Below are 72,089 nucleotides of genomic sequence, written 5' to 3'. Positions count from 1 at the left end.
GAGGTTTTCAGGAAAAATCTAAAGACATATTTTAAATGTTACTAGACATCATTCAAAGAGATACGTTTATTGGTTTTTAAAGGACTTTGACGCAGAATAAGTGGCTGCCTGTTGACCGAACGTTACCCTGTTATTATGGTAATATTATAACCGATCAGTATCTCTATGTGACAGTTGCCGTATGGCCAGAGATGGAGAGATGTTCTGGAGTTGACAGACTGGGAGAGGTAAAGAGAGAGACAGATGCCAAGGTACACAAATCAAACTCAATCAGCCACCACCGCAAGCCTTGGAATCGGCTCGGCACAGCAGCCATCTGACTTGTAAACAATCTTAGTGAAACAACTCCTGCGCTGACCCCCACCAGCATTTTAAACCTGGCCCATCTACTTTTCACTCTGCTCAATTCACTAAAGGAAAAGAGGCCGCAGAAGCTAGCTGGCTGATGTGACACATCTCCAGGCGAGATATATATAGTGTGCAGTCATAAAGCTCATGAGACACAAAAAATAAGACATATATGAAGCAGCTTGACCATGTCTTTAGTGTGGAATACGATATGAGACTAGACTTTTACATTTGGATGTTTATGCGCTAGATTGTTTATGATATTTGTGTGGAATTAACACAGTATCAGTAATTATGGTAAATAATATCATGGTTATTGTCAACACAGTTTTAGAGACAATTATATATAAATAATATATATTATATACTGTATATATTTTATTTTTATTTTTAGAGGAATGTGAGTAACTCACCCCCATATCACAAGAGCACTGCGGGCACGGATATAAATAAATAGATTCTGCATTATAGCAGATGTTTCTATGAGCCGCTATACCAGTGGCGGCCGGCCAATAGAGGGCGCTGGGGCGCCGCCCCCCTTAAGCCACAAAAAAAAAAAATTAAAACAATTAAAACAAAAATAGTAATAATAATGAGAAAAACATCAGTATGTCAATATTTGTGTGTTTTAAATATGGAATGCACCCAGTAATACATGTAAAATATGATACAAAATCATATTTGCAACCTTTCCTCTGCCTGTCTGACCGCTTCATCAGCTCTGGGGCGATAGAGAAAGCGCCCCAAGGAGGCGGGTCTATGTAGCAGTTAAGCCAATTGCTAATTTAAGATATGAATGTATGACATAAAATTTAGCCAATCAGCGTTCTTAAATAGAATCCAAGAAGGGCGATCATTTTATCGCCCCAAGCCCTGATAAAATAAGGACTGGGCTCTAGGGGCGCCATTTTTACTAAACGACAATGGCGAGCGCGGACGTTACTCCTCCAAGACCCAACCCTAACTCGGTGAAATCTCTCCTCCAAGATCCGTTTGAGAGGAGAACTTTGTCGGAGAAAGTTCGGGTGAAAGAGCTGGGCCCAGATCAACCTGACCTCTCAATCAAACAGCAGGCTAGCGAAAAAGGGAAGCAGTATATGCGCGGCTTCTCCCGTAGCTGGTACACCAGGAAGGCTTGGCTAGCTGGGTGCACCCATGCTAATGCTTTATTTTGCTTTCCGTGCTTGCTTTTTAAAACGACGGGGACAGATCCAGCATGGACAGTTACCGGAGTGAGGGATATGAAGCACCTGTCAGAGAAGGTAAAGAAACACGAGAACACCAGGGCACATATGGATAACTCTGTAAAGCTAGCCATATTAGGAAGGGTGAACATTGCTACGCAGCTGGATGACGGCCACAGAATTGCGGTGAGAAAACATAATGAGGAGGTGGATAAAAACAGGCATGCTCTCCATGGAGAAGAAACTTGTCAGGGACATTCCTGACTTTAATAAAAGGGTCATTGAGAGGTTTGCCACTCAGAAGGACAGACGGGCAAAATTCCTGTACAAATAAGATGACACACACACACACACACACACACTTTTCTTTGTATTTAGTTGACCTTAGCATAAAAATCATTCAGTTATATATGGTACTCTAAAAAATGTTAATAGTGTGTTTGCTAATATTACTCTATATATGTTTTGTATCAATTAATTGTTGCAGTTCTGGAGCACATTAACAATTAGTTACATTTAGTTTGATCATAAAATACTTTATGCTATTCTTCCAGTCAAAGGTTTGAGTTCAGCCACTTGATATCCATTTCTATATTATACATCCTTTATACAGTGTAAGAATTCCTATAAACTTTATAATAATTTAATGTTATTGTCCACTTTCCACTCTGTTCTGACAGCATGCATATTGTGTTGCCTATTTACTACCAATGGCACCAACAGCCTTTCCAAAAGATGTTACTTATATGTAGAAATAGTCAATTGTTTACAAGTTCAGTTTAAATGCAAATAAAAGGCTTGTGTTTGTGCATCATGATGTTTATGTTTTTGTGTACGAATGCCTCAACTTTTTAATATTGGCATTAAATAATTACTGACTATTTCACTGAGCACTGCTGTCCTGCAGTTTGTGTTAAACTTTATTGCGATGGTTACGGAAACAAAAAAGTATGGCACAGCCCCACCGAGAATATTTTTCACCAGCCGCCACTGCGCTATACGCAGGTCGTTTGACATATTGGAGTGAGCCGGTCTTCCCATCTTTACAAGTTTTCCCTTGGAATTGGATTACTTTTTAACTATTGCTGAGAGATTTTTTTTCTGGAGGTTAAAAGTGGAAGTAATTTGTTATTTTAACTGTCAATCTTAAAATGATTTTATTTATGACTGTTTAGTTCTGTTATTTGGACTAGGGACAGCCCTGCGGCAAACCGGTCCGTTAACACTCAACAGCAAACTGACTGTGTGTTTGCAACTATACTATAGTTATACACGTGTATGATTATGAAATTAATTATTTACTAATGTGTACTCAAATGTGATATTTGCTAAACTTACACGACAACAACTAAAGGGTATCCCATTTTTCGGGAATTGAAATCTCTGCGGTTTACACACACATGGCTGCACAGTTTTGTGGCGTTCTAGCAAACTATGAGTGACGTCAGTGGACCGTTCCAAGATGGCGGACTTGTGTTTGGAGTGCATAAATTAGACATCTTGTTATAAATATATATATTTATATGTATGGTTGTGGGTGTGTAAACAATGTTTTATTATGTGGTTACTATGGTGTCTGCAAGATGGTTTCTTACTGGTCAAGTCAAGACAACCCACCACAAACACATATTATCACTTTTCTGGGTATATGACAAATAAACCACTTATGTCCTATGGTGTACATATCAAAAATTGTGCTTTTGTTTACAATGAAGATAAATCTTTTAGGCTATTTTATATTATAAATACAAAAATTAAAAATATACAAATATTATATTATTAACAGTTTGTTTTCTACATTTTTGCTGTCACAACACTGTACGGTTTATTTGTCAACAACCCATATGCAGCACATACAGCACCTAACCCCACTCCTACCCTAAACCTACCCACTTCCTGGCGATTAAAAACAAGCAAATAGAAGTCAGCCACAGGCATTCATTTATAACTCAGTATAAAAACTTTACTAACAGGTTGCATTCCGATATTTTTAATTGCTAAGCTCCCGTGGCATCATGGGATAGATAAGTGTCCATCCGATTCACACTCTCGGTGGAAGTAGCAGATAACAAAACGTGAGGTAAACTGATTCAATATCTAATAAACCACACAAGCTACAGTAAAAATATCTCTAGACTCAGCAAGCACCACTACTAACACCCAATAAAAATGAGATTTTAAACACATAAATTAATGCTAACAGTACATTTATTTTTAAGGAACAATATTACTTGGGCAGTACCACAAAATGTAAAAACAGTAGCAGTAAAATTTTATTTGGGCCAGGATGTATAAAAATGCTTTTAACTCATCTGCTCAACAGAGAAAGATAAAACTTTATGACTATGTGTGGGGCAGTGTCATATATCACCTGTCTGATAACATATTGCTACAAACACACACACACAAGGACTCAAGTCTGAAAATAAAAAAGGCACTATAGAAAACAAATGTTACATAAGCGGAAGAAATCATTTTAACTAAGAAGCACAGTCTTTAGTAAGGGTTTTAAATGCAGTGAAGTCAATCTTTTCATTTACAAGAGACTATATAAATGCAGGTAGAGAAATTGCTTGGAACAACTGTAAGGTGACGCAAAGAGTCGTTTTTTTTCCGTCAAGGCACGTACTTTAAGCGGCTTATTTTTTTGCCTGAACTTTCATCATAAGTAAGGGACATTCAGAAAGTATTAAAAGCATCCATCATCTTTGGACAAATATTGAACAAAAGATTAAATATAAAAGGGAGATGTACATCTATAAAGCGTCTTATGGTGTGTGACTTGAATTGGTCCCTGAAAAAGCCACCAAATTGTAACACTGTAAAAATGTTGTTGATGAAGGACGAAGAACGGGCCATGTGATGTGTTATGGCCAGCTCTCATCCCAGTGTGTGATGCTATAGGACGTCACTTATCGAAACTAAACGGAGATAGAGCAAAGGGCTACAATAAATAGATTGTCTCCTAGCAACACCTTGATGGATGACTTTCCTTTCACCAGTAGAGACAGGATTGGAAACTTGTGGGGGTGGGGGAGGGAGAGGGAGTTGAGAATTTGCCTGTTGTATGGACACATAACCAATGCAAGTCAATGGGTACCGCCAAACTATTTAAAATATATTACAGAAGAAAGTCATAAAGCTTTGAAATCACAATGGGGTCAACCCAAAGTCTTTTTGCTGAGGCCAGAATTGCTTTGCACATTTTTTTGGGGGGGTTCTCAAGAAACTTTGTCACTGGAAGAATTTCTAAGATATGCATCTGCTATAAGTGTTAAAATTCTCAATCAGTGTGAATATCAAAGAGCATTTGCCAGTGTTTCAAAAAAACATGTTTAACATTTTATCACTTCCATGGTAATTGTCAAGTGTGAAATGGCATTTTTGGCATCTCTGTTGTCTGTCTGGGCTTTTCCCAGCCAGTGCTTCTTTCTCTCTGGCAGTAATCTTTGCCTCTGTGCACTCCACATTAATCTTCTCTATAAACACCCACTTGGCAATGTTTCACTTCAGCGATTTCTGTTTCTCTCTAGCACAGAATAATCCCACACATCATCCACAATCACTACTCCACAACGCTGAATCTCTGGCACAACGCAATCCATCTGCACTCTAATCGCTCTGCATGTTGCCTGAAAATGTCCTCTTCTCATTGTATTGATCCACATGAAACTACAGATGTTAAAAATGTAACAGAGTGTAAACATCTATACACTGGTGAAACCAAATTAAATCGCAAAACTAATAATCCTGTTGTTAATATTTTCAGGATGCTCCTGTGTAGCTCTAGCCAAAGAAAACAGGTTTACCAAATAATAAAGATGTCAAAGGTTGGTTGAAAATTGTAAATGGAAAATGTACATTCTAAAGGTAAGAGTATCACAGTAGGGTTGGACCTTTGCAAGAAAGAAGATCTCCAGGCACAGAGCTAAGCGGTCTCGATCATAAATTGAAGCGGATTATGGAGCTACAGTACCGTAATTTGTTCTGGGAGCTGTTGAATACTCGACAGTGCTGAAGCCTTGAGAGCTCAAAGGTCGAGCCAAACAAGCAAACCATTCTCCGAGCCCCCACCCCTCAAGATCAATACCTCAAGCTCGGTGAAGGGTAAAATAAATCATTAAAAGCATACAACTAACCTCAAACAGTAAACGTGGATCTAAAGCTCAATTCTGAAACCACACTGGACCCGAAATGAAAAACCCAAGTCTACATACAGTAGTTTGTGTCCAAGTAGTTTCTTTGTGGGTGTATGCTGGGGAATATAGTCTTTTTGTTCTTATATGACTACTGCCCTTGTGGGCAGCTGCCTTCCATGCGGCCTTAAATATGATTGAACGCTCTACTTAGTGAACTTTGCTCACTATAAAAACATTCCATGTGCAAAGCAAACAGGAGACTCCAGTCGCAAATGACTTTAATAAAGGTATTTCGTGGAATGGTCAGGGCTGCGTTTCCCGAAACCTTCTTAACGCTACGTCGTACTTAAGTTATACCTGAAGCTGTACCTTACCGTTAATACATGTTCCCCGAATCCTTCTTAGTTTAGTTTACCTTCTGTAAGTCATATTTTAGTAAAGTTGGTCTGGAGCGCTCTTATCTATACCTTATCGCATGGTTCATACCCGTATGCAATAAGCTTTTTTCCATCGCAGTTTAATTTCACATATAAAATTGTATATAATAATTTAATATAAAATTCTATTTAGCATTAAATTTACATTTTTACTTTAACTTTTTAATTTTACAAATAAAATACTCATGTTTAATACACTCGGTGTATGCTATTGAAGTGTTTTTATGAACAAAATTGTCCTACACTGATGGTTGTTAGCGTGTTTAGCCTATTATCCCAAGGCAGCTGGCAAACCATTTGACAGGAACGGCGTAGTCTATTTAAAGGGAATGAATGTTATGGGGAGTTTGGTCAAACTATGGCAGTGAGACAGCGTATAGTTGTCTTAAATTAAAGATGGTGCCAGTTAATTTGTGTATTTGCACAATTTCATTAGAGAACATGTTAGTCCCCTGGCTACCATGTCAGAAGAGACGATCCTACACAAATGTAGCCTGCCAAGTGAGAAAATTCTGCAGCTCTTGCAGCTTGTTGGCCCAGCTTTGTCGAGACAAATTCGACGGAGCTACCCCCTCAGCCCTGAAAACCAGCTGCTGCGAGGGGTTTTTATGCTGTGGCGAGTTTTCAGGAGGTGTTTGGGGATGAATACGGGCTGAGAAAGACCTCAGTGTGATGGTGCGTTCACTCAGTGACAAACATCCTGCTCCGTCATGCCACCGATTACATACGTGTACCTTTTGCCAGGCACAAGGCTTCCATGCCATTAAGTGTGTCCCGCGAGTGATTGGCATTCTGGATGGGACACTTATCCCTATGATGTGATTTATACCAATAATGTGAATCAACACAGATCGTGGAGAACATTAACACACAATGGTTTTCAACAATGAGAATATAAATGACCATTTAAAAAAAGCGAAACCAAATAGCCAGTTAATGTAGCTGGTTAACGCAGAAAATATATGGCTGTGAGGGTTCGGGATCACACACCTTAAAAATTATAAATACATACATACACACACATACTTCTTTCTTTTATTATACTATTTTAGTGAGCCCTGATAAATGCAATTTCCACTATATCTAAAGTGTTTCTTAATAATAAACATTGTTTTCTCAATACTTTACCAACTCTATAACGCAAGCACTGCAAAAAATGACATTTTCTTGATGAGCTAACTGGCCTTGTTGCTAACTTAAGTCTTGTTTTTAGTAAAAAAAGAAGAAATTTTAGTGAATTTGTGCTTAAAACAAGTAATAAAATCTGCAAATGGGCTAAGAAAAATTATCTTGAATTGAGTGACTAAGAAAAAGGTAAACCTTAATTCAAGATTATTTTTCTTACCCCATTGGCAATTTTTTATGCTGGTTTTAAGCACAAATTCACTGAAATTTCATATTTCTTTACTAAAATCAAGACTTATTTTCTTAGGCCAGTAAGCTCATCAAGAAAATGCACTTAAGAAGGTTTACCTTAAATAACCTTAAAAGCTATAGTTCAGGGAACACGCCCAGAAAAGGTATAACTTGAGTTAAGTCGTACCTTTAGAGTCTTCGTAGCGCGCTAAGAGACAACTTTATCGGGAAACGCAGCCCAGATGGTATAAAAGGGTTTAGTATTATATTAATAAGAAAATATGTCAATGTCACATTTAGGTTATCAAAATGTATTATTGGATTCAATATTTTTGGAGCGCAACTGCATTTCGGGTGACCTGAGTTCGAGTCCCAACTTGTGATCCTTTCCCGTTCCTGCCCTCTCCCCTCGACATCTCTTCCTGTCTGTATATACTGTCCATGTCCTATCAAAAATGGTTTTCTCCCCCAAATAATTTTTGTTTCAACTTTTTTTTATTTAGCAGGGTTAACATGGTTTGTTTTTAGTTTTATTCATATTTTAAAATCAGCCTTTGTTTTTATGTAAATTTTACTTACATTTTTAAAAAGTTTGTTAATTTTTTTATTTCTAATTTGTAAATTTCTACTTTGGTTTTTTAGTATTTGTTTATTATCATATTTGCAGCACAAAAACTAAAACATTTAATGTTGCCTAAGTTGAAGTAAGGTAAAGTTTTTCCAACCATTTTTAGACTCAAAATTTCATTTGATTCATTGAGCAGAAACAAGTCTAAATTGACCTTGAGCCAATGTCGGCATAAAAAAAGGTTAAGACATTGACAAAGACAAGTCTTTATAGCAGGCGTACCCTTTGAAATGCTACTGTATAGGTGTTGGTTTTGAACCTTGAAATGTTCTTTAGTTCTTTAGTCACCAATAGAAATGTATTAAAGCTTTACCATCTGCAGCCATTTATTCATCTTTTTCTTTAGCTACTGAATCTCATCACGACATGTTTATGTGGCAGTGGTTCAACATTAGGAACACATCTGAAGCCTGTAATTAAAGCAGTTGGATGCGTTTAACGTACTATATGTTCAAAGAATATGTACTGTTTAAGCAAGCATTGTGAATTAATATTACTTAAGCTCTTACTAAGAGCAGGAGACAAGAGCAAACCTTACAGAAAGTATGAAACTTTAGCCTAAACTGTACCTCACATGCTTTAAACATGAATAATACCACAAACTGTGCACCTTTGTATGGAGTAGGAACAGAAGAAATACGCAATGTTGGGCCTAGAGAGTCTAAATCTAAGTCTGTTTAAGGCCAAGCAACCTTGAGTAATGTTGAGTCCATGTCTTGCAAAAACATTAGTGATAAACTAATGACAGCATCAACAACTGAAGGACAAAGAAGCACCTCAACCCAACCTGTTCTTTACTCTTCCACAGAGGGCAAAACATATCACCTTCTGGACGATGACTTGCAAAATGTGGATTCCGTTTTAACGTCTGTCCAAGACACTGCATCTGGTCTGAGACAGTACCAGAAACTCGTTCTCTGGGTTCGTAATCTTTGTGCAATAATCTTACTCTAGTAATCACTAGACACACACACACACACACAAGCGCAAACACATACAAGCTAAATTATAGACAAGGAGCAGCTGGCAAGACAGATAAAGTATTAAAATCGGACAGCAGAGGGTGACAAGAGGACAGACCACATCATCTTCCCTGATCGAATTTCACTCTTAAAATACCTCTGAGTGCTGCAGAGACACACTATTCCCTCAGTGCTTGTTTCTTCTTTTAAATGCTCCCACTTCTCTGACCTATCCATCCACATAAAGGGCTACTCAAGAAGGAACTGCCAGAGCAAAGTGTGCTGCGGAAGCGTGCGCTAAAACACAAAGAGATGCCAAGGCCCTGCTAAGCAGCAGTTGACCCCTTGATGGGTTCAACAGTAAGCCAGCTATCAAGATGAAGATATAATACACAGATATATAAACATTAGATAGAGAGAAAAAGAGATTAGAGGAAGATAAACACATTCAAAAGCCTGAATTTACATAAGCTATAACACGATTTATTGGATTTCAATGCAATATTACCTCAGATTATTCCATACCACGTGTAGGCAGATGTTTGCATCTCACAACTTGCATCTCATCTTTCCTCAACTATATCTCCTTCACATAGTTGTAGCTATCATTCCTGTTCTTTGTTTAAAAAAATGAACATTCTATAACCGGGAAATAATCATTTGATCCCCTGCTGATTTCGTAAGTTTGCCTGCTTACATAACATAACTTTGTACTTGTTGGAGAAACTCTTGTTGGCAAGCACAGAGGTCAGACATTTCTAATTGTTGGTCACCTGGTTTGCACATGTGTCAGGATACATTTTAGTCCACAGCCTCCTTCACAGATTTTCTATTGGACTAGGGTCTTGAGACTGGCTAAGACATTTAATGTGCTTCTCCTTAAGGCTCTCTTTGGTTGTCTTGGCAATATGTTTTGGGTCTTTGTCATGTTGAAGGTACATCCAGGACCCATCTTCAGTGATCTAGTCAAGGAGAGGAGGTTCTAGTCCAAGATTTACGGTACGTAGTGTGTTACCAATAGTTTGCTTGCTATCTGTGCATCTGTTCATAATAAATCATTATGAAGCCAGCTTCTGCTGAATTAAACATTGAATAAATTCAGGAAAAGAGTTTTCAGTTTAACATCTGCAGTGTCCATGAGACTTAACTGTCAGCATATCAAGGACATTACATTTGTTTCTAATTTATTAAGAAAATGTATAAAATTTCTATTGAAGTGTAAAAACATTTCATTGTCACCCAAGTACATACGGGTTCAGTGGCAACAACATAAACAAACGTTATGTGGCCCAAACTTAACTTCCGGCAAAGAATCAATAACTGTTGAGTAGTTTTAACAATAAAATATTAATATAAATTAATAATAATATTTATTTAATTTAAAATAAATTGTTATATAACTAGCCACTAGCCAGACCCATAACCAAAAACAATTCAACAAAACAAGACCACTACCTGTTGAGAGAAGAGAGAGGGTAAGTGTACTTTTTTGTCTGTCAATTATTCACAGAAGTTTTATTTTAATTAAATCAACGTTTTCATTATTCTGAGAAATGTGTGTGTGTGAGAGAGAGAGAGAGAGAGAGAGAGAGAGAGAGAGGCAGGCCGAGACCCAAGGCTGACAGCTCCAATGAGTGTGATGTGTCTGGGTTCTCACAAAATAACTTAAGACCTTGTCTGTCCTTATATTTGTCATCACTTGAATTCCACAGCAAACAGAAAGTGAAATCTGGACACCTTCTAGCTTTTCACTGCCAAGGCCATAGAGCAGTTGGCTAAGACTTTAATTGTATCCTGTCGACTCCATTTTTCCCAAACTCTTCATATTATCTGCCTTGGGCATACCAGTTGTTTGGAGCTTGTGGCCTGTATGAGATTTTAGAAGGGTCGATGTCAAAGAGAAGTGTCGCAGTGGCAAACCCACTCAAGACCAGAATCAACACAATTTCTCACAGAACTCTTGTGAAGGTCACATTTCACCGCAAGGGACTCATTTGCACATTTCACAATTGCAGGCATTAGTTTGAAAAGATTGCTTCATTTGTCACGGCTTCTTGAGAGATAAATGCAGTAATTAAAGGGAATTAAATTAAATAATAATTAAATAAATTAAACATTTTGACTGAAATCTGTTAGACAAAACAGTGTTTTCCAAAGCAGCAAGAGTGAGTGCATTTTAGTGTCAAGTTAAGCTTCGCTCTTCTCAACTCTTCGACCAATTATTTATAAAAAACGTTTATTCATCACAACCCTATCTGTGCTCTTCCTAAAGGTCAATGATTTCTCCGGATGCAGGCCATAAAAAGCCTTGCTCTTCGGCAATGACATCAAATGATGTTTTGGCTCTGGGGTCTTGACGACGCAAAAGTGGTAACAGTTTCAACGCACATGATTTAAAAAGCTTTTCTTTTAAGAGCTTTTATAGACGTTGATAACATAAACAAACAGAAAAGGGTCCTCTATACAATGAACCTCTACTGATGCAGAAGGTAATTAATTTGATCCTTTATATGAAAACATTTTAACAGTCATTCCTTAGCTATTACATCACATCAACAGATGTTTTTTTCAAAACTCATTGCATCACATGTGACTGAACAAACCTCTAGGTGTATTTTTGGCAATAGACATTTTAATTTATTCATATTTTAAAGGACTGGAAACTGTCTTCATTTGACAATTTTAAACACATGAAGAAACATACAATATAGTATTGAATGAAAATATGAAATGTAAACACAAGTGTAAAAATGTCTATTGCTGCGTCCAAATTCGCATACTATTCGCCGTTAATAGTATTCGAAAATAGAATTAGTATGTCCCAAATCGCAGTATGTTGAAAAGAGTATTTCAAAGATTCCCGGATGACATACAACTTCCAGTAGAAATTCCAAGTGCAAAATGATTTACACTGTAACATACCTGTTTCACACGTCCTTGTTTTGACTTCCACATTGTTCGATGCAGGGTAAGCGATGTTCCGGTTACAGCAGTATCAAAGTCTAACAAGAGTTTAAAGATAAAATGCCTTCGTATAAATAATGTAAACGAGCTTAATACCTTATTACCACATGTTTAAAGCAAAGATCTTACATTAAAAACACCCCACAGCTAGGAGGGGGCTCTAGTACTGCTGTTTTTGTCTTAATTTAAGGTTTGTACGGTTTATGGGACAGCAACCTAATGGTACTTACTGATTTCGTGTCCTATAACGATTAAAATATTATAAATAATATAAACTTTGCAGTTAAAGCAGTGCTTTTACAGTTCACCAAGGAACACGATAGTAAAGTGAAAATATCTTTATTCATTCAGTACATATGATAGCATGAGGGAAACTCCTGAACAACACATAAGTCTTATCCGAAGGGTTCCAAGTAATCCGCAATGTCCCTCCAAGAGAGGTAAATACTCCAGACGAACACAGATCCCAGGAATACGTTTCTAGAGTTCTTTGACGGACTATCCAAAGGGTAGTAATCGCAAGATCAGCCAATGAATGAGTGTGGTAAGTGTGTTTATATAGTGCTCTAGTGATTGAGTGCAGGTGTTCAGTATTCAGGTGATTGGGGTGGAAGGTGAGTGCCAGGTGGATCCGTGACAAGCGTGTTGTGCTGAAAAAACATCACCCAATCCTTTCCATCAGACTTTCTGTTTAAGAAGATTACAAAAAAAAAATTCTGTTGTCTGTTCTTGTGCTTCTGACACTATAAAAAAATTACTAATGTGAAGTATATTAAATCAGATGTTTTACTCGTGGTTGCATTGGATCACTGCCACGCATTTGTTCTGTGTTACTGTGATAGGGGAGTGAATAATTGTTTATGTAAACAGTATATTAAAATAAACAGAAGACCATGATTATTCTGAAAAATTAGAATCTTATGTGCAGTATTGAAAGTTACCCATTAAATGATTGGAAAAGGACAATACAGCTGTCTATGGGTAAGGTCTAATTTATTTCCATAGTTAGTGTGTTGGAGTTCATTGGAGAACATAACTGTGAGCTGTGATGTGACGTGAGTGATAATGAGTGTCGGATGTGCGTTGCACCGGTCTGGCATCTCTCACGGAGGAGCTCCGGAAGCATAAAAGGATGAGTTCGAGTGGCCGGCTATGTTCGAGTGGCCGGCTATGTTTGTGTGGGCGGCAGTCGACCATGAGAGATGTGAAACCGGTTCAACAGCAGCTGACACTCAGCATCACTCGCTTCACCGGCCTCGGTATATGCCAACCCCAACCAGTATTTTGTGTATAACCACAAGTTTTTTTTTTTCAAATCAATCTTTGGTTTTGTTGCAGAGACCAGTGTGAGATTATCTGTCCTTGGGGGTCTTCTGGGTCTCCTATGGTTTAAATTTCATCTGGTTAAATCTTGTTGGTATGTTTCCTGTTAGTATGTCCCATTGCGTGCATATTATTTTGCTACACACATTTTAGTACTATATACTTTTCCAGAACAAAAACAGTACATACTTTTAATGTTTTGAGAATCGGGATGCTGCAACTGACTAAATTCCAAGTGGGAGGAGTAATACAATCTGTCAATAAACAAATAACTCTTGAATAAATAAACAGACCCAAAAAGAGATGCAAATCGATGCTAAACTGTATCAGATTGTAGAGAGCACAGAAGGAGTTCAGTTTAGTACAACGGGATCCATAGTGATGGAGATCCTTGAACTCTGAATAGCACTCAGAGATCAATGTTAATAGCATGAAAACAGGAGCAGCCAGTGCAGTTTCCCTGCAGCAGAGACCGCAGTGAACCAATTATGTCCCAGCGGGGGGAGGTGGGATAAAAGTGGTGCAGGTATGTACAGAAGTTCAATTTCAGGAAGTCGGAGTATGTTTAAATCGTGTCCTTAGCTGTTTACTTGTTGAGGAACTGCAGCCCGTTTCAACCAACACAGAGTAAAAATTTGAACTCTTGAGTTGATTTACACCGACATGTGAAACTTCAGAACAGGATGATTTGAGTTAGTTCTATCATCTCTGGATAGGCTTACTTTGAGTTAAGGATTTGCAGCACGACTACGACAAGCACGGATCAATGGAGCTCCGATATTATGATTCACCATGGCAACGGCACCAAAAAAGGTAACATGGAGGCAAGAAAGTTCATACTTTCCGTTCTGCATGTAGTGAATTTATTAATGTGCTTAAAATACCTTGTTTAAATTATTAAATAATAGACAAATGTACCAATAAACACAAATGAATCAGTAAATGAATGAATAAATTAAACAACAGAAATAAGGACACGTGATAGGGTGTCAGACTTTCATGTCAAAGTCACTAGCTCGAACCCTGCTCGGAGCACATTTAAACCTTTCTCACTTTATTTCTACATTTATGTCTGCATTTATTCATTCTTTATTCGTGCACTTCATTTATACTTTCTTAAGTCATTTTTTATCCTCCATAGAAAGCTACCATTTGTGAGAAAATGAAAGGGAAAGTCTGATGTAATACACGGCCAAGATGGCTGATTTTATTGATGTAAGAATGGAGATATATTTTGATAAAGATAAATGACTGTAATAAAAAATGGTACAGTTTTAATTCAAATGCACAGTGAAATGATTCCCCTTGGGTCCTAAATTGCTCTCATGAAATCAAAATACATCCCCTATGAAATAATGCAGCCATAAGAACACATGACATTTTAGTCACTGAGATGGTCTGTGTGATCAAAATGTGTGCCACGAATTACTATTAAATGAATGAATCAATAAGGTACACCACCTGGACTTTAAAAAGGGGGAGGAGATCGAAAGAAAGTCTAGGTTTACCAAAGAATACCTGCTACCGACCAGGTTAGTTTCACAGACTCTAAGTATAAGTTACCCATCTTTTAGAAATGGGCTTGATATACCCCTCTTTTTCGGGTTTGACATACCTCGCATTCTGAAACAGAAAACCCAGAGTGTTCCTCATTTAAGGGTTACTATACTGTTACTATTACTATTACCGTTCTGAAACGGACCCCAGGATGAGAGCAGGCACCGTGTCTCATCCCTCATCTTTACAGCACCTGTTGTAAGGAGAAGCTGAGACTCATGTCAGTTGCTTGCCCCTCACTTCATAGAAACATACCCAACCAAAATAGCACAAAAATACAGACCTGTTCTTTTAGAATGCTTTAATGTGGTACATTTGATGAATTTCATGAATACGAAAAAATTTCATAAGATCATGTGCATGGTCAGTGATGGTTTCAGAGTTCCATCATATTATTTTTCATAATATGGTACACTGTAAAAAACAAATAGGATTTACTTAAAAGTAAAGTAACCATTTTAGCAGTAAATTGTAAAAAAATTTAAGTAAAATTTCCTTTTAAAAATACGTGCATAAATATACACATACAAATCAACTAAATCCTACTAGTTGTTTTTACAGTGTACTTAATACTGAAGGATTACCATAATCATTTATTATAATATAGCCTATGTTGCAAGCTTTTGTCAAGTTTGACACACAAACCGCAATGAAATAACACTGCAGTCTAGTTTTACTGAGTTGAATTTTGAGGTATAGACTACCATAGGTTCCTTGCATTTGTTTACAAGACAAAGAACTTCACTATGACAACATCCGTAAGCACTTTGTGTTTACCTTAGCGGCCAAAGAGGAACTCACAAGAGGTAAAAGTTCTTTAAAATATCTATCATGAATAACTTTCGCTGGTATTTGCAACATTTAAAACAAATACAAAATGTCAAAAATACGCATTTTAAGAAGATAAAATTACCACATTTTGTTTAAAAGAACCGCAGACGACAGTGACCTAAAGTGCAAGAGAAAGATGGCAGGACGAAAATCAGACAGAGGGGAAACTGTGAAGATTTGTCCTCAGCAACGAGCTCGTTTACAAGCCTATGAGCCGTCAAAAGATGCGCAGAAATGGATGGCGGTGGCGGGGGCGCGCGCACATCAGACTAAAGAAAAGACGTACAACCCGTCTTCAGCGGCACCTGCATCCGATCGCCAAAACCAAATTATCGCTCAATTGAAGGCCACAGAAGCGCGTAATCGCGTCAGAAACCTGAGGCTGCGTTACGATCGCATAAGGGCAGGCTATGTTTCATATTTTCTTTTCTTTCTCAGTATACGTAACACGCTTATACAAAAAGCATAACCTGCTTTTGTGTAGTAATCTAGTGTGCAAGTATTATGCAAGTATTGCAATTGTAATGTCTCCCTTTTGCTCATGGCCAGACGCAGGAAATCAGAGCGATGATTTCATGCCAGCCTAGCGCGTGGAGAGCGCAGCGCCTGGAGCGCATGCTAGTGAGTGAGAAGGTGAACCACAAAGACAATTTGGACCCGGCAGAGGTATTTCACGTCATTTATACTTTAAAGTAGATTAAACAATGATTACCCTTTGTTATTAAAAATAGATAAGGTCCACTTGGAAGGTTTGTAAATAGCAGTAATACACATCTTCTTGGCTTATGTGCCTGTAAAGCTTTAATATTATTAGTTTCCAGCTGATGATTTCCCAATGGCCATCTCAGCTCCAATGCTATATTGTAAACCGCTTCTACGTCGCTTTATTTCTCCACATCTTCTGACAGGTGGAGTGACATATTTCCATTATCTCCTCACAGCAGGTGAATATTTAAAGGACAGCTTCTGTTAAGTCCTTTTTCATTGTAAATGTGTTCTCATAATGAAAGAGGGATCTTATTTAAAAAAAATTATCTTTAGAAGAAAAATGTCATTGCCACGTGTCATCTGTGTGACATAAGCAGGATCAATCTGTTTCCATCAAGTCCCTACAGATCGAGATATTCTGTTTGTTTAGACTGTATGTGCATCGGTGCAAAGTATTCAAAAGGTGCACCGAGCAGATCTATATTGCTGGACTGATCTCCTGCTGTTTTTTTTCCATCACAGTTTATGCGTAAACATTACATTGCAATTTAACTCAAGGTGAGATCAAGCCAGCTTTCAAAGTAATATCATTGTCTGTTTATGTATATTCTTCAAATTGTGTCACATAAAGTCACATTAAGTACATTTTCTACATAATTCCTTGGTTATTTTAGAATGCGTTTGGCGCATTCCCCATTTGTAATTCAGATAAGTGACAATGAATGGAATTTCAAACAAACTTTGAAGGACATTTTTAACAACGTGACATTTTCTGCCATTGCATGTCTTTGTATTTTACTTTTGTATCTTTTGCCTCATATCCCTGATTCCCTATTTTATTTTTTCCTATTTGTCGTTGTTCTCACCTCTTAAATGAGTGCGTATTTGTGTTGTGTGTTATATAAACAAATATGTAAACAAAGTTAAACTGTGTTAGAAATTAAAGCCCTCATTGTCCTATGTCAAGTCTTATTTGTAGGAATGTATCCTGTTTTTTTTTTAATGTGTTTATTATTATTATTATAGTAGTAGTAGTAACTACTGCGCTTGGATTAAGCTCTGTCTGTCTGTGTGCCTGCTATGCATTCAAGTACTTGTGCTTTTCAAAATTATAATGTTTTGAAAGGAACACCACGAGCAGCAAAGCTCTTCTAAAACATGCCGAAAGCATGTTCTTGACCTCGTTTTTTTCTGTCTTATTCCTGTGCTTTGTTCTAGAGACGGAGACTAGAGGAGATTTTAGACGAGGAGCAGGGCCTGACTATGCTCCGCAGATGACTGAAGAAGAACATCGACATTTTGTAAAATATATTATTTTGTGTTTTGCAAAGTCAAACAGGTTTTAAATGATGACATCATTTTTATTTTGGGGTGAACTATGACTTCAATGTTGAATCAATACTTGTGTCTGAATTCGCTCACTTGTTCACTCATTCACTATTCCCTACATAGTGAATGCTAAATAGTCTACTATATGGGGAAGACATTTTATTTGTTTTTTTTTAATTAAACAGTTAATTTTTAGCTTATTCGTAACATTTATTGTATTGGTTTTAATAAAGAGAACAAAACAAATATTTGCCACGTTTATTTACTATTACATTTAAAATAATTACTTAATACATTTAAAATAAAACTGTTATAACATTCATTTATTTGGTTTATTCACAAAAAGTAAAAATAGTGATAACTGTCAAGTGATAGTTCACCCAATATAATATAAATATAAACGTACATTCTTGGCATCAAGGGTCACTCTCCTCCAGCTGATTCTAATCAGACGTTTGATTCGAGTTATATAAATATGAGTGACATTGGATGTACACTCAAGATCAGAATGCATTGTGGGTAAAAGGTAGTCAACAAATGAAGGGAATATGTTTACTCCGAATTCGGACAACACTACAAAATGGCAGACATCCAATATAGTGCACTATATAGGAGAGAGGGGCCAATTCAGACAGCTAATGTTAAGTATTACCAATAGAACATTAATTCAACATTAAATCAATTATCTTTGCTCTCCGGGAAGGCGCCTGTATACCACTGAGACTGAACATCTCTGTGATGCCAAAAGCACACAATAAGGAAAAAATACTGACACTTTCGTCAAATAGAGTAATAAATAGAATAAATACTTGCTTCAGTTTTTGTGTAGAGATAGCATGCCCAAATTAGACTGAAAACAAAGTACTTGAGATGTCGAAGTTACGTGTCTTCACTTTTAAGAAGCCAGTTTAGGTCCGTCTCGGCATTAGATGCAGGTAAACAGGACCAAGTCTAATTATGGTTTTAAGTCATTATGTCAGGGTTGTAATTAGAGGGGAAGGATGGCAAAAGATTGGTAAATTCTATGTCACTTAGATTACAGATGGCTAGAAGATGACAGGATGCAGATAAGGCAATTTTGCGAGATACTTACAGGTGCGGAGAGAAAATTGCCTGATGTGTCCTTTAACAGCATATCATCAATTATACGTAAAAGGAATTTAACTACCAAATGCATAGCTTCCACAAACTAAATGCTCAGCAAAATGCTTTAAAGAGGGATAAGCATTACACCCAATAATGAATCAAACTGTTGGCTGTTTAATGCTGTAGGGGAGGGGGATTCGGGTCCACCACGAGGAAGAGAGCTTTACTGACACCAAGTGGCAGTCAAACAGGTGCGTCCCCTCATAAACCCCAGCCATTTCCTACAGTGTCGCATCATCCACTTGCAAAGTAACAAGGATGTTTTCTCAAAAGAGCTATTTTGGACGAGTCACAAAAGTTTCTCATCGTCACACTGCGCATAGGGATTCAGTAAACCCCACGAGCATTCAGCTGCGTCTGGATTTAAAACACATCTAGTTGACCTTAAATATAGACACTTGTGTATTTACTTGATTGGGTTAAATGTCTCGATATACGATTTACATGTGCCAAAATGTACAACTATCTCAGACTTTAACGTGCTGTGGATCATCGTACCCAGTTGTTCTCCTTAGTGTTTGGCGCCTCCTGCTGGATATGCACAAAAATTATTTAAATTAAAATAAGCGCACTTATCCATCATTACAACTAGAGAACATTCTGCAGAACGTTATTCGTTATATGTACGCATTACCGTGAAGCAAATATTGTATGCATATTGTAAACAATTGTATGTGAACGGCATCTTTAACACATGTACAGTATAAGACAGAATAGAAAAATAAAAGTCAAAAAGGCAATGCAAGACCAAGTCAGTATCAGCTTAGAAACTTTTAGTAAGAGTCCTTTAAAGCGCAGCAATATAAAAGCAGCCCTTTTTTATTTTAAAGTTCCCACATTTTATACTATGTTAATTGCCTGATGACGGTAAGATCCACTCTATGAAAAGTTAAACTGGAAACGACAATTACCGAGGAAGTCCTTCGTCAATCGACTGAGTAGAACTGTCTCAACTCGCGCATGCGCAATTCATCCTCAGCCTGCCTCCGTAAGGGTGTCGATACTCAAGCTGGAACATTGGAGGAAAAAGATACTGTATTTTTACACACAAAACAGGCGCAAAGAAACGGATGTGCTTCAGAAAACGCAAAGGCTACCGCCCTCCAGATCGTTTTAATGCAAAAATCGTAAGTATAGTCATCGGCGGCATTTTCCAAGAGCAACGCGTTGAGTTTGCCCGTGGATGGTGGGTTTTTCCCGTTTTCAAAAGGTCCGTGATTCCCAAAGAATGGTCCGTCCTCCGTAAATCCCGATCTTGTCTTTATACCCGGCGCGAAACGTTGTTTTTTGCATAGTGTTGAGGACAGCAACTTACTTCAATGGGTTGAAGAGAATGAAGCTTTTCTAGAAATAGAGAGCTTGAATGTCTTCGCGACTATTCGCAGTCGAGCAGGGAGTACCGCTTATTCTCCCCGTCTGCTACTGCTTGTTTCGCTTCATCGCGATGGGACATGTACGCGGTCGGAGAGCTAAACTGTGTTGTCATCTGTCTATTTTGTGCTGTGCATCATTTGTATTTCGTGAGCTCCGTGTTTTATAGGCACAGGTATTACAGGAAGAACGAGAACACCCGGTGTGTGCCACGGGGACTACGGTTTAGTTTGAGTTTTTCCACAACGATAAACTATAACGTTTCACGCATAAACAAATGTTTGGTTTCACTACACAGCATACCGAAGTGACCTCTGGAAGGGTGTCGTTGTGTAACGTTGCTTCAAGCGCTGCTTGGTTTCTTATAAATGTGGGAAACAAATGCGTTGATAAAATTGTTGGTTCGCGGCGTCGTGAAGTGAAAGCTAATGCGGTGTTAAAGTGGAATATTATTCAAATGAACCATAGGAAGTGGGGGAGGATAAAGCTCGGGTTATCATCTATCAGAACCGTTTTTATTCATACATCGACCACATGAATACGCAGTCGATGAGAGTTAATTCAACACGCCTTGTTCTCCGTGGTTTCGCGTGGCTTTTCATCTCGAAATACGTTCTCTCTCTCCCATTTGCTGGCTGTGTAGTAAAGCGCGTTCGCGATTCACGCGCGGGACCTTCGGGTGAATGAATTCTGTGCGCGCGTACTCGTCTCGTTCGGGGGGCGGGGCCCGCGGTGTCGCGTGGCGGCGTAGAGCTTTGAACGCGGCCGCGCGTGTCTCCACGCAGGGCGCGCTCTTCGCATACGGAGGGGAGACACAGTGCTCGTTTGCCTGTGACGTCATTGTGAGAATTCCCGAGGTTAAGATATATTGTGTCCGATCGATGATATTTAACCTTATTGTTCTACAGAAGGAGCTAAAACGTGGCCTTTTTATTGTAACTTGAAAAGAGCAGGTCATCGTAGTGTGTAAGCTTAATATGTAGCCTTCTTAGTGCATAGTGACAACAATGAGGTTTATATTTGGCAAGAGGCTTGACATGTTTTGAAACACATAAAGTATGCCAGTCAAGGGTGTGTTTGATATCTCGGGTCAGACTAACTAACTAACGTGGCTTTTTTATCGTAACTTGAAAAGAGCAGGTCATCGTAGTGTGTAAGCTTAATATGTAGCATTCTTATTGCATAGTGACAACAATGAGGTTTATATTTGGCAAGAGGCTTGACATGTTTTGAAACACATAAAGTATGCCAGTCAAGGGTGTGTTTGATATCTCGGGTCAGACTAACTAACTGATGTGGCTTTTTTATCGTAACTTGAAAAGAGCAGGTCATCGTAGTGTGTAAACTTAATATGTAGCCTTCTTATTGCATAGTGACAACAATGAGGTTTATATTTGGCAAGAGGCTTGACATGTTTTGAAACACATAAAGTATGCCAGTCAAGGGTGTGTTTGATATCTCGGGTCAGACTAACTAACTGATGTGGCTTTTTTATTGTAACTTGAAAAGAGCAGGTCATCGTAGTGTGTAAGCTTAATATGTAGCCTTCTTAGTGCATAGTGACAACAATGAGGTTTATATTTGGCAAGAGGCTTGACATGTTTTGAAACACATAAAGTATGCCAGTCAAGGGTGTGTTTGATATCTCGGGTCAGACTAACTAACTGATGTGGCTTTTTTATTGTAACTTGAAAAGAGCAGGTCATCGTAGTGTGTAAGCTTAATATGTAGCCTTCTTAGTGCATAGTGACAACAATGAGGTTTATATTTGGCAAGAGGATTGACATGTTTTGAAACACAAAATTTATGCCAGTCAAGGGTGTCTTTGATATCTCGGGTCAGACTAACTAACTGATGTGGCTTTTTATTATAACTTGAAAAGAGCAGATCATCGTAGTGTGTAAGCTAAATATGTAGCATTCTTAGTGTATAGTGACAACAATGAGGTTTATATTTGGCAAGAGGATTGACATGTTTTGAAACACAAAGTATTCCAGTCAAGGGTGTGTTTGATATCTCGGGTCAGACTAACTAACTGATGTGGCTTTTTTATTGTAACTTGAAAAGAGCAGGTCATCGTAGTGTGTAAACTTAATATGTAGCCTTCTTAGTGTATAGTGACAACAACGAGGTTTGTATTTGGCAAGAGGCTTGACATGTTTTGAAACACATAAAGTATGCCAGTCAAGGGTGTCTTTGATATCTCGGGTCAGACTAACTAACTGATGTGGCTTTTTTATCGTAACTTGAAAAGAGCAGATCATCGTAGTGTGTAAGCTTAATATGTAGCCTTCTTATTGCATAGTGACAACAATGAGGTTTATATTTGGCAAGAGGATTGACATGTTTTGAAGCACAAAATGTATGCCAATCAAGGGTGTGTTTGATATCTCGGGTCAGACTAACTAACGTGGCTTTTTTATTGTAATTTGAAAAGAGCAGATCATCGTAGTGTGTATGCTTAATATTAGAGCTGCAACTAACGATTATTTTAATAATCGATTAATCTGTCGATTATTTGTTCGATTAATCGATGAATCGGATACAAATTTTTAAAAGCATTCATTTTCAACCCTTTATTGAAAAATAGAACTGACATTGCAAAACATATTTCAAAAGCTTTATTATTACTTATTATATTATTATTACAGCTGGCTGTGGTTTACATGATGCATTTCCCATCAAGAAGCCTCTCATGGTTTGCTGTTTTTTTCTGGAATTTTTTCGGGTCTCTCTGATGGTCTTTCCTCTACCTCCGCTCTGCTTTTTTAATTTATTTTTTCTCCGCTATGCTGCGCGGCGCGATCAACTTTTTTTAGTCCTGTGACACACTAGATGCGTGGCGTGAGCGTCTCAGAAGCCTGGCGTGACCGTTTTTAAATCGGCTCCCATGTTAACAGGTTAGAGCTTGCACACTGCCTGCGTGAGACGAGCCGCACGGAAAACGCGTGCATGCTAGGAATTGAATCGACGCCTATTTTTCACGAGACACGCAAGCGTGTTGGAAGCGTTTCCAGGCAAAATAGAATAGGAAAAGATGTTTATATGTAATTTTGTACACGAATACATATTAATGAATGCCATTTTGATGTTTGAAAGCTAATCATCATTTATTTGAACGTATTTTCAAATTGAATTTCATTAAACCAACATCTACACGTTACGGGGTTTACATGTCCACTGTAGAAAACATCAGGACTTAAATCATGTTTATAATGCATTTTTGGAGAAACAACAAGTGAATATTGAAATAAATTATACATTAATATTCCTATTAAGTATGAGATATTATTACTAAAATGTTGCAAATGAATACTCCAATTAACTACTTTTTTCCATAAAATCTTCCTCCAAGAAAATGCTTAGGCTATATCCAATGAAAAGATACATTGCATTGAATGGGAATATTAATTTATGTCCATCTTAAACACATATTGCATAAAGTAAACTCGTGCATCAATTGATTACGTTACATCTTTAATAACATATCTGAGAATCATCTTAATACGAATTGTGGTTCGTATTAAACCCCAAAATGTATTGGTGACTGAATTATTTTTGTTTTTTATGCTCTTAACAATGTGATTAAAAATGGAAAAAAATATGACACACTACAATAACAACGTAGTCTAGTGTGTCATCTGAGTGACGGTCCAACATCAGGTAATAAAGCTACAAAACATTTGGAAATGTTATTTAAATAAACAGACAGCCTACTTACTCATTTTTCGGATTTTGGAAGGTGTAGGTTATGTGAAAAAAGTTTAAACATGTCGTGAATACAAGACCCTTGTCTGTCGGCGGCCTCCCTCTATGTCACCTATAGCAGCAGCAGCGCGCCAGCGCCGCATCAGGCACGGTGCTGGTGTGCAAAGATACAGAAAACACGACGCAGCCGCCACAGAGCTGACACGCAACAGAAACGCCACGCTCACGCCACTCAAACATGTGGCGCGCGTTATAGTCGCGCGATACAACGAATCGATAATGAAATTCGTTGCCAACATTTTTAATAATCGATTTTTATCGATTTTATCGATTCGTTGTTGCAGCCCTACTTAATATGTAGCCTTCTTAGTGTATAGTGACAACAACAAGGTTTATATTTGGCTAGAGGATTGACGTGTTTTGAAACACCCAGTCAAGGGTGTCTTCGATATCTCGGGTCAGACTAACTAACTGATGTGGCTTTTTTATTATAACTTGAAAAGAGCAGGTCATCGTAGTGTGTAAGCTAAATATGTAGCATTCTTAGTGTATAGTGACAACAATGAGGTTGATATTTGGCAAGAGGATTGACATGTTTTGAAACACATAAAGTATGCCAGTCAAGGGTGTGTTTGATATCTCGGGTCAGACTAACTAACTGATGTGGCTTTTTTATTGTAACTTGAAAAGAGCAGATCATCGTAGTGTGTAAGCTAAATATGTAGCCTTCTTAGTGTATAGTGACAACAGCAAGGTTTATATTTGGCAAGAGGATTGACATGTTTTGAAACACAAAGTATGCCAGTCAAGGGTGTCTTTGATATCTCGGGTCAGACTAACTAACTGATGTGGCTTTTTTATTGTAACTTGAAAAGAGCAGATCATCGTAGTGTTTAAGCTAAATATGTAGCCTTCTTAGTGTATAGTGACAACAATGAGGTTTATATTTGGCAAGAGGATTGACATGTTTTGAAACACATAAAGTATGCCAGTCAAGGGTGTGTTTGATATCTCGGGTCAGACTAACTAACTGATGTGGCTTTTTTATTGTAACTTGAAAAGAGCAGGTCATCGTAGTGTGTAAACTTAATATGTAGCCTTCTTAGTGCATAGTGACAACAATGAGGTTTATATTTGGCAAGAGGCTTGACATGTTTTGAAACACATAAAGTATGCCAGTCAAGGGTGTGTTTGATATCTCGGGTCAGACTAACTAACTGATGTGGCTTTTTTATTGTAACTTGAAAAGAGCAGGTCATCGTAGTGTGTAAGCTTAATATGTAGCCTTCTTAGTGTATAGTGACAACAATGAGGTTTATATTTGGCTAGAGGATTGACGCGTTTTGAAACACCCAGTCAAGGGTGTCTTTGATATCTCGGGTCAGACTAACTAACATGAGAGCTCAACATCACAGCTCTAACTAGTTTATGTCTTTAGTTATTTCAAAACGTTGCCGATGCAGAAATCGGAATATCCTGGCCATCAACGTTATTTTACATTATCAACCTCAAGCTAAAACATTAATCCAAATGGAAGCTAGTTTTGCCGTGAAAACTTCTCGTGATCTGATATCAGATATTTTATGAATACCATTGCATGCAGATCCACCAGCATTTTCTTATTTTCACTCATTTCGTGACCTGAAAAAAACTGCATTTGTGCCAAAATATAAAGAGCTACATCAGGGTTAGAGATAGCAACCGTTGCTGCAAAAAAGTATACAGGCTATCTCGAAACCACATCCTCCTGCAACACAGGCATTATTCAACTCAAGTTTCTGAATGAACAAAACCAGAGAAAATAGAAAAGCAATGTGACCAGTCACTGGAGCAGGACCCTGAATAAATGATTCTCTTATTCAGGGCCGCAGGGTTGTGCTGGGTTCATAAGGGGCTAGTCTGCCTCTCTGAAGCCCTAATTCAATCAGAACGGTACTTAAACACAGCTCCTTTTAAAAGCAACGTGTTTCTCTCCTGGCGAGCGTGCCGGTTTTTACGTGAGGAGCTGGAGTTAATGACTGCCGGCTTCATGTTAGCTGGGTGAGAAGTTTTTTCCACAGTTGATTGCTTGGACAGAGGTCTGAAAGTGTGACCAGTTAGCAAACCAAAACAGAATCTGTAGATAATTTTATTTTTGTAGTGCTTTGGGGCTAAAAATAACTGACTTACTGACTACTACACTCTTGGAAAAGTTTGGAACAGTTGTACGGATTGCTTAATGTTTAATAAACATATTAGCCAAAGTATTTAATAAAAGACCACACCAGGATGTGCAGAAGTGTTTTCTGTAGCACTTCTGTAGTCACAGATTAAGTGCTTCTGTTGAATCTACTTCTAGCTAAATAAATGAGATTTTACATAAATTCCGTCTGTTTCCGTTGCATTATCTTTGCTGGCTGCCTGTGAAAACAACATACAGTAATATCATCAGGCAAATTACAACTATTTTGAGTCAGTTCTTCTAATGAATTTGTCAAAAAGCCTCACAAATTGAATCCAAGTAAATAATACTACAAAAGAAAACCTATTGTAAATGACACCCATTGATATATATATATTTCCTCAGACGTCTGCAGTGCTTTCTGATTTCCCATGGAACTGTTGAAAAGTTGCCTTGTAAGTAAGTGTGGAGTATAGACATAGTTTTGCTTGTTGATTAAAGTTCTCAGCAATGGACCAAAACATTTTAGGTTAAACTAAGTGCAAGTTTTTGAAAACAATAACGGTTACATCATGTGTATAACGTGTTCAGTCTATAGGCATGCTTGAGTATTCCCAAAACAAAAAAAGGAGGCCTCCATACTGTGTGTGCTAAGTAACATACTTAATAACATTTCTCCAGCAAAAAGTAGATTTACTGCACTACTACGACCAGAGACATAGTATTTATAAACACACATACACGCCAACAAAGGGTATTAAAAGTGCTTTTGGCTTTTTGATTTGGAAAGGTGCTAGCTTTAGCCTGCTAGCACTGAAATTATAACCCCACCCTCTATGCGATTTGCAGTTCAAAGCCACGCCTCCTCCAAACACATTAACGTATTTCAAATCCACGTAACGAATTACAAGCTAAATCCATTAAATTCTTCTCGAAGCATGTATATACCTGTCCAAAAGAAAGAGAGCACCCACAGTATCGTCTTTCAGACCTTGTGGCAGGGACCTGTCTCCATCGTGTAAAAGCTTAGCCGATGTTATTTCCAGTTTTTCCTCTTTCATGATCCAGACTTTTCGTCTCTGCTTTAAAAAAAAAAGACTTTCGTTTTGTTGATTTACTTGTTATCGGTTCCGCAGGAAAGTTTTATTGTTGCTGATTGTCCGCCATTCTCCCTACATTGACACAGTGCTGATGACATATGATGTCTGCGTGAACATAATGCGCAGTGGTATGCCAATTACGTTGGCTGAAAATGTACACATGACCAGTCACACGGTTCGGCCAGAACGTTTTGATTGGGCGAATGTTTTTGGTCCTACGCCTTTAACAGATTAAATATGATTATACAAATATTATTAAACCACTATACTTCTTGATTGCTATCAGGATGTAAATAGATATCCTACCAACATAAAAATATTTTTTGGACAGGATAACCCACCCTGCCTTTAAAACAGGCGTATGTGTGCAGACATCGCCATCTACTGGCCTTGCATGCATAATACAGTATTTGTTCAAAGTTTTTCGGATCCATGTAAACGCAGATCATTTTGACCAGTGCGGGGCTCTAGACACATTTGTCCCCATTGTTCGCACCAACTTACAATTTGGTCGCACATTTTTTTATAGTAATCATAATGACCTTGCATAATGAGGCAAATTTATAGGGTTCAGGTAATGAGTGTCAGGTGCGGGTGAAATCATGGGGTAATCAGGTGCAAGGGATTATGGGGAGTGAAGTCTGTGATGTCAGAAGTCCGGTGAAATGGGAGCAGGTATGGCTGGGAGAAGGCGCTGATGCGGGGGGCATGGCTGCAGCAGTGTAGTTGTAACAGTCACTCTGTCTTTCAATATTGTCGGCTATAGACCATTTCATATTTATGCTTTAACACATGTGTTTTACTATCCATATCTACTGGGCACTTGTAGGGAGGGGCGGTTCAAACCTGATTGGTAAAAGGGAAAATTTATCTAAAAATTGAATAAGAAAAGTACTAAGACATTGTTAAATTGGTCCATCCACATATAGTGGCTCAATAGATTTATTTTTAAGCAAGCGACGACGATACTTTATGTGCAAAAAACAAACCAAAATAACTTCTTTAACCTATACTACTTTGTCTTGTTACTCTATGGTGCGCGTTCACGAGAGTACTTCGACACATGCGCATTCAGTTTGTACGGCATCTACTGGCCTTGCATGCATCACTATCGAAATCATCAAACATTTTGCAAAGATCTGCCTATATACAGCATGCGTCTACTTGTAAGTACAGAGCTACAATTGAGCTTCCGGGTTGTCAGTCAGAACGGCGGCATCTGCCACCACCGAATTTGATGCGTTAGAGGAGAATATATCGATTAAAGTCGTATATTGTTGTTGCTTCAAAAAAGATTCTGGACCTTGACAACAACTATAACCGTGATGTCTATGAGGAGGCCTGGAAATCTCTGTCACCTAATCTGAATATGACATCCCATCAATGTTCCGTGAAAGCATTTTAAAAGCATATGGAGCAGTCTGTCCCGCAATGCTCTTATGCCGTTGGGTGTGCGCAGGGGCGCCGGCAGGAATTTTGGGCCCCATGAAAAAAAATCTAATTGGGCCCCCTCTGTGCAGCTGTTGGCACCACATCTCTAGGACCTAACTGTCCAATCAAAAGCTTTAAATAACTCCAATCAAAGGCTTGCAACTGTCTTAATTCTTGTAGTGCAATACTAGTACTAGCAAAATATTTACTCCTGGTGATTTGTAAATGCAAGTCTACATACAGTATGCAGTCCAATATTTGATGCAAGATTAAAAGCCACCATAAAAATGTCCATTCTTAATGTATTTTTATTGTAAAAATATTGACAGATTTAAAAAAAGAAAAAGAAAAAAACTAAATATATATTAAATTTTTAATCAAAATAAATTAACATCATCATCATGGGTTAAATGCAGAGGTCACATTTCAGGTATGGTTCACCATAACTGACAAATAGGTCACTTTCACTAACCTACATGCAGGTTGAGGTGAGCTACTCATTGTTTCTAAATGCATACAGACAAGAGGTTCTTTTTCATGTCATAATGGTCATTATGTGAGAAAAACAATTTTGTCTGATTTCTGTCATTAATACATATTCCACTTTCTTTTTTGTTATGGTTAAGTAACACAGTGTTGCTCACCTTCTTCACTGGGACAGGCAGGGGTGCAGTTATGGGGAGACTGGGGTGCTGTTGACTCATCTGTTGTTAAGTCTGCTAAGATGGGCACGGACAATTATTTAATATGAATATCTTGCTAAACGTTTCCCTGCACTGATTAAATGTTTATGAAATGTAGGCTGACACTAGCCTGCAGCTAGCTAACTTATTTCACTATGGACAACAGGTTAATACCACTTACAGACTGAATGCTACCCACCTTTCTTGGTGAAAAACTGGGTTACAGATTGACACCCTTTCTTTTGTCTTTGCTCTCTCCATTTTGTTTCTTTTCCTTTTTTGAAAACTAGATTGTTTTCCACGCAACATAATGGTGTCTGTTTCTGACGCGACGCGACTTTCTGCAACTAAACACGTCACTGATGACGAGTGCGCTAAGGCAGGACCGAACCCTTTCATGCAGACACAGGGGGGTGCTCGGTCAATATGGATGTTTACTTTTTGATCCATTGGGGATATTTAACTTTTATTGCCAAAATACTTTAAATAAAAGACATCCTTCATTTTATTATTATTTTAAATATACTAAATGATGATGATTTATATAGTGTATAATATAATTAAAAATTAATTAGTTTTTACCTATTTGTTGGGGCCCCTGTCAGTCAGGGGCCCTTGGAATTGTCCTAACTTTCCCCCCTATACGGCGCCCATGGGCGTAACACCGAATGAAGTCAAACACACACTTTAGTTTGGAGACAGAGGGTGAGCACATGCTCTCTGCTCGCTCCTTCCTGCACTTATAACAAGCGCGTCATTCACCACTCATAAATGACATGAGATAAAAATTATTTCACATACTCACACCAATGCGAACCTGTATAATTTACTAAACATACTCTTAAACAAGAAATACAGTATCACTATTTTACCCTTGGCTTTTCTTCAGGTCCATAAAGCTAAATGGTAAATTAGTTTACCATTTTAACATGCATTATTAAATCTACGGTTGAAAGGGGAAGAATTGTCTTGTGCAATTGTCAAAAACATGGTTATGTGGTCAAGACCAGCCAAAGATTTTTTCACGATGCTGCATTTTTATCAAGTATTATGCATAAGTCATTGCTTGACTAAACCAAGCCCCTGCTGACTTGAAGAGAAACACCATTATTATATGTGTTTTCTTTTCTTTTTTGATCTACCACTTGAAACCACTACTTTTACTTGAAAAGTAAGTAAAATGTTGCTTTCAGAGAAACATTTAGGACAGTTATTTGAGTCTGAGTGTCAAAGCTCAAACGTTTTAATTGTTTTTATAGACTTTTAATCAGGAGTTTATTAAAGACATGAGTCGAGCCACATGCCAGAGTTTAAACAGATGTGAAGAGCCAGTGTTGTTTCAGGGCTTTTTGTTTGTTTTGGTCGGATGGAAAAGGCTGAAGTGCAAGTCATCAGCAGATTAGCCGGGTGTCACTTTAAGAAACTAATTTTTAGAAGGAAGCATGAGTCACTCGTGCGCGGCCATTTTGCTCTCTTTCACAACCATTTTTTTTACTTTTATTCTCTTCCTGCTTTTTCTCATTCTTTTAACACAGAATTTAAACTGTTACATTCAGTCCATTTAATCTCTTAATACCAAACCAGTGGACATGATCCATGAAACTTCTGTATGAAAGGAATAGCTCAGTCTTACCCCAAAATGCCGTCATCAGTTTCTTGACATTTTGATGTTTTTAATCATATATTATTTGCTCTTTTTCGTTCGCGACTGGCGCTTAAAGGATGAAGAAGCACTGAAAAATTAGCACACAAATACTTTCCTTAGACTTTTACATTATGAATGAGAGAAGTGGCGATTTATTAAAAAGAATGTTTTAGTCAAATCTTTTCAATGAATCAGTTGATCATGTTTCCAAAACTTACCACCACAAAAAGTTACAGTATTTGTCTATATTCCCATAGATATTTAGAAGGAGTGACAGAATTTTCATATTTGGGGAACTGTGTTTCGTTAACTCTCAGCTACTGAAAACCAGTTCTGTTACGACATGTTCAAGTGTACAAATGACATTTCATAAGGCATACATCCATTTGAAAAATCAAGTTGTGTCCATAGAGACGTTGGTTAACAGAGACCGCTCCCTACAACTTTACCAAACCTTCCAGGCTTTTGTTTTTTGCCCTCTGTCTAAGGTTTTCTTACGCATGTTCTTGCCAATGTCCTCTTTTCTTCCTCGTCTTCTGTTGAGCATTTCCTCTTTTTATGTTGCGCTCCCCATCCTCCCTCTTCTTCACAGAGTCAAAAGGGAAGTAGGAGGTTTTGGCCATAGCAGACTCAGCAGTGCATTTAGTTCTTCATGTAGTCAAAAGCGTTAATAGAGATTAGCTGAGAGATATTTATTCCGCGAACCTGGAGTGATGTAAGTATCAGTCTGCCGAAAAAATTATTTCAGGTATCGCGGTTTTGTATATTGTATTACTATATCAAACTTTCCATTTTCAGTATTTTTGATTTGTACATAAGGACATTGACATTAATTTAGCTCAAAATATTATTTTGCAAAGTTTGGAACATTTATACATCTAAAGTGAAGAATTGTAATATTAGCATATCATGACCCACGTTCATTTAAAATCATGTTCACCAGGTCACTACTGATTCCCACCCCACTGGTAACAGTTTTCAAATATTTACATAGATTAAAAAAAACATAATAAATTAGATAGAATTCATTTGAAATCACATTAAAAGTTTGTTCAGTGTGTCTTGGGTGGATTGACCTTTAGATGCACATCTGTTCCCATCTGTGTGTGTGTGAGGATGGCACAGGAACGTGGCAGCTGGCTTATCATCTGGCGCCGATTTTTTCACGATTCTTGAACACGAAGTCTACAAGAGTTTAGAGAAGTGATTCACAGTGATGTAGTAAATCTCAGTACAGGCCAAATTAGAGTAACATGTTTGAGTTTGTCATTTGACTTGTGTTTTATTTTCTATATCGTGCAAAGTTAAAATGCAGTGTGGTACTAATTGCTCTGTTTGTTTAGGCAGCCCAACATGGCAACATTGGATAACGTAATGGCATGATTTTGAGGAAGGATTTTGATGTGAAACACTGGTTATGAAAATTGACAATACCTAAAATTTGTATACAACTTACAGTACTACCTATTAAGAAGAGTGGGCTTTTGTTTCCCTCAGAGCCTCATTTTAATTCAAAATAAACTTTAGTTTTAATTTAAACTTGATTAAATGAACTTGAAAATGACTGGAATATGAAAATATTACATTATTTCACGTTGAATTTGCATGCAGGTGATTTTATTTCAAACTCCCTTCAAACTATTATTTAAAAATTGAAAGTTGTACATTGTAACCTCTAGCAGACATGAACTTAACATGCCTGAGCAAGTTAGCTTAACACAAAATAAATCACAACTAATTGTAAGCATTTGCTTAAAATGACTAATATTCCCCCCCTTGTTTTTCTCTCCCCCTTTTTGTGTTTACGTGTACGTCCCTGCCTGTGTTGTGTGTGTGTGTTTGTGTGAAGGAGAGGTCCGAGGCCTGCGGGGGGATGACATGCATGTGTCCAGGCAATTAACATCATTGAGGATTTTAAGACTAGTAGGCTGCCCTCCGCCAAGCCATGATGGACATTCTGGTAACCTGCCTTTTAACTCTCATTGGTGTTTGTGGTTCTTGTTTGTGTGTTTTGTTTATGCAGTGGTTCTCAAATTGTGTGTGTTTGCAAAGTGTGAAACTTACAATACTTAAACAGATTTAACGATTTCTATAGAAAATGTTGGAACTTATTTAATGTTTTATTTTTGATCTATTGATTATAGCTTTACTGCATTTATATGAGCAATTTGGTGAGGCTCCTGCTAATCGTTCACACATTGGAAACTGAATATTTTAATGTAAGCAGCAAATGACCGTGTCAATAAATTGACGTGATCAACTAATAGACAAGTTAGAAAGTCTTTGTGCAACATTATGATGCTGGATTTCCTTAAGACCTTAAAGGTGGTCTGGTCTGCTTTTGACCTGTTACTGTTATTGCTGCTTTATTAGGGTACTTTTACAGACCTGCCACAGGGACAGTCGAGGGACTGCTGAGGTCTCATAGCCCTTTAATTTTGATTAGTTACAGAAATATTGATGTGAATGAAAATGTGGCAAAATGTGTAGTGACTGACTCACAATAATACAGTATTTATGTAAGAGCCACATAACATTAACATTGTAAATAACATACTCTTGTGTAGCCTTTATGTGGCTTTAACACTTTACAAACAACATAAAAAAGTTCTAAAAATTTTATAATTATTTAATTATTAAGTTTAAAAAGTTTTAAATATTAAATTTACTAACCAAACAGAAAAGATGTTTAAAATCAAATATAGCCTAAGCTATTTTATTATTTTCAACTAATGGTGTTTTCACATCTGTAGATCGATTGCTTTATCCCGAAACCGGGGATAAATCCCTACGATGTTGCAATTTCATCTTGGTTTGGTTCGCAGTTTATCCAAACCAAGTCACAGGCAGAAACTCTCCTTTAATTGGTCAATGTGTGTAGCAAGGTTCAATGTAAGGAAGGAAGGAGGCGGGAACCTGAGAACGTACAACCACTTTTAATATTATAAACAAACAAACAAAGTAAAATTCTTGAAGCTCCCTCACGGCCGACTGCTGGCCAAACAAACAAATCAGAACAAAGTCCAGGCCTGGTCCTCTCTCGTCATTCCCTATTGTCACTCCTCCCTTATGGCTCCGGAGCTCCTCCGTGAGAGAAGCGAGACCGTTGCAAACACAGCTGAGGCTCGTTGTTTCTCGCTTCACCGGCCTTGCGCAGTTCCCTCACGGCTCTCGTCCCGCCCTGCTCGCCACATACCCCATCGCTCCTCGCAGGCCGGGGGGTACAGCCGGTAACTTGGCTTTTAAACTCAGAATTTAACTGAAAAATAAATGTAAAGTAGCACTGCTGAACCACTGTAAAGGAAGGGTGTGCGCTGTGGATTTATACCACAAGTGATTCCAAAAATGGAATGGAGCATAATAATAGTTTCTCAATTATTTTGTTTTTGTAATTGATGAAGGACAAAATTGACGATTACGATTAATTTTCGAATAATTGCACAGCCCTACTAGGTGTATTAGAAAACTCAAAGGGACTGACTTGAATAATATGTTGTATAATAAGTATTGCTATTTCACCATATTAAGTGTCTGGTTAAATTGGTTAAATGGAGGTTTGCACGCTCAAACACTGCATCTGTTCACCCTATAGAATTCACCCTCGCTGAGAAAGATAAACAGAGAGAGAGCAGTGGAGGGAAAGAGTCATAAGTCATATGATTTATGACCAGTCAGCCATGACATCTGGATAAAGTTATAGAGGAAAGCAAGATTTAGATCTAAAAACAGACAAGCAAACATCCATGCTGTGTTTGCGTGGAGGAGAAACTTACACACGAGTTTTCTTTCGTTTTTTATAGCAAGCACATCTTAAAGGGCTGTCAACGGTAACTCATTAACGCATGCAATTCATTCTTTCAGATTAATACGTTTCTACATTAATTTGGAGATAAAATGTGAAATGATTAGAATGTAAAAGTATACTTAAAACATAAATGCTGTGCGTGATTAGTTAGTAAATTTGATTAGACAGCACTAAAATAAACATAAAACATCTAAATAAAAAGTGTGTGTTTAATTTCACTATACGTGTGCGATTAATCACAGTTAATCACACAAAAGCGGTGCGATGAATCGCGATTTAAAAATCTAATTCTATTCTATTGACAGCCCTTATATAAGCCTATATATATTCCTCTCCTTCGCCGTTCTACTGTGTTTAGTTCCTTGCCCTCAGGAAATCAGAGTTTATCATGATGGATGCAAGGTCCGGGGGTGTTCTCACAAGATTGAGTTTGAGAAACTCACAAGACGGGTGTTTCAGAAGGTTCAAGAATAATACAGTTAAGGATGGCCGGAAGAACTTCAGAGCATGTGAAGAGTTCAGACATTGATGGCCAATTGGATTGTAGTTAAGTTTGGGGCTAGTTTGGAAATGATTTTTTTGTTTTGTTGCATAATGGCATTGTCATGAAGACCAAGGCCTGTAACACAAAGGTCTAAAATCCTTTAGTTTAGTAAGCGAGCGCAGGTGGATCTCTGTGGTGTTTGGATTGACGCGTGTTCGCAGTGATTTAAAGCTGAAGTGTGGTCAGTTTCGGGTAGCTCGCTGCTCCCCTGCGGTCGCTCTTCAGTAAAACCACTTCCTCCTCTCATCGTCTCTTTGAGGCTCCCTGCGCTGTCCCTGTATTTCAGTTATTGCGGGGACCAGCATCTTAAAATGAGCGAGCAAAAGCTTCACTTCAAAGCATTAGTGGTGTAAGAAAGTAAGAGTGTGAAATACGGGGACAGCGCAGGGAGCCACTTGGATTGGCTTACAGTCACAGCCACACCATGCGGACAAACTCAATTTAACTTCAAATGCAGTACAGCTGCTGATGTTCTAAGATCATTTTAGGACAGTTGTCTTTTGTCATATACGGCATCTTTTTTTTTTTACTTGACTCTACGCAAGTGCTGTTTTTCTACCATTATCAAAAAAAGGATCTAAAAAAAGTGTTTCAGCTTCAAGCAGCTTCAAACACTCTGAGTATGTCACAGCGCTTTGTGAGTGCGAGTGTCGCTTGTCTACTTTAAAACAAGGAACTTGTTCAAGGCCGAGAAGCAAAGCCCTGACAAATATGGCCTTAACAATCAAATGAATTACACTTGTCCAGTTTCGCCCAAGTGGTTTGCGTGATGGGATTTTAATCTGTCTTGAAAACGTTTTGGAGTGCATTTACACCTGGTCGCACTCGTCTGCATGCTCCGTGAGTTAACACATGTATTAGCATATTTTTCTTTCACCATTCAGAAAACTAAATACATGTATGATTTAATTGTTATTTTAAAATGTATTATTATTATAAAAAAACATATTTCTTATTATTTAACTTAAATTTACATACCTTTTAAATTGTTTAACTGATAACTGGTCAATTTTTACTCTCGATTAACGGTTAAACCTTCAATATGAACATCCCAATTTCTAATACATGATTTTTGGTTTGCAGGGCTATACATTTACTTTGTTTGCACATATAATATACGAAATTCATCGAAAATCTGTTTTTTTTTCTCCCACCCCTAGTAAATATTATAATACAATACAGTGTTTTTTTAATCTGGACAATATGTGTTGACTTTACTTAAAAACCATGATCCAAAAAGGCTGCACATATATTTAATTCAATTTAAGGATATTTTAAGTCAAATAACAAATATTTCTGGTGCGTTTACACAAATATATGAGTTCACTTAAACCTCTTTACTTAAATGATTTAGCATGAGTTCATCAATTTACAATGCTCATGGAGGCTTTACTTAAATATTCAATTGATTAATCTTAATGTTCATATAGCGTAGTGAAGTATATTATTATAACAAATAGTATTGAAATAATTAAATGATTCACAACAAGACAACATCATGTTTGCACAGCTGAAAAGAAGTACAAATAGACAAATCAATACAGTAACGCAAGTAAATGTAATTCGTTATTTTCCACCTCTGGGTAAGCATCACTATTATCATTGTTCATGTTTAAGGATTTTAACCAAACGCTAATGCTACATGTTAAACTTTGACATGTATCTTGCAACTTGAAGTAATGGGTGTTTTTTTGGGCGCAACGTTTTATACAATTTATACAAACAGTATATATTATAAATATACACACCACATACTGTATATATTGTATAAACACAACATTAACGATTAAAGGGCTAGATTTAAGTATTCAAGTTAAAAAATCTGCGTGAATATATGAAATGTAGTGGAGTAAAAAATTATATAGGCTTTATAATGTAGTAAATGTTTTCCAAGGTAAAAGCGTTTAGATAAATCACAGATTAAAAGTAAAAATCTTTGGTAAGTTATGTCCACCTATGAATTCTTGCTTGTTACATTTTGTTGGCGTCGCTGCTGAACCTTCTCAATTCGGCTTGCTTCGCTAACAGTTCTTGTAAATCTTGAGGTTTACTGCATCTTCATCGGATGCTACAGAGGCTTCCGGTACAACATTGAGGTTTCATCTTATTACCAGATGGCTTATTCACTGTGTGAAGTAGAAATGTGGTTGCTCGCGTTATCAAATGAAGAAAAACAGTAGTGCTGTTGTGGACTCATTGTTTGTCAGGACTGATGGCTATCAGTGGTATAGTGATGATTGTTTGGTTTGATCCACCGAGAGGTGAGCATGCAGAAAGAGGAAGCAACGGTAGCTGACTCACTAGGTTTCAAGCACCCAGTCTCGTTTACAACAATAGTTGCAACACTTCCTCTCTCGTTCTCACAATTTTTACGTGTTTCTGTGTCAATCTGACTGTCTTTAGAGCTATGCAAGATGTGGTAAATAGATGTTTCACTCACCCTTGTGTCTTTCTAAATCTGTTTGACTTTATTTTAAACATTGGTCAAAAAAGCCTTTTACCATTTCGAGTTAAGTACGGTTGTCAGGGATGGGGGACAGAACGCAGACGGATCTCCAAACCAAAACTTTATAGGGAAAACACAAAACAAAACCCACAATGGGGCAAAACACGGAATCATATTAGAACAAAGAAAAACACTTCCCATGAGGGTGAAAAAACTGGAGGATACACAAGGGAACTAAAACGTATACTTCAATAATAAGGACCACGGCAGAGACAAGATTTCCAGACGAGGGGTAACATGACATGCACTAGAAACAATGAACCACACGGGACGAGAGGCACTTAAATGGAGACAATAACCAAGGACAATAATTCAGGGCAAGTGGCAGGAATTAACACTAAAGGGAAACTAACGGGAAGATACAAGGGGCAGTTGAGGGGAATTTGGATTGGACAGAAAAAAAACACAGGGGTCTGACATGATCCTGCCACAAGACTCGAAAACCAAGACAAAAAATATCTGAAAGGACTAAACTGCCTCATTAAGGTGGTCCTTATCCCTTATGTGCTATACGTTTGTGTGTTTATTATATGAAAAATAGAGGCCAGGGTATTCTTTAAAAAATTTGTTTTATTCTTTTGTCATATGGCTTTGCAACATGAGGTGGAGAAAATTATGACAACATTTAAAATGTTTTGTGAACTGTTCCTTTAAAGATAACAGAGAGTTAGAGGCACATATTGATCACTTTATGCTTCTCGTGGAGCTCAGGAGGGTTTTCATCGCTGAGTTCTCCCTTTACCCGTGCGACTGTACCGAAGGAGCCGGAGTTCGCTTACTGTCAAATCTCCTTAAATGGACATCAAACTACAAAATATTTGCCACAGCTCATGCTATTAAATTTAACTCTCGGCCAAATAAACTATTTTTGTATTTGCCGTTTGTGTGCATATGTTTGTTTGGGTAGATTTACAGTCTCAGTGGATTGTTCATGCGTATTTAATAGCAGCTGAGTTGCAAATGATTTTTCCAGCTAAGAATTTAGAAAGTTGTGTTACCCCGGGATCATTGTCGCAAATATCTCAGGTTTATGTTTCACATTACGTTGTACTGTATGTTCGAAAAAGTATTATTGACTATTTTCACCATTTTAATGCCTCATGTTTAACAAAACTGTACGAGCACAAATTGTGGCATTGTCATTCAAATGACCATGTATGATGAGACATGTATGTTTCAGTAGGTCAACAGGTGTGGCATAGCAAACAAGGTCATGGGTTCAGTTCCCATGCAGACTGATACAGGGCTTACAAATTTGTCTATTAAGGTTGACTTGCCTTTCCAATTTAAAACATGTTCATAAATGAGACGTCTATACATTCACAGCAGTGTTTTCATTGTAAAAAAAAGTGTGTGCGCCACACATTACCTGTACATCATCACCTGGGTTAAATGCGATATCTGTTTTTTCCTTTCGGAGTTGATGATTAAAGTGATAAGTGAAGAGAAAGTAAATATACTCTGGGTTTGCAAATCCCTGGGCTGACGTAGATAAGCACGTATACACATGTGTAAAGTTTTGAAAACTTGTTCTCATTGTTCAACCAAGAGCTTGAGTTTCAGAGCTTGTTGGGACAAGATCAGTGCAAACAGTTCTCTCTTTACGTCTCGATTCTTTCTTGGAGAGTGTTTTGATGTGTTGTCAATATCTGATAACTCTGCCCTCTGTTAAGACCCAGTAAAGCCTCTTTTTCGTGTGTGTGTGTGTGTGTTGTGAAAAACATTCATTTTGGAAACCTGACTTTCCCAGAGCTTTTGTGTTTGGTGCAGGTCTCCGGGGTTGCGTCAGGGCTCCGAGCTGCTCCAGAAGTGTTTGTTTTGACGTCCCTTTCATGAACATTACTGGACACATTTCAGAAATCCCGAATAGAATCAATGTTCATGCTTGTACAAGTAAAATATTTTTCTATATGGGGTGCTTCCTGGCAAAGGACCTTCTATGAATACTGCTTCTGCGTTTATCTATTCACTTTATCGATTTTAAAGTTTTATTTACACATACACCTGTATGACTTCTGCAGAACACAAAAGATGATATTTTGAAGAATGTTGGTAACCAACCAACACTGGACCACATCAACCTTTTTCTAAATATCTTGTTTCACAAAAGAGTCATATACAGTTTAACCACAACAAGGTACAAACATTTTATTTCAGGTAAACTATTATTGTGTTTCCGCTCTTTTTTTGGCAGAGTTACTGTTGTATATGTCTATTGCACCATTTAAAGGTGGAGCATTTGATAGGCCACACAAGCGTGCACCAAATAATTGACTTAAATCTTTACATTGTCAAATATTCACATCATCACAATGTTGATTTAATTCAGTCTAGCAGAATTACTCACATGGATGTCAGGAATTTCACGAGGAGAATGAATCCAAGTGCAGGCAGCTTTGGTGGTGGAGACACAATGACTTTAATGACAAATCTCAAAACCCACTAGGGTGTAAACAACAAAGAACAAATGATAACAAAACCGACAGGATTAACCGAAAACACCACATGAACTTGAACTACACAACTAGAACTAGCCTGCATAAACCCACAGCGCAAGACTGCCACACCGTCATTTACGGAGCACAAAGCAAAACAAGCAAAGTGAATGAGCACAGGACAGCAGACATGAGGGCATTATAAAGGGACACTAACAAAGGAGATAACAATGGGCAGGTGTGGGTAATGAAACACTGAAGGGAAGCTAACAAGGAAACGAGATGGGCGGGGCCAAACCGGAGGGAACGTATATAATGTCATGACCAATGATAATATGTTTCTCTCCACACAAAACATGAGGCCCTGCCATGACTCTGCCACAAGACCAAGAATCATGACAATGGATAGCCGCCTGTCAATGCCCTTGCCCTTTAACCTTTGACCTCTTAAGTAGCAGCCACCAAATTCCCCCTTAAGGTGTAGCAGTGCTGAGTCACACTTAAAGAGCCGCCGCACACTGAGATTCCAAACCGTGTGTTTTTACTTGTTTTGTACATACGACACATGTCTCTGCCCGCCTGCACGAACCTCGTCCATTCAAGAGCTTGTCTGGCAATTGCAGTGCAGTATTAAAAATGACACAAATTCAAAGCCTTATATTTGTATGTATCCTGAAGCAGTCAACTTATAAAGGATTTGTGTTGCCTGTTGCATTTTGAACCGTTTGCCTCTCTCTCTCTCTCTTTCTGACGCTATACTTGGACACTGATCTGTGTTTGATATTATGAGAGAATAATCACACAGATTAATTCTTAAATGGGCTCTTAATTGGTTTAAGCCCCCAGGCATGAACAGCAGAGTTTTATCCAACCCTCCAACACCCAGAAAGACACGTCCCAGCATGCATGTGTTATTCAAGGGCCCTGATAACACCAGAGCTCCCAGGGGTCTGTATCATTTTATCACACTGCATTGGTGTCTCTTTCACACGTTTTCCTTGTCTTCGGTTTCTAATGTGCAGAAAATAGATTTCCTCTGGGTTGTAGGGTTGTATTTCTGTATTGTATTACTTCATTTAAGTTTTGCTGTTCAGCTAGACTTTCGTGACAAATGTCTATTATTCAGTCTTGATTAAACTCACCAACATGATGCTAAAGGATTGTATGTTGTTGCCAGTGCAGTGCTGTGCGGTTACTATGGTGTTCTTGGTGATTAGGTGCAAGTCAAAAGAAAAAGTCTAAAGTCTTGTGTGATATTTTGGTCTTCAGGATTTAAAATATTAGTCCTTTCAACCGATTAAAAAAATGTATTGTAATTAATTGCACATAACATTCATGTTTTTTTAAATATACTTTTACATTCAAATAATTTCACATTTAATCTCCAATTAATAACTTTTTTCTTTAACAACATCATTTTATGAATGAAATCCAATATTCTGATATTAGCACTGCAACTGATCCATTAAGTGTATTCTTTCTTCTTTATTTTAACATAAGTATTAAAGTACAGTAGCCTATAATCGAGAGCGAGGAAATAGTAGGAAAATGGAATAAAGTTCTCAAACACTGTAAAAAATGTCCCTAAATTACACTTAACAACTGGCAGCTGTAATTTTACAGCATACCTACTGTAATCTGGAAAAACAGTTTATTACTGTAAAATACATTACAATACAATATAATACATTACACAATATAATGCTATTATTCTAGTGTTCCTGCTGTAATTTCCATTAACTGTTTATTACTATAAAATGTTTGTTTCTGTTAACTTTACTATGAGATAATACCAGAAGTATTGTAGCACGTGATTTGTGATCCCTACATTGTAAGACTGCTAGAAGCTAAGGATTTAATATTTACACAGATTCAACATGGTCTCGAAACGTTTGCTCTGTCATCAAAAAGCTGTAATGTTCACTCATTGTGGCAAATGTTCACTCTTTTTGACAAATTAAAAAATGTCTCACTTAGTCAAACTTGCGATTTTAGCACAGCTAAATATTATATTATTGGGTCCAGTTACCAATACAGAATTGGTTTGCGACATGAATTGTCATGCCTGCCCTGCATTGGGATTTGTGTCTCATTAGGGGAATCTGGCTCATGTCATTCTCTCTCCCTTTTGCATGCTTTGTCTCTCACTCCCTCTGACATCGCGGGTCAAGAGGGACAGTTTTCGGGGTTGCCAGGGTTCAACCAAATCCCTCCTAACAGGATTAGAGGGAGGGTTAACAAGATTAGAAATCACTACGCCTCAGCCCCAAACCCATATAACATATACATTTATCTTCATTTTTCTCTGTGCTATGTGGCGTTTTGAAGTATGAATATCAGTTATTATGATATACTGATCATGATTTCTGTAAATTAAGGGAATGTTTGCAGTAGTCTGTGTGTGGCATTTTTATTTATTTATTTATTAAAAGTAAAAAGTAATTTTTATTGCGAAGATTTGTTTATTGCAGCATTATTTTATATTGTTATATTGTTTGTTATATAGGAGCATAATTTTTTGTTTGTTATACAACAGTGTAGAAAACCAGTCTAAACTAAATCAAAGTATTTTTGCTGATATAAATGTTTTTGGTTAACAGAGATCCAAATAAGTATTCAAATATTAGGATCATCACTCTGTCCTGTTTTTCAGAACTGAATGCAAGCCCACCGTTGTCCAAAACATTTTATCGAGTGAACGTGAATAAAACAAAAGACCAAAAAATGCAGACTAAACAAAAACACAATTGTGTGCTGGATGTGGTTTCAGACGGTCATTGTGTAATGCTACAAAAGCAAACAGGAGAGGTGTTTAATATAGACAGGAGGACCTCCAGAGGGAAATACAACACCGCTCGCTGTTAGACAGAAGAAATGGGGGAGGACACAACCCTCCTGTGCTTCATTTGTGAAGTGTGGAGTGTGTTTTCAAAATTTCTGGCCACCACTGACCCCAGTGCAGAAAATAGCTCTCCGGCAAAGAAAAAACAGTAGAAGGGAGGATGAATGGGGGTCTGCGAAAGGCTAAAAATAACTTGAGCGCTCGAGAGGGGGAGAAGTTGTGAAATTGTGAAACATTGAAAATCGTAAAGAAAGGTGTATAGAAGTTGTTAATAGCAATTCTCCTGTGGGACAAAAAAAACACAACAGACCACATATAAAGTTACAAAGTCTGTGGTTTTAGGTTTCATAGATCCTGGTAGTCTAGCATAGACAGATCTGTGACTGTTGGCATAAAGTCTGGTCGGCATTGCAAATGTTACGGTTAAAAATCCATTACAACTGGTTGATATTTGCTCAAAATAGAAAATGTATGACTTTCTTGCTGAAAATCACTGTCGGTGTGGCACATCACAAAATTTGACCAACCACAGCTCCGTTTTATTGACGTGAAAGTGGAGATAAATAAAAAATTGGTTGAATTGACATTTTACTTGCTATTGACAAACCCATTCATACAAACATTGCAAACCTTGAGTGTGTTTACACGCACAAAATAAACGGATATCTATCAAAGTTCAGCTTATAGAAGAAAACTGTGTTCACGTGTTTATATGCATATTAATACATTGGCTATGCAGAAACTGCATTTACATAGAAGTTTGAGACTTGCTAGGTTTCTTGAGTCCATCGAGCGTCAAGTAATTAATGCAGCGGGAAATCGGTCAGAAGCTGTATCTGCATATGCAACTATAGTTTTTCATTTTTGTGTTGACAGTAAGACTGTGAAACAATTATATCCAATAATATGTAAAGAAATCAAACAAAACGTTGTGCTGGCATCTTTGGGTGTGAAAGGGCAGTTCCACCTCAGTCACGTGCACACTTCCTGTTGCTTGAGTTTCCTCAGAAAACACAATTTCTCCCTCATAAGCTAAAGCTCGTTCCTGTCTGGAGACACACAGGGGTTTGTTGTTGTTTTTGTCCAGAGGCTGTGGACGTTTGGGAGACTATAGGACTGTTGTGTATACGTTTTGATTTCTATTTCACTAAAATCTTCTCTAGGATTATGACAATCACTGCATTGTAAAATTTTCTTTAAACACACATATGTTTGTGGCTCTGTAATGATAGTATTGGAGATGTTGGGTACATGTAGCGAGTTTGTAACAGCTGGTCCAAGTGTTATTGGAAAATAATTATTGCTAAGGCCTTTTAGCAAATTAAAAATAACTTCAGAATTGAGAAGGGCATATGGGCGAGGAGAGTTTAAACAGGTCCAGTGTATGAAATTTAGTGGCATCTAGCAGTGAGGTTGTGAATTGCAACCAATGGCTCACTCCAACCCTCCCTTTCGAAGCACTGTGGTGGCTAACACAGAACTAAGATGACCTCACGTTATGCTTCTTTGCCGTAGGAGATAATATATTTGCAAAACGTGCTCTGTAGTTTGTCCGTTTAGGGCTGCTTTAGAAACAAGATTGGGAATTCCATGTAAGGGGACCCGCGGTGTGCGTAGATAGAAATAGCTCATTCTACACAACACTTCATTATGTAAGATCCGTATACACCTCTGAACACGTAGTTATGCATATGATATTGCATTTCTGTCAATGCTCCAAAAATGACACACTGAACCTTTAAGGAGAAGATTGGTGGAAAGTTTGATTGAAGGTTGAAAGCCTAATGTTCAGATTATGATCTAGTGACGTTGTTTCGTTGAACGAATTACAACCTCACGACCACATGCATGACACAAAATTAGAAGATTTCTTGTGCTTGTTATTGATGTGTTCACACATGAGTTTGTGTATTTACTTTAATGTGTATCAGTACACAGGCCCTATCCCGGCAGACCGCGAGTCTCCGATGGCGCGGAGCGAGACGTCCCCCAGCCGCACCCAGCATCCCTCCCCCACACATAAACCCAACACCTGCTGCTTCTGCTGGTGCTGCTGCTGTAGCTGCTCATGGTACGATCCACACTCACTCACCTGTCTCTGTCTACACATGGTACAATCCGAATTCCAGTCACTTCTGCTCCCCCACTTGGGAGATTTCAGATAACCTGCAGTGGCCCCAAAAAGTGGACACTTAAAGGGATAGTTGAACCAAAAATGAAAATTCCTCATTATTTACGCATCCTCATGTCATTTTAAACCCGTAATACTTTCCTTCTTCTGTAGAACACAAAAGAAGATATTTTGAAGAATTGAAGTAATCGAACAACACTGCTCTCCATTAAATTCCATTGTATGAACATAAAACCAGATTTGACACTGTGGTGAGGAAGGCGGGACGAGAGCCGTGACGCGGGGCCGGTGGCGTCTTCCTCACCACAGACACTTCTTAAAATATTGATATTTCTTAAAATATCTTCTTATGTGTTTCACTGAAGAGTCAAATGCATGTTTTGAATGACATGAGGTTTTTATTTTTGGGTGAACTATCTTTTTAAGCTAGACTCATTAATGACAGCTGTAGCTTATTATATTTACTGTGGACATGATCCACTAGGATCTGGCAACCAAAGTCGCTATATTCCTATACAAGGGGTATTCAATTAAAGTTCCAACCAAGAGGTCTTTATTGTTTCTTCCAAACGGAAGTCCGAACAATGTTTTTTTAGCCCAGTAAGATACACTGTATAAAATATATGATCTTTTATCAGGACATTTATTTTATATTTTGATATATGTATGTACAGGCTCTGTGGCTTTAGGGAAATAAAAGTATGATCATTCATATTTGTAAATAAAGAAAAACTACCGACGACATGAAAAAAGCAAATGTAATGTAATAATTAAAATTGAACTGAAATTAAAATAAACAGAAAACAAAGTTACTTGCTAAATGAGCCTTTCCATGCCATTTTCAGCTTTTCACTTTGATACCATAACGTTGTTCATTACAAAATGTGACCCTGCTTGTGAAAACCCTGCAAATGTCCTTCATAAAATAATCCTACAGAATGTTGTGTGAAAAAATATAAATATCTTCAATCTTGGCTGAATAATACCAAAATCTTGGTGACATTAATGCTTGAAATGAATCTTTGATGCTTGTTGTCTTATAATCAATTTGATTATGAGATGTTAGCCTTGTTTTCACAGGGTCACAAATGTTGACATGCTGACCAATAATGCTAAATGTAGATAAAAACGTTATGGTTCATAAAATATCACAAATCTTGTTGAAAGATTGGAGACATATAACAAACAGTAAACAGACTGACGGATACAAATGCTTTAATATTGGCTGCATTTTGTTTACTGTTGTGTGTCCATTTTCCTGCTCTGCGTCTCTGCACTAGTGTTGTTGAAATAAGCACGTGTCTGCTGCTCTTCATGCAGCGCGTCTTTGGCAGGAGAGAAGCACCACACGCGGAGTTTGTAAAAAAAAGTTTGACTAAACGTTTGGCTTAAAACGTGTTTGTTTGCTTTTAAATGAATGATATTTTGTTTGTGACTACAAGGGAATCTGTATGTATACAGTCCATTCCGTGTAAATGGATGTGTGCCATCTGTGTACTCTTCTGGATGAGTGAAATTCAAGTCTGCCGTGTGTCAGGAGACCAAATGTGCTTAAGATTGCTCTCATTTTACCAGAGGCCCTAGAGAAAATGGGAGCCATATTCACACTTTTCTCACACACAAATACACACACGCCATCTTTATGCAGACCTGCTTCAAGTAGGGATTACAGTGAGGTTTTCAGTGCATTCACATTCATTTCTTTCCTTGGCAGAAACTGGTATGCAACCTACAATCGATGATCTTTGACTTTTTTTCCCTGGAACTCAAACCTATGACTTTGCCATTTTGTAGCATTTACCAGTAAAGCTACAGGTCAGACACAAAAGGGGGATGCCCGCTTTCACATTGTGTGCCAGGAACATCACAAATAAAGATCCCAGATAGATCTCTCAGACATAAGTGAAATTACATAAAGACTAATCGAGATTTATGCTAAAATGTCTCTCAGATATATTTTCTCAATTAGAGTTTCAGAGGAGATTTTATCAAACTCAAGTAATCTTAAACTGTGCATAGAATCGTCAAGAGACCAACATTTGTTTTGAAAGATTTTTATATAATCTCAAGCATTTCTAGCATAGTCCAAATTATCTAAATATTTGAAGTGAAAACTCATAAGGATCCTGAGACAAGAAAGACAAATCTGAGCCATTCTATGAATGAAACCGTAGGGTATGTTTGTGCACGTTGTCTTGTTTTGTTATTTCTCAATGCCATTTCACCACCTTCTAGTCTCACTGTTAGGAGTGAAGATGACAAGCGCGGGCGGAGGAAAACCCAAGAGACCAAGCTGGAGCCCTTTCCATGTGAAACTTGGTGAGATTCACACATGATCCGATTACATGTACTGACGTCATTGAAAGAATTTTGAGTTGTCTCGATACCATCGAAGTCAGCATGTTATATATAAGTTGCTTAATGTACGTTTTTCTTCTCGCAGCACCAAACCAACCGTAGAAGAGATTAAACAGTGGGCGCAGTCTTTTGATAAGATGATGAAGAACCCGGCAGGACGGAACAAGTTCCGCGAGTTCCTGCAGACAGAGTACAGCGAGGAGAACATGCTCTTCTGGCTGGCCTGTGAAGACCTGAAGAAAGAGATGAACAAGAGCTGCATTGAGGAGAAGGCACGCTTGATCTACGAAGACTACATCTCTATTCTCTCACCCAAAGAGGTAAACCATTAAATCCAAAATAACGTTTCAGTTTGTACATTTTTATAAATTACGACTACATCTTCCAGTTTAAAAACAGCAAATGTTTATTGATAATAATTTGCCTGACTATTGCTTTATAATTGCTTTTAAAACGGATATATTGAATGTGTTACAAACCACTAGCGATATTATAACATGTTATAAAAGTTTATTTTCATGTTATTTCATATGTTATGTGATGGTTAAAATGTCCCAGCACAGTGACCCTCTCTTTAGGTCTTGGTGTACTAGTAGAGAATTTTTTTTTGTATAAATTTGTATTATAAAATAGACAATAATGAAAAATACATGCAACATGTTCAATTATACTCAATACAATATTTTATATCATAATTTATCTATTTGAGCTATTGTCATACACACAATGAAACTCAAAGGTCAAAATAAAAGTCTACTACGTTTGGACAAATCGTGAAACACCCACATGATAAAAATGTGAAGTATAGACCACAACAGTTGGTTCAACGCTGGTCTAGAAGAACTTTCTGTTTTAGTTTTAACACTACCCAAACGTTTAAAGAGAATCAAAACATTAAACAAATATATTTAAGATTTAATTATGTACGTTACACTTAAAATCAATAAACATCAAACTCGAACGTGTCTGAACCAGTGTTTACATCTTATGAAGTGGTCTTAAATATAATATTTACATAGTAAATATAATAAATGTAGCCTGTAAAATTACTTTAAACGAGCTACTAAAATCTTATTAGACTGTTAAAATTTTTTAGAAAAACAAAACAGATTTTTTTTTGCACTGGTTTATATTATTTGGACATTAGGCCCTAAGGTTCAAAAACTTTATAGTGGTTAGAGCATGGTGATAGCGACGCTAAGCTCATTGGTTCGATCCCAGGAGATTGCACATAGTCAGAAACAAAAATGTATAGTACAATGCAATATAAGTCGCTTTGGATAAAAGCATTTGCCAGTAAATGTCACAGAATTTTGGAAAAAATGTAATGGATTTGATAGGTTTTAATATAGCACGTCTACAACGGAGACAGCAGGACACGACAAAAGACAATAGAAGCATTAGAACCCATTATAATTAGAAATTGTCCACACTGGATGTGAGCCATTTGTTGTGTCGCTTCGCGTCTGGTGTCAGTACAAGTCATAACAAATGACAGCAGTATTCCAGTGAGCAAGCCAGCGTTAATATTATATTGCCATAACACACTAATATGTAAAATAAATTAAAATGAGGAAAAAACGAACTCAGCTCAGTTTACTGACTGTCACGCACCACTCTCTCTGTGTCTTGAAGGTGAGTCTGGACTCTCGAGTGAGGGAAGTTATCAACAGGAAGATGCATGAACCTACCCCTCACATCTTTGAAGATGCACAGCTGCAGATCTACACGCTCATGCACAGAGACTCCTACCCACGATTCCTCAACTCCTCCATCTACAGATCACTGGTGCAGGGAGGGTCACGCACTTCATCCGAGTCATAGAAACCTTCTCACTCCACCTAACCCATTACTCTCCATTGCACAACCACTTGAGGATAAAGTACTTATTGTGTCGTCATGGTTGGATTAAAATTTTTGTTGGTTTTTTCTTTAGTTGTTTTTTGGTCAGTGTTGCCATTTTCGAGGGAACCCTTCGTTTTTTCGGCATTTCTTCTAACCTGCACAGACTCAAACTGGAACACAGGGTGGAAAATGCAGTTTTGTAAGCTCTCCGTCCCTGTTCCATCACTCCACGTATGTGGCAGCAGCTACATCAGCATCCACTACTGATTTCCGCAGCCATCTTCTAACTTTTTGTTTCTGTTAAGTGCACATGTGTCGTAAGTCTTTTTATCATCTTCGTACGTCTCTGGATGATGAGAGCTGAAAGGGCCTCTGCAATAACATACACTGGAGTGGCCTGACCGGTCAGCTTCTCTCTCCTCAGCCTTCACTTCAATAACCCGTCTACTGTTTCCGTGCTCTGATTGGCTTTCGAAGCGAGGAGCTGAGATGTGATTGGCTGGTGCATCGTAATAAGAGAGTAGTGCTGAATAAAAAGGTACAAAAAATGTATATATATACACAATATTTAGAATGCAAAATAATTTACCGGCTCAGATGGAATCTGCCATTTTTTTCACATATTGTGTGGTAATTTTGGGAGATAATTCAGATTCAGTAACTCAAAATATTTAAGAAAGGAAAATCGAGGGTGGATGTGTACTCGAAAGGCGTTTATTGTTTAGAAATCTGCACAGCTTTCTGCACAGTTTATATGTGGGCCTGTCCATTTTTAAGAACTGATATAAATAAAAAAAGAAGGTTCACCAATTTTAGAAATAAAAAAACATGAGAGATGAGAGAATGCCAGGGACTTAATTAGACTGGTCACTCACAATTAAAAGAGTATTTTAATGTTATTTATTTTGTTAAACTGTGATTCGTTTTTTTTTCTTGTACATATATTAAAGACGATCTGCAAAAGATGCAACATACTGAGCGAGCTCTTAGTCCTGAGTGCTCAATAGAGCTGTATCTGTCTCTTACTGTATGTTTGCATGTGTTTGTTTGTGGGAATGGTGTGAGTTTCTCCGGCACCTCCTGTAGGTAGTTTGAGGTACTGCCATCGGGCGTATTACTCTGACCCCTTTCTCTCAGTCTCTGTTTCACTTGAGCTCTCAAAGCTGTGTCTTGGTGTTCTTGCCTTTTCTTCATGCTAAAAGACAAAAGCGGCCAAATCACGCAATCTTAAAGTCAACACGAAAAAATGTCTGTAGATTTTTTTCTTTACATTGCTGGATTCATTGTGCCAAATTCATCAGTTCAGGTTGTTCCAAAGAAATGCTCGTCTTTGTAATGTTTCATCTAAATGTAATACCTTGCTCCGCCTCTTTAATGTCCTTTCTGTTCGCTGAGAGCTATTGGTTAATGTTAACCTATAGCCGAAAGCTATTTAATATGCTTTTAGGCTACTGGTGAAAGTAATGCTGCCATTTAACAATACGCCACGTAACACAGTAATTTAACAATGGATAATATTAGTGTAACAAGGTGTACGGCAATGATAGAAAACAGCGATAGATTTAAAGGAACAGTTCACCCAAAAATTACAATTCTGTCATCATTTACTCACCCTCAAGTTGTTTCAAATCTGTATAAATGTCTTTGTCCTGGTGAACCCGGAGAAAGATACTTGGAAGAATGCTCATAACCAAAAAGTTCTTGGCCACGATTGACCACCATAGTAGGATGCATTGGAAGAAACAGATTTAGAAAAACTCGAGGAGGAGTACATGACGAGATTCAGAGCGGAGAGTTTTCACGAGCCAATCCATTCCCGATTCAGAAAATCATGTCACGGCCCACATTTTATTTCTGTTTTTCAAGAACATGTCACATCACAGCTAAAACAGGCTGCGAACAATGTTTTGTGTTTTGGGTAGAATCTGAGAATTACACTTGAAAAAAATCTCAAAGCAAAGCCCTCTCTGCTGTAACAAACATTGATTCACAAACACACGTTTTAGGCTTTATAAAAAGTATATCATATTTCATGACTGTTCTCTGAAACTCAAGAGAACCCGAGTTTAAGTCAAGGGGCATCACAGCACTGTAACAGGTTTATACAGCTGTGGTAGTGATCTGTAACTACAGCATGCAATTAAAATGCAAAACATTAAAATACACAATCATTTTAACAATATTTATCACAGTGTCTTTAACAAGACCAAATCATCACTCACACTTACAGCGACACAAAACAATGGCCGCTCTTACAAAGAATCAAAGAGCTGCTGTAAAACAAAGATTAAACAATATAAAAAATTTTTATATAGAATTCTTAAAAATGATCAAAAGTGTAACGCTCAGATAAAGTCATTTCAGTGTTACGGTAACATTAACATAATAGTAAATATGACCTGCTTTATGCATAGAATATACTGAGGGATATCAGATGATTGGACTGATGTTAACATCCTGAGATCTGCTTGAACGTCTGTATTGTTAAGCATTTCATAATGTGATGCTGAAATCGATCGGTTTTGTGCCAGTGAGTCCACAATTATCAAAGAATTAAGAGCTAAGCCATGTTTACACCAAGAAAAAGATCTACAGCCACACCAATGGCTGATAATAAAGCTTGTACGCTGCAGTTTGATCCATTTAAATAGATTTTGATTGGTTGTCAGTGGTTTTTTATTCTAGTTTATTAGCTGGATAAATCGCTCTTAAAGTAATCACATCTGTATCTTTAAAGTTATAGCTGTGGTGTAAACTCAAATGTAATGTTTTGTTTATAGTAATAACTATCTTTCTGGGTGTGAAAGGGCCTTCAGTCTTACCTCAGCACTGATCAGAATATTGATTTGCGAGTAGTATGTGTGTGTGTTGCATTGCATGTGCAAGTCCACTGGAGGTTTTTATTTCCTTTAGCATTGATCATTATTGGTGGTTTGACCAGTCCAAACTGATCTGAGACCAGTGCTTGAGACAATTCTCAAACAGCGTCACAACTGTCATTTCACATTGAAATAGATGAAATCATCCACGCCTGGTACGTCCTGGTACTTTCAGGATTCGCTTCTTTGTAAAAATATTCTTACAGTAAGATATACAAACCATATTCAATCAAGCAAGTTTTAAAGACCGAATTTACCGACATTGAGAATTTATGCTATTTAGGTATATGGCAATGTTGTCAAACGCAACGTAGAGGAACTTCATGTACTGTAGTACCAAAAAACTGATGCCTTTAGTTTTTCTTTTGGATTCAGTAGCTCCGCATGAAGATGTACATTTTTGAAATAATTGTGTAATATACATGTGTATTTGAATATATATGTACATGAACATATATTTAGTATTGCTCTTATTGTCCGACATGATGTGACCAGTCTAACTTAAGCCAGATGGATTTCTGAGTGTGTGTGTGTGTGTGTGTGTGTGTTTGTGTGATTAAATGTGAACTTTCATACAAGACAATGGGAGAGAGAAATCTGTTTCACTAAGCCTTTTGGCAGCACACATCCGATTTGTAGTTTGCTGTCTGTGCTGCTGAACCTCTCTGCGTTTCACGCGGCATGTGCACTTTGCGTTCACACTGAAAGCAAACTAAGGCAAACGTTTTCTTCTATCCCAGCTTAAGTGTTGCAAGTTCTATTTGATGACCCAAAATAACATTAGCACAACCGTCTGCACTTCAATTGGTTGTCACTGCTCATTTGCATCAATTGAACTTTGCCTTCCTCTCTGAATTATGGTAAATACAAGTTTCCTAGGCGAAAATTGCACATGAACAATTTTCACCTAGGAAACTGGTAAACACAATAGCATTTTGACATTGGACACATATTTAGGATATTTCCCATCACATAGAATTAGCGTCTGGATTTAGTAGGATTCAAAAGTATATAACAGTCCCAGTGAACAAAAGTTACAATTCCAATTTTTTCATGAAATGTTGCAGCGTTTATTGTAAATAGATCATCAAAGTGTGTCATTCTCTTTTTAAAATTTGTGTGCCTTCATAATCTTCAGTTAAATGTATTTCTTGTGACAAAATGCAATGCCTTTTCTACATCCAATCAAAACGTAGTGTAAAAACACAAGCTACGCCCATAATTGAAAATTCCGGAAATGCGTCAAAATGCAGATGTAAAAAAAGTTAAAACTTCCTCTTCACGGGGACTTTAATAACTTTAAAAATATTACTTCATTGGCCTTCTACAAAATATCATATGACAAATGTTTATTACGATTTTTTTTCTAGTGGGAAATATCCTAAATCCGAGTTGCAGCAGTAGTCACATGGTTACTGAGTCATGTTGCCTCAAATGTCCAACTTACATTGAATATGAAAGGCTTCTGATACCTTTGAAAATCGCTGTCAGTGCAGACGCATCACATCATAGGACGCAACAAATCTGAACCGTTTCGTTTACAGCGTAAATTACTTTGTCGGGGCGTCTTAACATGTTGCATTACCTTGCGATACACGCAGTGTTCCTGTTACAGCATATTCATCGCGTCTTTCAAGTGAACAAGGCTGCACAGGACGGATGGGACTTTAACAAACATGTATTGGATTGGAGAGACTGTGACCTTGAGCTGCTCATGTTTACATAGATTTCTTTAAGGTGCCAAATGAATCTAGCCTTCTAACAGTCTCAAACTAAAGGACATTTGTGAAAGCGTGTGAATGCAAGAAGAGTCTGTGTCGATGACTGATACGTGTTTCCATCATCTGTATTACGTGTTTATTCTGCTTCACACCACACCTTTTTTAAAGAAATTACTTTTTGTTTTAAAACGCACTAACTGTGCATATCACATGACAGCCGGCAGCCTCAAGTTCAATACTGTAAACTCACATTTATTTACATTCTCTCCGGTTGCCCAGTGAGATTCTCTCGTAGTGTCATAATACAGGATAGCGCCGTTATACATCAGATCAGACTCATGGACTTCTAAGGACACTTATTTATTGACATTAGCATTATATTTTGTATTAAAATAAACCAAGTTATGTTTTAAAAGCATGTTTGTAGTTTTCTGGGCCGTTTGTTTGTTCATGGCCATTACTGTGTAACGTCTCCTCGAGTCTTGGGTGCCTGCCAAAGGCAGGGCGCCCTCTTCAGGTTGTGGTTGGGATGGACTTGCGGTCCCTTATTAACCCAGGCCAGCTCATAGCCAGTATTCAAAGAAATATTTTAAAGAGAAGATATGATTATAACAATAAAAACAATTGTGGTATTATTCATTCTGAGCTTTCCAAGAGATTTACTGTGACCTCCAAAAAAGGACTTTGATACTATGTTCAAAGCACATTTATATGTGAATTGCTGGCAGTGTCAAAAACAACACAAGACATCAACCCAGGGTCACAAATTTCACTGACATGGGATTCTTTAGGGAAAGTCTACCCAAAAAATTGAATTCTCTCAACAACGGTGCCCATTCACTTGCATTGGGTTTGTGCTCGTACGGTAGAAGTGAATGGGTTGGGTACCGCCGTTGTTTGGTTATCAACATTCTTTAAAATATCTTCTTTTATGTTCTGCAGAAGAAAGAAAGTCATACAGGTTTGAAATGATACCAAGTATGAACATCTAACTGTCTCTTTAAATAGCATTTACTCTGAGCTTGACTCCCTTCTCCACATCTGGTTTTGGTTTTAAGAGGTTGTCAAATGCAAGTTGCTTGTGGTTATTTAATACTATTTTCTCCTTAAGCAGGTAAGCCTAAAAAGTATTTTTTATAATTTTGTCACGTCATAATTTTGTCTTTCTTTTGAGAAGATATTTTGAAAAATGTCAGTAGCCAAACAACATTTGACCCCATTGACTTCCATTAGATGAATAATTATTTTTTTATTTTTGGTGTAGACTATCTCTTTAATGTCACATTGGTCAAGAGCTTACCATGTCTTATTAAGTATTGAGTTGATAAACTTTCAACAGCTGGTCTAACCCTGTCTTAATACCCAAGCCAATGAGACTGTCGAGAGCTTTAGATGCTGGATGAGTTTAAAACTCACAGGGATTTCTCAGGCTTTGTCATTCTCATTGCCATCATTGGCAGCACGCATGGAAATATGATCATATTGCCAAAACAAACATGGGTACCCTGTTCCCGCTGCCTTTCCTGTGTGACCGCTGACTGAAATGACAATGTAACTGCATGTATCAGCATCTGATGACTACCATTTAAACATTTGTGTGTTGCATAAACTTTTGAATGACTGAAAAAAACGAGCGGCTAAAAATGCAAGACGGAAATACCAATACGGAAAGACATTTCATTCCTCCCCCCTTCAAGTTCCACAAACATTCCTTCAGTCAAACATGAGGCTCAGTTAACATTGACATTCCAACAAGAAGTTGGTAATAGATGTTTGCAGCGATAAGAGATGAAGAGGGATTATTCCCATATGGAAACAGAAATGTCACAATAAAAGAGATCAGTTAGATCATAAATGAGGAAAAAAGACGCTTTACTAGACCAATAAACATGAGAAACTTCTCATAAGATGTTCTTATAATATGTGACAGCTGCTAACAAGCGGCAGCTATGGGCTCGATCTATAAAACTGCGTTGACTTCATGCTTCTTATTTTATATTTTGCTAACCGTTTGGACTTGTAAGCAAGCAGAATAAAATTATAAATACAAAATAACTAACATTGCTCACATTATACACGACGTCTTGTGTGCCGTCTTTGTGTCATAGCTCTGTTCACAAGACCTACTATATGGTCAAACGGCAGTTGAACCAACCGCAAAAAATGTGAAATTGACCATTTTTCAGCTTGTCGTTTCAAACCTGTACGTCTTTCTTCTGCAGAACACAAAAGCAGGTATTTTGAAGAATGTTGGTATCCAAACAACATTGACCCCCAGAGAGGACCTCAGCGATGACGTAGACCAACCCGGAAGTTTGCGCTGCGCTGCTTCCCCCGACCAAAAGCCTAAGCATTTTTTCCATAGACTTTTCGAAGATTGCAGAAAAATAAGATCTGTGATTAACAAATGTTCATGACATTAACACATTTTGTCTATCAAGATCATCTTTACACATTAACAAGATTTGCTAGTTTTGAAGCCTAAATATAATCAACAGAAGTAAAACGCTAACATGAAGCTATAAACAGACTACACTATGGTCACTCGATATTTACATCACTACCACCAAGCTTTTTTTTAACTTTATTAACAAAGTGTACCCTAGAAGGTAATTACTCCCCTACAATGTTTTTAGACATTGTGCCCATGTTGCAAAATGTATATATTTCTTTATATGCGCAAGGATGTCTAACGTCCTCCCACCAAAGGATGTACAGTAGTCACGTTTAGCAACTTGTCAGCAACCACCGTTTAAAGACACAATAAAGGTTTACATAATCACAAGCGGGTTTTAACGTGAAAACATTTGGCAGTTTTGTTAACCACAGACCTTAAAATGCTTTTACAGACGCAAGATTCATAAACAGATGGAGGACATGAGGGTGAGTAAATAATGACAGAATTGTTTTTGGGTGAACTATCCCTTTATCCCAAGCTGTGGTTTCCAAGGAAATGCGTTTTAAAATGGGCACTGATAAAACATCTATAAAAGCAATATTATCTAAAAAAATTATTTAATCAGAATCTAATTATGTCTCAAGTTGGAGAAGGATGCTTCTAAGATAACAGAAGCAGCAAACTAGCCAGGACATTTAAGATAGCTATCATACAATTTGATCTTCCATCAGAACCACTCTACTCTCTTTTCAAAGTTTGTTATAGATCTCCTTGAATATCTTTTTTTGTCTTTTCCTGAAGGTCTTTCGCTTAGTGGTTTGTTCCCTGGATGCCTTGAAACATTTCCAACCATTGAACACTAATTTATTAAAAATCACAAGCACAATACGAATGCTATCCTTTAATACCCTAATGACTGGGGCCAATTTGTGCCTATAACGGATTCTGCGGAAACACATAGATGCGTTTTATTTTTCTAAGATGCCCACCATGTTTCCTTCCATCCACCTATAGATTCAAAGCCCTAGTTCTCGTTAAAAGAGCACTGTACCCAAAAGCACCTTCAGTGATCTTGTTTAATCCCAAAGCATGACTATTGGTTAACACTTTAACACTCTAGAAAAATAGTGCTATACTGCACTGAAAGTGGTTCTTGGCTCTTAATCATAGGGGAACCACTTTTAGTGTTTATATAGAACAATATTTTGCTGCTTCAGCCAGAACCATACAAGGGCTTAACCGGTTTATTATATGGAAACGGTGCTATATAGCAGCTTGGTTAGCCCCAAAGAACATATGGTGCTATATAGCACTAAAAGTCGTTCCCCTATATGATTGCGAGCAAATAACCACTTTCAGTGCTATATAGCACCATTTGTTTTTAAAGTGTAGGGTTGTAATTGTTTACATTAGTTCATTCATTAGTTAACATGAACAACAAGGCTCATTTAAGCATTTAATAATACGTTTTTAATATGGAAATTTGTAACTGTTAGCATTAGTTAGTCCGCAATAAACTAACATGAACAATTGCCCTGGCATATCAATGAACATTAATAAGGATTAATACATGCTGAAAAACCATACAGCGCATTGTTAGATCATGTTGCTAATGTATTTACTAATGTTAACTAATACAACCTCATTGTAAAGTGTTACAGCTCCAAGCAAATGAACACTTGTGCAATAAGCCAAACATCACCTTATGCAAGTCACAAAGGCTCGATTCTATTCGTAGATTTTGAAAGTAAAGCATCCGAAAGATGTGAACCGTTATGAAAGGCCTCAAATTACAAGAGACAGAAGATCAATCGCTAGATTAAAACATCAGCCCTATTATTAACATCAACTCATCATGATGCAAAGTGCATTTAATACGCGATAACAAATGATGTCATTGGAACACAGTTGATGTCAAGTGAAAAACATCTAATGTACCGGTCAAATGTACTCATTTGAACCATTTAAAGGGACAGTCATATCAATTACTCAACCTCCTGGTATTCTAAAGTCTTAAAAATGTCACATTTTCTGATCCAAAAGTACACCTTGTGACCAGCATAAAGCTGAAGAAAAATTGCATTTTTATTATTGGTTGAAATCTTTCTGGGGTCTTGTCAGTTACTGTTGGATAACAGAAACGGGTCAATTCTGTTAAACTAACAATGATTTGGAGTGAAAATGAAAAAAGCACGCGAAGCACTAAATATTTTAGCCAAATTTACTGTGACAAAACAGTGGACTTATTCATATAATACATATGAACCATCATTCATGTACCATTTAAATTAGCTCCACGCTAGCTGTCTAAAGGAAGTCAATCGTTTTCTTCAAATACTAACTTTTAATCCTTTAGGACTTTCGAAACTCCGGAAACACAACCAATCTAGATTTGGTTAAATAAATCATTTGTGAAATGCATAAACTGCATATACATATATGAAAAGCACATGTTCAAAAAAACTTGTATATTTACAATTACTTGGCACTCGTAGAGAGAGCAGAAAGGCACAAGCGCGATATTAAAGGCAGAAAGCGGGATTCATCGAGCCAGCTCACTTTCTAAATCTATGCCATCGGCAGTCCGTGAATGATAATGCCGTTACACCAGTACAAAAGAAAAAGAAATACAGAAAAACCTCTCTTTTGAAGTAGCAACACTCACATTATATATATATATATTACAACGCTATGATGATGAAATGTATAAAAAAAGACATAATTTTTTCTTCAAAAGAAAAGTATTTTCTTACACGATTGACTATTAGGTCATTCTTCACAAGAAGAATCCTTGGCTCTTTCGTCTTTAACAAAACTGAAGAAAAACAAGGGAAGACAAAATATAGACATGTTAAATAGATGTATAAATAAATGAATAAATATTCATAAAAATGCTTAATAAGAATTAAGCAAGCATAAATTTCCTTATATTCCTTAATAGCTAAATTGCATTGTATACAATATATAGTCATCTAGGTTCTAGTTGTCAGAAAATATGTTAATATTTAGCAATACATTTCTGAAGTTCCTAACTACAAAAAAAGTCAAATATTCGATATTGTTACTGTTAGATTTCCCAATTTATTTCATACATATTGACTGTTTTGGGAAATTTGTCCATATGATGTGTGTGTGTGTGTGTATATATATAAACAAAAAAGAAATACAAACATTTAAGTATGAATTTGTGACTCTTAGGCCCGGATTCATAGACCGTTAGGTTAAGCATAGTCTTGGTTTAGGCAATTTAAGTCGCTTTTATTAAAATACCATAGAAAAAAAACATTACTGATGTGCATCTTGAGACAAAACAATGGCACTGACATATTTTAAGATATGTCATGTCAAGTTATTTATATCTCAAAATTTATTTTAGTCTGGGACTAGTCTGTGATACCAGGGTTTCGTTATACAGTACTGAGATTAACCTTGTGACAACTAACCTCAGTCTTCCCTTGTGCATGTGTATTTTGTTTCACAGTGATATCAATTTTAACTTGTTTTAAGCATACATTTTTAATGCAATAAATCATAAATGCACTGTTTTCTAATTGTCCTTACTTGCAGCATACGGTCTTCCATACTAGTGAACTTATATAGTGGGTAAATACTGCCATCGTGTGGCTGTATTGCAATATAGCAACACGTTGTCAACGGATGGTGAATAGACACATGTATTTGAGCCTCATAATCCTGTTACTCGGAATACACAACTCAACCGATGGCCTTTGCAATGCCTGTGTATGTGTAAATATACAAAGATTCTTACTTTCCACCGGTTTCCACACTCGTTGCACAGCACAAAGGTGGTCATTGGTTCATCAGCGCTGCGTGTCTGGACCTGCATAGACATCCTGCATTACATTCCTGTGCATTTCAAAAGTCAATGCAATATACAGCCCCTCACAAACTCTCTTTCACTCAAGGTAATCCCCTAAGCGGTAGCTGTAGTGTGGATGTATTTGTGTTTTGGGTGAACTGCAGTGTAAATGTGTTACACAACAGTCGTAATTGCTGAAGAGATGTCGTAAAATCCTACCTGAGTGTAAGTGCAGTTCTTTCCCTTGCACTTGCCACAGACAAACATATCCGTCTCTGTGCCGCCCACTTTGGAGAGCTGGTGCTCCCGAATGGACTCCTTGGTCAGAGCTTTTCTGATCTCTTTTAGCTCTGCACTGGCCATCTCCTGCCACGAACGCCAAAAACAAACATCTCACAAAGGGTAGAGGAGCTACTGTTCTGTATAAACCATCTCGAACTTCATAAAGTACTAACTCTGATCACATACTTCTGCCTTCATGTTGGCGATGCGGTCCGGTGGGATGTTGCCACATAGAACGTTCTTGCGCAAGTCTGGGTTTTTCTGGTCCTTGAGGTTGGAGATGCGACTCCTCAGTCTGGTCTTATACTTTATGTCGGTGGATCTGAACTCCTGGTAGATATGTGAATCATGCCGTCTCCAGTCAAGGAAATATAATGTTGATTGTAAACCAGCTAACACATTCTTTAAAACATGGACTATGTTGAGCGAGAATGCACATTTCTCGCAACTCAAACAGAATTAATTCTAAACGATTTCTATAACACAGGATAAGTGTATGCCGAATGGCTGAACACACGCCATAGAACATCATTTTAAAATCTAGGTTCGTAAGATTACCACAACGCAAAAAACGTAGACTGAATTGAAGCATAAAAACAAAAATTGCAATGCGAAAAATTTGGAAATTTCAAAATAAAAACAAATATGACACCCATGTGAAAAAACTGTAGCATACTATAAGTAAATTACACTATATTTACCAGTAAATGACTTTAGTACACTTTAAAAAAGAAATGAAAGCAAATACAGGAAATTTACTGGTAAGATACTGGTTTATATTACAGATAGTTGTACATTATGCCTTGTTTTATGGACAGTTTTCTGTGAGGTGCAAAAACAATGTAGTATATCATCTTTTGTGCTATAGTATACTTAAGTATTTTTAATGTGGGCAAATATATTACTACTGTATATTTAAAAAAACTTATTTTTTTAGCAGGACAAAATTTTCATTTGGGAAAAAATAAAACTGACTGTAGGGCTCTAAAATTGATACAAGACAAACATTCAAAAAAGGAATACAGATAGTACGTTTGTAAGATCTCTGCTAAAGATCTGGAAATCTGAAAAACATCTTAGATGGGGCAGTTTTACATACGTTTTAAATTGGACAGACATCTCAGCGATGTGTTGCAGATGAACAAACAATAAAAAAAGATATCTAACAGATGTAAAGGCAGACATCAAATAGACGTCTTCCGGAAGTATGTGTGCCATCAAGGAATGTAAACGCCATTTACCCGTTGCATGTTTTGTTTTTCGCAGCCTCTGTGATATGGAACCCTGAATGTTGTGTAGGAGATTTTATCTGTTAGCCGTCCTTCTTTCTCTATTTGTTGTCTACAATGAGGTGCACGACAGACAACAAACCCAGCTCTGATCACATCCACTTCCAGATGTTTATGTTTTTTAAACACCGCACTGTTGTGTGATTTACATCACCTCAGAGGTCCAAACGCCAATGGAACGGAAAATGTAGTTCCATTTAAAGATCACCCACGTTCCTATAACTACCCGGTGCAAAAGCAGCTAAAGAGTCAAAAGAACTGTGAAAGGGTTTAAGTCAAAGCAGTGCTAAGGTTTGCCGTTTTACATAGCAAGAAGGATATAATCTTCAATCTGTGCTGCTAGGTGTTCACAGTCTACTCCAATTGTTTGGTAATCACCTGCATAAGAAAACACAAGTTGAATTCTGAAATGGCGAATATTTTCAGTTCCTTTGCTTTTAAATGGACAACGTGTTCATCTCTTACCATCTGTCTGGAGGGCTGACACCAGCAGCTCTCTGCATTTAGTCCGGACGCTGTCAGTCGTAACAGGCACAGGTGGAAAAGTGGTGACCTTGGGGGTTATCGGGGTAGTGGGAGTTTTAGGCGTCTCGGGTTTACTAAACAACATGAAAGTTTAATAATATAACACTTTTCTATAGATGGTTTCAATGCAACAACATAAACAAACATAAATGCGCATGAGTGCCTTCGTGGACTTCCCTTATCTCCCGGTACACATTCATAAATAATTTCTGATGACAAGCAAAAGAAACCGAGAAGAACCTTTACTTGGCTAAACTTGTCTCTCTAAATCGCGAATTTAGACTGCGATACCAAGTTCAACCGCTAGATGTCAATGTCCCATTTAAATGCGTCAAAACTACAGGACCCATTCACAAATAGTTTATTTAATACAATCATTATACAATAAAAGGATAATGTAAATCAATATTTACATAAATTAAATATAAATAGTTATATTATTAGACACTAGCCAGACCGATAAACACAGAGTGGAAGTTAATTGCTGTCCAGGCGCGTGAATCCGACAAAGTCTATAATGGCCACTGTGAATCATTTGTGATGTGTTAATAGTAAGATCTCACACACCTAGTGTCACTGGATCCAGGAGAGTCTTTAGAAGAGGACGACTGGAAAGGAGATCCTACTTTTTTTTTCTCCTCCGATTTACCCTCAGAACCATCTGTATCAGAGATAAAATAATCAAGAGCCCAGCAATATCGCCAGCACATCAGATTCAAAGGCACAATGATAGAATAGAGAATAAACAGCAGTTACCCAGCAGTTTCTTCCAGATCTTGATGAGTGATTTAGCCAAAGTCTGTACCTCCTCATCTGAGCTCTGCTTTCGCACCGCGTTCACTGACATCCCAATCCGGGTGGACTGAAGCGTACAGAGGAAAGCACATTTGTCTTAATGAAATGCAGTCAAATACATTTACATTAACAATAGTCAATTTTAATCTTGTGATACAGTAACACTCATTTTAAAAATGTTGCCCAAGTTGGGGGTAAAGGCATCTCCAATTCATCTAGTCTTGCACATCTTTAGACTTCAGGGGAAAGAAATGTGTAAACAAAAGGAAGGACTTTTACTTAAAGGGACAGTTCCCCCAAAAATTACAATTCTGTCATCGTTTTCCTCGAGTTGTTCCAAATCTGTATAAAAACTTTGTTCTGATGGACACAGAGAAATACATTTGGAAGAACGCGTGTAACCACACATGTCTTGGCCACCATAGTATAAAAAATGACAATTACACTCAAAGGTGCCCCAGAACTTTTTCAAATAAGAAATATATAAAGCATTTTTTCCTGCTGTTTGGTTACAAGCGTTCTTGCAAGAATATTTCTCTGTGTTCATCAGAACAAAGAAATGTATACAGATTTGCACCAACTTGTGGATAAGTAAATGAAGAAATGAATTAGCATTTTTGGGTGAACTGTTCCTTTAATAAATGTGCAAACCCCTGACAGCAATAAGAATTGTCTTAACCGTATCGCTTTTGTAGGATTTTGAACCTGCTCCCTTTGGTTTACCAAACCGGGACCTCATGTAGAAATCTTTGCAAATACTTTAACCTTAAAATGCGTCTGGTGTGCATGTTTTCAGGTTTACATTTTGTTTTTTTATAAATCGTGAAATGTTTATGAAACTTTGTGCAAGCATGTTTCAATGCCTAGTCATCGGGGCCCAGATCTTTAACCACTACACAAACCCACAACACTGAGCTCAACAGGATCAATAGTTGTGCCATTTTGATGCACATAAATACGTTTCGATTTTGACGCATGACCCTAGTTAGATCCTGTGAATAGTGTTTAGCTATTTCTAAAAATATAAATCGTTTTACTTATGTCAAGCGCCAGAATATCTTTTAATTTAGAAATATAAGAAGAGTGTGGGAGACTTAAAAGGTGGACAATGAGGGGCCTCGAAGTCATCTACTGATCGGTTTCTTATCCATCCGAGCACCTGTAGGGTCTCTAAAGACATCGTCATGTTCTTCAGCTCTTGAAGCAGGTCAAGGGCGCCATCCTGAAGAAAAAGGAGACAAAACCAGATCAATACACCAGCTTCAACAAGCATGAAACGCTGTGCTTTTCACATTTAAACAGGTACAGACCAGTGAGTGAAGTGTTGGGTAAATAACTCTTTTGTTTGTGCTGAAGAAATTTGGAGAACAACCAGCTGCCAACTCATCAAAGCACACAAACACGAGGGTAAAAGCCACACGTGTGACGGTGTGTGAACACTGAGCAGTTAAAAACTCGTGATCGAGAGGTGATAACCCAACTAAAAACGCGCGTGGGACCTCGTGAATGTTGCATTATGGTTAATATAAAGTCGTGTAGTGAGTTTATACCCTCAGCAAGTTGTCACCAAAGCATCTGCTTTAAAAACGAAAAATGCATCGTTTCCAAAAACAGCATCGCCGTTCCATGCATCTAATGCTGATGGGACACTAATGCGTTACTTTATACATGAGATTTGCGCGCACGATATGTTGAGTGTGTGAAACAGACACATGCGTGCATTCGGGAAATTTCCTCCACAACTGTTCTCCGTTACCTGCTTTTCAGATGCTACAGGAAATCTGTCACACTTACCGTGTTTTTCTTGTGCACCATTTTGTCCAGCTTTTTAGCGATGCGCTCCACTTCTTGGTCCTTCACCATATTTAAAGGTTTGCGGCTGTTCGGTGGCGCTCACGCCCGTGCCTCCATTTACGTGTGAAAATGCGCCTATCTGTGTCTCTTAGTGGCAGTGTGAGAGGAATCCGCTGCCTTTCTCTGGGCTCGCTCTGTTGTGAAGCAGGGCTTATGGGAAGTGTAGTTCAGAAGGGCCGACGCAGAATTAAACCACGAGCGCAGCTCAGGATCTTCACTGTGAAGAGCGACATTGTCTGAGTGTTCGTCACAAGTCTTCGTGTTACATGCGGTCGTCTGGTAAGTGATTCGGTATGAGGGAAAATACAGTGAAACATCATGGCGTTCAGTCTATGAAACTTGAATCTGTGTCATGGGAATGGGATCATGCAGTTTAATAGGCGTGTTACTGGGCGATTCAGTAGAGGGCGTCATTGTAACACATCTGAAAGAGTTACAAAGCGGCTCTGAAATACGATACAAATAGACACATTTACAATAAGTTCTCATTATGCATTAGCTAACAAAACATTATATAGTTAAACAGCATGCATTTATTGCGCTTAATGTTAGTTAACACAACTAAATTCATCACAACAAGACTTATGATTACATAAATCACTTAATGCATGCATATAATATATAAAAACATTTTAAGATCCTATTTAAAAGACCAATTGCAGTTGGGATATAGGTCTTTTTATACTTGGCCCTTTTCACTAAATGCGCTTCATATCTGCCTGAGCGAAGGAACTGAAAGTAACTGCTTTACAGACTTAAAGCGTTATCGTGTTGCATTTTTAACTTAAATATAGCACAGCCTTTTATAGCTTACCATCATGTCAAAACAATGAAAAAGAATAAAATTAGCTAAAATGAAATGAATGAACTATGTCGGAGTCACATGACCAGATTTATCTTAAACTCCTTTCTAGATATCGTATCCAATCCCAGATAAAAAAAACATGTACTGTAGACACAAAAAGGTCAGAGTGATACGGGCATCTTTTTCCTTATTCTCGAGTGTGTCACATTTACTGTAAACAGTTTACTGAGTGAAACACAATGAAGGAGTGTAGTTTTATCCTAACATCTTTTTTTAATCTGCAAAGGTGAGTATGTGTTCAAGCTATACAGTCCTTTTAATGCGTTTCATTGAAAAAAAACGTAACATGCCACATGACACTAAGACAACGTGCTGTTTTTGCCGGTCAGATACCTGACCACAACTGACCCATATATGCCCCACTCAATCCAAGTTCACACACTCACTATGTACACATACAGATTGTAAAGCCTCTATATGTGAGTAAGGATGACAGCATGGCATGTATCACAGCTGAGGAAACCCCACCTCAGCTACAGTATGATGGGGGGGAGTCCCCGAAATGGCCAGTTCAGGTCTCACTCTGTAGAGCAGGAAACCCGGTCTTCATCACCCTGCTGAGGTCATCTCTGATTATAACTGGACCGGGTTAAGCCAGCCCGACAGGCTCGCTGGAACATGCCCTGTTCCTGTCATACATTCACTATTCAGAGAGACAGGCGGTGCCATTCTTACTTTGGGCTTTTGTGTGCTTCAGAAATGTGCTGATTGACGTGAAAACGTGCGTGTGATGTGATTTATTTCACAGGGTTTATCAGTGTGAGACTGCTGCCCTGCATTAATCTGTCATTACCAGATATTGTGTTGAACTGCGCGTAGATGACAAATTACTTTTATGTGTGACTCTGCCTGTGAAAATCTTCTACATTAAATCATCCAACATGATGTTAAGAACACTGTGAAAATAAACTCTTGATTTCTTTAATATTGATGGAATGGTGCCATTTGCTAAATTGAAATCGTAGTAAAATTATTGTTGAAATCAAACTTTAATGTCATATTTAGAATTTGGGACTTTAGCCTTGATTTCACAGACAGGGTCATATACTGCCTTAGTGTTTTTTTACTGAATCTTTCTGTGATTTTTTACTGTTTTTTATTTTTTTGAAATGCACAGGTTCAAAACCTATAAAATTTCATAATTTACAAGGAAAAAAGGGGAGGAAATTGTCATTTTATTTTATTTTACAGTTTATTTCTGGCGCACCATGCCTGGCGTTTATTTTTGAAATACTATAAAATTACACAACAAGACAACACATTTACAAGACAAATGGGGAAAACTATTTAATATATATCCCTGTATCCTAATTTTAAAGAAAAAAACTATATTTTATGTATATTTCAGTTTTTCCAGTTTACAGAAAATATTCAGGGTTTTTTAACAGATTTTTTTACAGTATAAGGTAAGATAAAAGATGGCTTTTAGGGGATCAGAATACCTCATCCTGACACACTGAAAAAACAGATTTTCTTATTTAGTATTTTGGATTGGTTTCCAGTAGAGATTCACATTTATGCGTTTGGCAGATGTTTTATCCAAAGTGACTTTCATTGCATTGCATTATACATTTTTTTCAGACTATGTTTAATCTCCTGGGATCGAACTCATGACCTTGGTGTTGCTAGCGCCATGCTCTTAATTTTTCTTACCCATTAGCATAATTTTTTTGCACAAAAACGTGCTTTATTTTGACAAATCTTTCAGGAAAAAAGCTTTAATATCTCTAAAAAGTGCTAGGTTATTTTCAACCCAGTGTTGGGTCAAAAATGACCGAACACAACAGTTGGGTTATAAATTAACATGCTTGTTTTAACTCATTGTTAAATCAAATATAAAACATTTCTGGGTTAATTTGCTTCTCAAACCTTTTATAAAATTGTAGATATTTATACTGAAAACAAGACAAAGATGTTAGAAATGTTAGAAATTTAAAAAAATTGTCCATCTTCTTTGTTTGGTTGTACCAAGAACATGTCTATCTTGAACAGACTGTATTATGGAGACCAATACAAATGGCAAATGCATTTACTGTAAGTACTTCTAGGACTGTCAGATGTATATAAAAGTGTATATAAAACCTTCTTGCCAGAATCCCTGTTCTTTTTCATAACATCAAGAGTACACATTTGTTTAGCTCTGCTGTTCGCACACAAGGGAACAGGGCTGTGTTTGAGCAAGCGGAAGAGAGAGAGAGATGGTAACATCTCATGCAGGCAATATCATGTGTGCTGAGTTTAAACAGATCACTCTGTCAATAAGCACATTTAAATTGAAGTCAGATGCCGACCACTTCTAGTCCTAAACCTACATCTTTAATCACAGAGGATATTCAACATCGCTCGAGTGAGTGCGACCTGTCCGATGCATTCTGAAAGCTTATAATACAAACAATTTTGCCAAAGACAAACAGGGATTGCGTACTGTTTTGTTAATGTAAGCACGTTGGTATGCGTTTATTACGGATGGATGATGCAAGATCACCCTGGCGAGGTCGTGCACGTAATATCTCCGGCACTAGCTCTGACAAAAGCTCGATGCGATGCTTTGGACACGGCGTCCGCTTGACCTCAAAGTGAGCTGGTCGTGTTTATTTAGCTCACCGTTGCGTGTCCCTGCAGTGCTTTTCGTTGTCGTCATCTAACCGTGTTCTCACATTACCTTTGTAACAAATGGATTTTTCTCTGGCCGTCCCCAAAAAGATAACAAGCTTAGACTGTGCCATATTTAATGTCTAGAGTCATTTTTCACAGTGTTTTTTTACTCTCTGGCAGTCCCTCGTTCGGCAAGATACCGTAAAACATGTGAGCCCGGTCGAGGCAAATGATGAGTTACATAAAAACTTAGGGAGAGGGGGACTGAACATCATCCAAGATCTTATTAGAGACAAAGAGGCTTTCTCCTTTTCTCTGTCAAGGGTCCTTTCTGTCTAAAAGGAAAGTGCATGCTCTTGATTTCTAACACATGTAGGGGAGCACATAAAACAGTGTCGGTAGAAGTGTACAAGCAGCCTCAGGCATGCTCTTTATGTCCTGGTAAAGACATTCAGGTCAACAGTGATCTGCAGAGAACATAGATTATCTGTCTAAACCCTCCTGTTCTGCTTTGATTGGTTTCAGCAAAACATACAGTCAGAACAAAGTTACCATTATTAGTGTTCATGCAACAGCTTTCCTGTAGCTCAGTGGTTAGAGTGGTTAGTGCATGGCACTAGCAATGCCAAGGTCATGGGTTCGATCTCAGGGGATTCCACATACTTAGATACAAATGTGTAGTAAAGTGCAATGTAAGTCGCTTTTGATAGAACCGTCTGCCAAATGGATAAATGTAAATGTGACACCCATTGAGTTTGCAGAACAAAATTCATGGGTTTGATTCTTAGGGAATTCACATGATAAAAAATGTGTACCTTGAATGCACTAGATTGCTTTAGGTAAAGCGCCTGGCAAATGAATAAACGTTATGTAGTTATTTTGACTGTTGACACTTTTCATTGTTATGCAATATCTAGAAACAGACAGAAACGGAGAAGCATAAACGATGCAAGTGATGTAATGAGGTGGCCGGCATGAATGTACTGTAAATTTGCTTGTATATCATGATCTCTCTCTCTCTCTCTCTCTCTCTCTCTCTATAATATATATATATATATATATATATATATATATATATATATATATATAGCATATCTATACACGTACACATAGCAAGTTTGACCAAACATGGTTAATTTTCATTAATTAATCATGCAAGCTCTGGGTTGTTCTGTTATGTGTTTACTTTTAATATTCAAGGTTTGGGGTTTACAAGCTTAATGATGAGCAATAAAAAAGTGAAGTTTTCATTAGTAAGGGCTGCTAATAAAAAGCAATGTCCAATGACATCATTGTTTTCCCGGTTGGACTCACGACAGGGATTTTGTATTTCTCAACAGGAAATACAATAATGCAGCCACACAATAAGCCATTAAACACATCACACACATACATCAGCGATCAAAATTGACCCGGCACATTAACTTCCGGTTTTGTTAACCTCCTTTTATAAAAATAAATCTCGTTTCTCGTCATCAATGACTTGTTTATTAAACACTGTAAATCTCAAGTCCTCAATCCCCACACCAAAAACTTTGGTCCTACCTCTAAACAATCCATTTACCCCAATCTAGTAGCAAAACAACCCACATCCTCTCAGTTTAATATTTCATCTCCTTTCGACAGCCATGCTCCCCTCAAACTCCAACCTCAATCTCCGCTCTTCCCGTGCACAAAGCATGAGACCTCCAAACCATTTACAGACACTTTTTGGGGGGGATTCCCTTAACATTGCTCATGTTATGCTCAGTTGAGTTCTTCAGGCCCTTTTAATTTCAACACCTCACCCACACGTTTCTTAGCTCCACAGAACCTCCAGCTGATCATTCCCTCCACACATGCCCAGCCTTGACCCCCTCCATCAGGGGAATTGATCGCTTCCCCTCGGCCCGTCTCAGCAGGGTTACCGCGCTGCTGTGCTGCAGGGCTCTGTGTGGGAAGCCGTCAGCTCTCTCACTCTCACACGCACCTCGCCGCTCTTCCCATTCAACGCTTCCTCCGGCTGCCCGCCTGCCATCGCGCTCACACGCGCCTTTTTTGTTTAGCTCGTTGTGTTCTTTTTTCTTTCTCTCTCCCTTTCCTTCTCCTCTGGGATTGACAGAAGAATAGAGGGACAGTAAACCTGAGGTGTGCGCATTTCCTCCACTGCTGGAGCGCTGGCAGCGTTTGGACTCTCTGTCACTCTCTCTGTTCTATCTCCATCATCGTCTTCCTTATGTCCTGTGAGGTCTCCCGATACAGATCAGATCCAATTCCACACAGCTCCATTACACATCCTTTGCTACATTATGAAACTCATGTGAAGTATACAGTACAATGCATTATAATGGAAATGTCACTGATAGACCGATATTCCTAGAATATTTTAGTTAGGGTTTGAATCTGAATTACATTTCTATAGCTTGAACCATTTAAAACGCATCGTGTGTATATATGTGCGATTTTTGCATTACAATATCCCAAAATGTAGAAATATGTTTATTTTATTCATTGTGTAGGCCTACTTATATTATCCCAAATGTTTCCAACAATCTTTCCAGATATATTAGCAATTTTAACAAGTGTAACATCCTCATTGCATGAAAGAAGGATGCACGTTGTCCTCGGTTTTCATCTTTCAGTCATCCGGCTACCCGGCTGTTATTGTTGTGTGACCTCAAGCAGCACAAATTTAAGTGTTCTGTTTATTTTTCATTTGTGCTTTATAAGTAATTTAGGATTTGTATTTTGGAAAATGACCGATGTCACTATTTTAGAATTTAAAATATTAGCAAAATGATTATTCTTAACGCACTGAAACATGACTCGAGATAATTACATTCATTTGTGTGTTAGGTTTTGTTTTCATCTTCTTTATATGAACAAAATTAAATATACAATGTAAGATATATTATGCAGGATGGTAAAATAAAAAAGAAAAGCATTATTGTATTACATTTATTTTTTTTACTTGTTATTGATTAGACTATGTATTACAATGATTATGAATACATTTTACAATAGTATATGTACGAGCCCTATAGAAAGTATTATAAAATTTCCTTATTTACCCAAAACAAATTCCTCTATAAAACCCTCCTGATAACCTATATCAATTCTAGTTGCGGTGCCACGTCACGTCTTCGAAAGGTCACCAGGAAGGTAAACCTATAATCCATCTCTTTTAAAATTGTTTTCATATTGTTTATGATCCGCTTCCAGCCCCATGCTGTTTTATTTTTACTTCGCTAAAGGCACTAAGCGTTCATCTCCACCCATGCTGATCATCACCATAGAGATTCATCCATCAGCGTTTCTGGATTCACCAGCGAGCAGATCTGCTCTCAGGAATCTCAGCGTATGGGAACTCTCAGTTGTGTGTGAAGTATTTAGAATGATGGATCTCGTGATCTCACCACGCTTTGATTCAGTCAGACTCTGGGAGGGATTTTCTAACGGACAGATGAGGCTGTGAGCGGGGCCCCGAGACGTGTGGCCGTTATATATTTCGGCTTGCCTGCACACATTGTCTCAGGTCTTGTGGCATGTCACTGTGGTATTGTATTAAAAAGGACCCCTGGGAGTGTGTGCGTGTGTGTGTGCTGACTGG

At 37.7% G+C, this 72,089-nt stretch overlaps 2 protein-coding genes across 9 annotated transcripts; one reads left to right on the top strand and one right to left on the bottom strand.

The window, feature by feature from the left end:
• The first annotated feature begins 19,876 nt into the window (after positions 1-19,876).
• On the top strand, positions 19,877-50,451 carry rgs19 (regulator of G protein signaling 19). Of its 4 annotated transcripts, none has more exons than XM_079478220.1 (6): positions 19,877-20,039; positions 32,861-32,971; positions 45,075-45,214; positions 47,522-47,593; positions 47,718-47,952; positions 49,268-50,451. In XM_079478220.1, exons 2-6 carry the CDS (start codon positions 32,957-32,959, stop codon positions 49,454-49,456), a joined length of 651 nt encoding a protein of 216 aa, XP_079334346.1. In that variant the 5' UTR covers positions 19,877-20,039; positions 32,861-32,956; the 3' UTR covers positions 49,457-50,451. The 4 variants fall into 4 exon arrangements, with proteins under 4 accessions (XP_079334346.1, XP_079334343.1, XP_079334345.1 ...); XM_079478217.1 differs by having other exon boundaries at positions 47,510-47,593; XM_079478219.1 differs by lacking the exon at positions 19,877-20,039 and adding an exon at positions 31,619-31,726.
• On the bottom strand, positions 47,321-65,389 carry tcea2 (transcription elongation factor A (SII), 2). Of its 5 annotated transcripts, none has more exons than XR_013787852.1 (11): positions 64,981-65,389; positions 64,346-64,408; positions 63,148-63,253; positions 62,959-63,052; positions 62,332-62,465; positions 62,188-62,244; positions 60,764-60,918; positions 60,515-60,661; positions 60,245-60,316; positions 59,229-59,290; positions 47,321-47,865 (listed from the first exon to the last, which is right to left on the bottom strand). XR_013787852.1 is itself a non-coding variant. In XM_079478216.1 (10 exons), the coding sequence occupies exons 1-10, from the start codon at positions 65,047-65,049 to the stop codon at positions 59,282-59,284; spliced, it is 906 nt and encodes a 301-aa protein (XP_079334342.1). In that variant the 5' UTR covers positions 65,050-65,389; the 3' UTR covers positions 57,322-59,281. The 5 variants fall into 5 exon arrangements, 1 of the variants encoding a protein (XP_079334342.1); XR_013787853.1 differs by lacking the exon at positions 47,321-47,865 and adding an exon at positions 54,424-56,471; XR_013787854.1 differs by lacking the exon at positions 47,321-47,865 and adding an exon at positions 55,934-56,443.
• Positions 65,390-72,089: the final 6,700 nt, after the last annotated feature.

This window comes from Barbatula barbatula (genome assembly GCF_947034865.1).
Source record: "Barbatula barbatula genome assembly, chromosome: 17".
Taxonomy (NCBI): Eukaryota; Metazoa; Chordata; class Actinopteri; order Cypriniformes; family Nemacheilidae; genus Barbatula; species Barbatula barbatula.
This window is presented reverse-complemented; position numbering and strand designations above follow the sequence as displayed.

Excerpts from the sequence above, each read along its gene's own strand:
- rgs19 (XM_079478217.1), top strand. Across the intron at positions 45,215-47,509 it reads TGCTGCTGTAGCTGCTCATG|TCTCACTGTTAGGAGTGAAG; the intron begins GTACGATCCACA and ends ACCACCTTCTAG. Across the intron at positions 47,594-47,717 it reads CCCTTTCCATGTGAAACTTG|CACCAAACCAACCGTAGAAG; the intron begins GTGAGATTCACA and ends TTCTTCTCGCAG.
- tcea2 (XM_079478216.1), bottom strand. The coding sequence starts at position 65,049 with ATGGTGAAGGACCAAGAAGTGGAGCGCATCGCTAAAAAGCTGGACAAA. Across the intron at positions 64,409-64,980 it reads TGGTGCACAAGAAAAACACG|GATGGCGCCCTTGACCTGCT; the intron begins GTAAGTGTGACA and ends CTTTTTCTTCAG. Across the intron at positions 60,919-62,187 it reads AGCAGCACAGATTGAAGATT|ATATCTACCAGGAGTTCAGA; the intron begins ATATCCTTCTTG and ends GGCATGATTCAC.